Here is a 72,089-nt window from a genome sequence, read left to right as displayed (position 1 = left end):
CTTCAGTTTCTCGCGGCCCGCGTAATACAAGACCAGGGTTTACGCGGCCCGCGTCAACCTGGTCAACAGCGTAGCCTTGAGGTGTCACTACCCTAGCTTCGCCACGTGTCGCCACGTGGTGGCTTCCGGAGGAGGGCGGGTGGCCTGCCTTGTCGCGGCCCGCGTCAACTAATGGTGTGGCCTCACGCGGCCCGCGAGCGGCTTGCAGATTTGTTTTTATTTTATTTTTACAAAAATAAGGGTATTCGGGACCGGTTTTCGTATACGGGGTGTATTTTAAGACATATAGGGGTATTCTAAATATATTAGGGGTGTTAGAAATATTTTTAGAGAGTTGATATATCTTGGTATAATTTCTGGATTATTTAATAAAATATATAGTGTACTTATATTAAGTATAGTAATCTAATTCCACTTTATCCCTATGTCACGAGACAGAACCCCAACGCATTTAGGCAGAGCCTTGACATATGTTACGGGGCCCTACGTCAGTCGGACAGGGTGTCAGTGATCAAGGGTTAAAATACTTAAAACGGGACAGGACATTATTATTATTATTGGTTTAAAATTAAAGAATTAAGAAAATAGAATATAGGAAATAGAGGGGGAGCGATACATAGAGAAGGGAAGTGAGCACCTTTTCCTTTGAAGGACCTATTCTATTTATAGTTGAGGTTTTACTTAGAGCTCACGTCTCCATGTACACATAACTAATTGTTGGTTTTGATTGAGAGACACGTATATCATTTCTAAAGATATTAAATTTTCCAAATGTCATACACACACAAGCACACGTGCACTTGTTAATTCTAATTCAATTAATTGGATTTGACATTATTTTATTCATGGTAAGTATCGATTATTATTATTATTTTATTAATTTATATATTATAATTAATTCAACTGCTTCACTTATTTGGCGCGTATAACTTCTAAAATATGACGTGTTATAAAACAATGAATATGTTTTTAGAACGAGAATATTTTTATCTATATTTTGTACCAAGTTTCATTAAAACGGAGTAGGTTCAAATATAATGTATTTCTATAATTATTTTATTAAACGATTCCCATGTTTGCCAAAATACCCCATATTTTTATTGGTCAACTTTCCAATGACCTTTTTGTGTAATACTTTTATTTAAAAATAATTTGGGAATGTTACACCTTTCTTCGGTCCAAGGTTGCTAGCCTTTGCTTTCCCTTTGTCCTTTTTCCCCTTGCCCTTCGCGCCCTTAGAGGATTGCCCATGCTCAACCAAATTTGCGCTAGCACTTGTCTGCGCAAGGCTGCCTTTTTGGGCAATTCTATTGTCCTCTTCAATCCGAAGACGAACAATAAGGTCCTCTATAGTCATCTCCTTTCGTTTGTGTTTAAGATAATTCTTAAAATCAACCCAACTAGGAGGTAACTTTTCAATCATCGCTGCTACTTGGAATGTCTCGCTAAGTGTCATGCCTTCTGCAGAGATGTCATGTAGTATAATTTGGAATTCTTGGACTCGATTCATAACCGTTTTAGAATCAACCATTTTGAAATCCAAAAAACGGGCTACCACAAATTTCTTTGTGCCAGCATCCTCCGTTTTGTACTTCTTGTCCAATGCATCCCAAAGATCTTTGGAAGTCTTGACATTGTAGTACACATTATACAATGCATCCGAAAGCCCGTTTAACACATAGCCTCGACAAATAAAATCCGAGTGCTTCCAAGCCTCTACCGCGCTCAGAGCCTGAGCGCTGGTCTCCCCTTCCGCTGGTTGGGGAGCGGATTCAGTTAAGAACCTCGCAAGGTTCATGGTGGTCAGGTAGAAGAACATCTTCTGCTGCCACCGCTTAAAGTCTAGACCCGAGAACTTCTCGGGTCGTTCAGCGTGATTAGCCACTGTGGACGCGCATTCAAGGGGGTTTCCGTCACAACATTTGTGTTGTTAACTTTGACGTTTTCGTTCGACATGCTTGAAAAAATTAAAATTTTAAAGTTTAGTTAAAAATCTGATTTACGCAAAACCAGAAGTAAACTACTAAATTTTAATTTTACCACAAATTTACTGTTTAAGCTTCTAAGTCCAACTTTGAAGACCAAAAAACAGAAAAATTTTAATATTTAAAACTTACTGACTGGCTTCTAAGTCCAATTTTAAAGACCAAGGCAGAAAGTTTATTAGCTATTTTAGGACAAAATTAGAATGTAACCAATTGTTTTCAACCAAAGTCGCTCCTTTGAAGAAGAAAACAACAAAAAAATCTGTTTTTAAAACACAAACTGAGTGAAAACAAAACTGGTTTGAATCACAAACAGAATGGTTTTGGTTACACGAACGGTTTTAAAATTTTGTTTTAAGATTGTAGGAACTGTTCGCGTAATTTAAATAAAATAAACAAATTTTACTATACGATTACAATTCAGAAATAAAGAAAACAAATAACAATTACAATTACAACTGAAATAAACCAAAACACAAGAAGGAGTAGAAACAGAATTGACTGAGGCACGTGTTCAACATGCTTCCCTTAAAACAAATTCCGAGTCTCCCAGGAGTACTCGTTTTGTTTCCCAGGGTACAACAGCCGGAGCAGTAATACTACCGGAGTTTGCCTACAACCCGAAGGTTACCTTGAAACTTGCAGGAAGAAGATAATCAGAAGTGTGTAGAGAATTGTTTGCATATAGCTGTTGCTGCTGGTGTTTTCGTAGTATCCTCTACAGCAAGGTATGGAGCTGTATTTATACAGCTCCCGGTTTGAAACAGCCAAAAACGAATTAAATGAGAGGTTTAAATTGCATTAAACGTCTTCAATGCAATTTAATACGTCATTTAATTCTCAGTCAAAGCCTATTAACTCGTCAGTTACGAAGCTGGACTGAAACTGCACTGTCATTCAATGCTGGAAGCTTCTGGGTGCGCGTGCGCGCGCAAGTCACCCTGGTGCGTGCGCGCCCATGCGCGGTGCGTCCTCTAGGCTCACTGCCATGCGCGCATGCGCCACACTGGCTCACTGCCATGCGCGCGTGCGCCACGTCACCTGTGAGCCCATACGAGCGCGCCACACAGTCGCGCCGTATTGGCTCACTCTGGTGGCGCGCGCACGACACAGCAGGACCCAAGCACCATGCGCAACCGCGCGCCTCCGTGCCATGTGTACTCGCGCGCGCATGCGAATGACTGCCACGTAATGTGCCGCATCATCTACCACTTGGTCCTTGCAACCCTTGTGCTCCACCATGCGCACGCGGTCAAAAATACAAAGGCGGCTCTCAAGCGGCTCACGGCGATGCGAGCGTGCGAAGTGCGCCATCAAAGCGCCTTATCGCCCACGCTGCGCGCGCGTGTGCGGGGTATGGTGCGGTGTGCTCCGCACCCTTCGCGAGGACACTAGTGTGTGCTTCCATGAAACAATAAGGATAGAGAGTTCCACCTTAAATACCCATTTAAGTTCCATCTCTCCTCCCATGTGGGACAATGTGCTACTTTCCCTTTTGTTTCAGCATTCAATGTTTCAAACACCCAACTTTGAGCATCGATATCTCATTCATCTTAGCTCGGTTTTGGACGTGGTTTAGTTCGTTGCGACGCTCTTCCGACGTAGAACACAAACCCACAAATAAATATATAAAACCCGCTCATTTTATTATATTTATTTCTAGTCCAAAATAGGAAAAAATCATTTTCCTATATTTGTGAAAAATGCTATTTTCACCTGTTTTTCCAACATCTATAGCATATGTCTGATGTGTGAGAGTAAAGAGCGACAATGCTCTTATTTGTTTTGTTATTCGTGATTCTGATGTGTGAGAGTAAAGAGCAACGTTGCTCTTATTTGTTTTGTTATTCGTGATTCTGATGTGTGAGAGTAAAGAGCGAGATTGCTCGTACTTGTTTTGTTATTCGTGATTATATGTATTATTTCAATTGTTCCTTTGCTTGAATTTGCATGACAAGAATGTATCATTTATACAAATTGCAAAATCTGATTAACAATTAGTGATCTGGACCGCACCTTTTAATCAACCTGCACCATTTTGTTTTACACCCAAAAATGCTGAGATTTTGGTGTATCCGATAACCCATATAACATCCAAAAATCCTAAATCTCATACCGATCAGTAACCGCATTTTACGTATGATTGTTCTGAACCGGATTCAACTCTAATAAATCACTTAACAAGTTGAATGTATTAAGAGGACAATCTTTTGAGCTCACACCTGATGCATTGAGATGAAAACAAAAGAAATTCCAAGCATAAATTTTATAGTCAAAGTTTGACCAAACAAAGATGCAGATGTCTTATAGGGTAAAACGCTTCATACTTAAGCCGAATGATTGTGCATATGCACAAAGATAACTTCACAAGAAACGGGTTAGAGCCAAACTTCCATTTAAACTTGTAAAAAGTACTAAGTAGCTGGAACCTAGACATAAGACTTAAAATGAACAAAATCAAACACAAATTATCGTAAGTTAAACGGGCTTCTTGACTATCTAAACCTTACACCCCTACTTAAACAAATTTTAAGTATCATTATCTTAGAGAATTCACAATCCATTTCTCATCCACATCTCTATTTTAACTAAAAACCATACTTATTCTTAAAATTTGTTTAACTTTTAAAAACTTCTCACATCTTCAAGCTCTATTTAATAAAATAATATTTTTTCCTTGATTATAATTCTTCTTTTTCTTCTTCTCACAATATATAAAGAAAATGGATAAAGAATAAATAGTAAATCCTAGTTATGAACCGCCTTTCACAAACCATGCATGTTTCCTTTTAACCGTTCTACTGATACGTGGATGAATGTTTTAGCCAACATTTCTTCCTCCTGGAAGTCCATTCCACCCGGGTGGTCCGGTTCGTGAATCTTCCCTTTTTGTTGCCTTTAATGTTTTCCACATTACCCTCTACACACTCTTCACTTCCAACTTGCATTTCTTCCAAGTTAGGTTCAAATTGCGTTTCTTAGACATATTCCTCATCACCGTCATCTTCATCAACATCATAATGCCGTGGTTGCTCTCGTTCCACATTTTCTTCTTCAAAATGAGATGAGTTTCTATACGTCCCAAACTGTTCGAAGTTTTGCATCGCTTCCGGCGAGAAATCGAGCCGGACCAATGGAACCATAGGTTGTGAAAAAAAAGGTTTGATTGTTGCTCAAACATATAGGGCGGTGGAAGGGGTTGCTTGGTAATATGTTGTGTAGGAGGTTGTGGCATATACCCTTCACCACCAAATGTACCACCTTGGCTCGAACCGGTGCCTCGTTTGCTCGAACTGACATCTCGGGATTTTTTTGTGAATCCATTTTAGAGAGTTAAATGGGTTTTGGTTTTGAAATAACGAAGGATTTTGAGAGTGTGCGTGTTTTAAATTTGTGGGTGGAAGTTAAATATATAGAGTGTCTAAAATTGATTTTTTATTAAACAAGCAATTGGTCGTTGACAATTGTTGGATTCCTCGAAACATACAACATCTCGAACGGGTAATGGCGCTAGCTAGCCGAACCCGCCAGCCATACTCGCAAAGGTGGCAGTGGTGTTCTGGCGTGGCTTCAAACCCGTAAAGCCCTACCCGCTAAGTGCCCCAACCTGCCTGAGAAGGAACCGAACCGGTTTCAAACTGCCTTTCCAAAAAAATTATATAAAGAAAATGAAAAGGGAATGCATGTAAATTCCAAATATAAAGATTCACTTTATTTTCCCTATAGAAAGCTGAAAAATGATATAGAGTGGTGTTTTTTATGACTTCTTTTCATTTTCCCTTAATTTTAAGTATGTTATGGGCCACTACGTGGCTAGAGTCCAGGGATGCTTTTATAACTGGACCAATCTCACATTTTATTGAAGCCCAACAGCACAATATTTATAATCAGAAGTGTGTAGAGAATTGTTTGCATATAGCTGTTGCTGCTGGTGTTTTCGTAGTATCCTCTACAGCAAGGTATGGAGCTGTATTTATACAGCTCCCGGTTTGAAACAGCCAAAAACGAATTAAATGAGAGGTTTAAATTGCATTAAACGTCTTCAATGCAATTTAATACGTCATTTAATTCTCAGTCAAAGCCTATTAACTCGTCAGTTACGAAGCTGGACTGAAACTGCACTGTCATTCAATGCTGGAAGCTTCTGGGTGCGCGTGCGCGCGCAAGTCACCCTGGTGCGCGCGCGCCCATGCGCGGTGCGTCCTCTAGGCTCACTGCCATGCGCGCGTGCGCCACGTCACCTGTGAGCCCATACGAGCGCGCCACACAGTCGCGCCGTATTGGCTCACTCTGGTGGCGCGCGCACGACACAGCAGGACCCAAGCACCATGCGCAACCGCGCGCCTCCGTGCCATGTGTACTCGCGCGCGCATGCGCATGACTGCCACGTAATGTGCCGCATCATCTACCACTTGGTCCTTGCAACCCTTGTGCTCCACCATGCGCACGCGGTCAAAAATACAAAGGCGGCTCTCAAGCGGCTCACGGCGATGCGAGCGTGCGAAGTGCGCCATCAAAGCGCCTTATCGCCCACGCTGCGCGCGCGTGTGCGGGGTATGGTGCGGTGTGCTCCGCACCCTTCGCGAGGACACTAGTGTGTGCTTCCATGAAACAATAAGGATAGAGAGTTCCACCTTAAATACCCATTTAAGTTCCATCTCTCCTCCCATGTGGGACAATGTGCTACTTTCCCTTTTGTTTCAGCATTCAATGTTTCAAACACCCAACTTTGAGCATCGATATCTCATTCATCTTAGCTCGGTTTTGGACGTGGTTTAGTTCGTTGCGACGCTCTTCCGACGTAGAACACAAACCCACAAATAAATATATAAAACCCGCTCATTTTATTATATTTATTTCTAGTCCAAAATAGGAAAAAATCATTTTCCTATATTTGTGAAAAATGCTATTTTCACCTGTTTTTCCAACATCTATAGCATATGTCTGATGTGTGAGAGTAAAGAGCGACAATGCTCTTATTTGTTTTGTTATTCGTGATTCTGATGTGTGAGAGTAAAGAGCAACGTTGCTCTTATTTGTTTTGTTATTCGTGATTCTGATGTGTGAGAGTAAAGAGCGAGATTGCTCGTACTTGTTTTGTTATTCGTGATTATATGTATTATTTCAATTGTTCCTTTGCTTGAATTTGCATGACAAGAATGTATCATTTATACAAATTGCAAAATCTGATTAACAATTAGTGATCTGGACCGCACCTTTTAATCAACCTGCACCATTTTGTTTTACACCCAAAAATGCTGAGATTTTGGTGTATCCGATAACCCATATAACATCCAAAAATCCTAAATCTCATACCGATCAGTAACCGCATTTTACGTATGATTGTTCTGAACCGGATTCAACTCTAATAAATCACTTAACAAGTTGAATGTATTAAGAGGACAATCTTTTGAGCTCACACCTGATGCATTGAGATGAAAACAAAAGAAATTCCAAGCATAAATTTTATAGTCAAAGTTTGACCAAACAAAGATGCAGATGTCTTATAGGGTAAAACGCTTCATACTTAAGCCGAATGATTGTGCATATGCACAAAGATAACTTCACAAGAAACGGGTTAGAGCCAAACTTCCATTTAAACTTGTAAAAAGTACTAAGTAGCTGGAACCTAGACATAAGACTTAAAATGAACAAAATCAAACACAAATTATCGTAAGTTAAACGGGCTTCTTGACTATCTAAACCTTACACCCCTACTTAAACAAATTTTAAGTATCATTATCTTAGAGAATTCACAATCCATTTCTCATCCACATCTCTATTTTAACTAAAAACCATACTTATTCTTAAAATTTGTTTAACTTTTAAAAACTTCTCACATCTTCAAGCTCTATTTAATAAAATAATATTTTTTCCTTGATTATAATTCTTCTTTTTCTTCTTCTCACAATATATAAAGAAAATGGATAAAGAATAAATAGTAAATCCTAGTTATGAACCGCCTTTCACAAACCATGCATGTTTCCTTTTAACCGTTCTACTGATACGTGGATGAATGTTTTAGCCAACATTTCTTCCTCCTGGAAGTCCATTCCACCCGGGTGGTCCGGTTTGTGAATCTTCCCTTTTTGTTGCCTTTAATGTTTTCCACATTACCCTCTACACACTCTTCACTTCCAACTTGCATTTCTTCCAAGTTAGGTTCAAATTGCGTTTCTTAGACATATTCCTCATCACCGTCATCTTCATCAACATCATAATGCCGTGGTTGCTCTCGTTCCACATTTTCTTCTTCAAAATGAGATGAGTTTCTATACGTCCCAAACTGTTCGAAGTTTTGCATCGCTTCCGGCGAGAAATCGAGCCGGACCAATGGAACCATAGGTTGTGAAAAAAAAGGTTTGATTGTTGCTCAAACATATAGGGCGGTGGAAGGGGTTGCTTGGTAATATGTTGTGTAGGAGGTTGTGGCATATACCCTTCACCACCAAATGTACCACCTTGGCTCGAACCGGTGCCTCGTTTGCTCGAACTGACATCTCGGGATTTTTTTGTGAATCCATTTTAGAGAGTTAAATGGGTTTTGGTTTTGAAATAACGAAGGATTTTGAGAGTGTGCGTGTTTTAAATTTGTGGGTGGAAGTTAAATATATAGAGTGTCTAAATTTGATTTTTTATTAAACAAGCAATTGGTCGTTGACAATTGTTGGATTCCTCGAAACATACAACATCTCGAACGGGTAATGGCGCTAGCTAGCCGAACCCGCCAGCCATACTCGCAAAGGTGGCAGTGGTGTTCTGGCGTGGCTTCAAACCCGTAAAGCCCTACCCGCTAAGTGCCCCAACCTGCCTGAGAAGGAACCGAACCGGTTTCAAACTGCCTTTCCAAAAAAATTATATAAAGAAAATGAAAAGGGAATGCATGTAAATTCCAAATATAAAGATTCACTTTATTTTCCCTATAGAAAGCTGAAAAATGATATAGAGTGGTGTTTTTTATGACTTCTTTTCATTTTCCCTTAATTTTAAGTATGTTATGGGCCACTACGTGGCTAGAGTCCAGGGATGCTTTTATAACTGGACCAATCTCACATTTTATGAAGCCCAACAGCACAATATTTATAACCCTACGCCGTCGTTTTGCTTCTAATCCTCATTTCCAAGCTTTTTTTCTGTAAAACCCTAAGTTATTCCCAAATCAAAATCGAACTCAAAAATGTTGGACAACATCCCTTTCGAAGTGGAAATCATCAAAAGGGTTCCTGGCAGATCTTTGCTTCAATTCAGATCCGTTTCAAAACAATGGAAGTCTCTGATCGATAGCTCTGAATTCATCACTCATCACACCCTCAACCCGACTCAACCGCAACATCTACTGGTAAGATACATTGGACGTTCCGAGATAAAATATGTTTCGATTGTTGATGATGATAGTTTTCCCCGACATAAGTTTTCTCCCACTGTTTCTCCGACTGCTAAGCTACTTACCCATATTCGAATGATCGCTTCCTCTCACGGATTGGTGTGCTTGTGTGGTTTTGCTTATGATCTCAACAAGAATCTTATTATTCTTTGGAACCCATCAATTAGGAAATCTATTGAAATTGTATTTCCTTATATATCGAATGCTCTTGGTTTTGGGGTTTGTCCTAAAACTATGGACCCTAAGATTGTCAACATTACGTGTAAAGCTAACGCGCAAGTTTATACATTAAGCTCTGGGGCTTGGAGACACGCATCAATCAAACTGTGTGTGCCTGGGACCGGGTTTAGCTTTAGATCTTATCATGAAGTTATAGATGGGATTATTTATTGGGTTACTTGTAATACGAGTGGGTCTTGTGATAAGATAATTTCATTTGATTTGATTTGACAAGTGAAGAATTTGGAATGATAGAGGTTCAATATAGTTTAAAAGACCCTAGACATCTATGCATCTCTAAGCTTAAGGAGTCTCTTGTGGTGCTTAATTATAATAAACCGGCTTTGGTTTGCGACGTATGGATGATGAGCACTAATGGTGATCCAAAATCATTGCTTAAAATAATTCACGGTGAGTTTTAAGGCGTTAGATGGTTTAGTATGCCATAGAATTGTTGGATTTAGGACGAATGGTCAACCGATAATTGAATATCGATGTGTTGGTGGTGGTTTTCGAGAAACAACACTTGAAGTTTATGAACCCTGCACGGAACATAGCAATGATACTGGGACGGATTCATGCTTCATGATAAATAATGATTCGCTCTTCATGACAAACTTCCACACAGAGTTGCTACTTCTGCTTAATCATCCTGGTGCCATCATTCATTGATGACGGCCGTGTGATACGTGCCAACATACCTTGTTGCCATCATCTACGTGGTTAGTAGCAGTAGAGTTAATTAGGAGGTTTTATTTTCATTTTAGTAGGCATCTAGTTTCTCCATATTATTAGTGGTAGCTGTTTCCATTTTGTTTGTTATTTAAACTGAAAGTTTGACGGAATGAAACGACAGAAACGTGGCAACAGTTGTTCATGTTCTTCTCTAATGTTCTTGGGAGATTAGCGTTAGCCATCTCGAATTAGCTTATATCACCGTGTTCCATCATTCGAAACATAATTGGGTATTCGTTTTTTTGCTTGTTGACTGAGTTATTTTATTTTATTATTGTACTTTTTTTTTCATTTTTGGTATTGAACTGGGTAAGCTAAATATTGTGTGTGTATGTGAATTGATAAGAGAGTAGAGTAGAGCTAATAGGAGAGCCTAACATATTGGGGAGACGCTCTCTTAGGAGGGTGTTGGTGTTAAGAGGTGCATAAGAAATAATGGGTTGGGTACCAACTCGAGTTTTTTGCAGAAATTGTGTCATTTCGATTCTTGTTTTGTAGAATGGTGTAGCATTGAAAAGTTTTTGAATGGGTAATACACTTGTAGGACAAGCGTAATGTCAGATTTTCTTGCTAATGCGCTTGTATTAAAAGCGCATCCCAATTAAATCAAATTCAAAGTCGCCGGAGTAATGTATTTTCACTGGAGAAGACAAAGTACGGTCGCCGGAGTAAGTATTTTGACACCAGACTTGAAGTTTATGCCGGAGTTCCATGGAGAAGATGATCGGAGTAAGGTTTCTGGGATACGATTGTTGAACAAACCAAGTCCGATGTCAAAAACTTCTCCCGCTACTGTATTTTGGCTTCTCCGGTGACAATACATTACTCCGACGACTTTGAATTTGATTTAATTGGGATGCGCTTGTAGTACAAGCGCATTAGCAAGAAAATCTGACAAGCGTATTACCCATTATTCAAAAACTTTTAAATGCTACACAATTCTACAAAACATGAATCAAAATAACACTATTTCTGCAAAAAAAACTCGTACCAACTCCGGGTTTGAACCCGAACTAACTTGCTTTTGAAACCAATTTTGGATGAACCTGGCTTGGACCCTAACACCCTCAAGGTTTAAACCCTGTCGAATCCATTTCTTTCACATCAAACCCGGTTTCAACTGACTATGTCTAGTCAAAACCTGGTCATGATTTATCTAAAGGGGCAAATGGGTCAGCCGATTTCAAAGTTATCCGAAGTGTGTTAAAATGCCAAAAAGAAACTCCTGAATTGTTATTTTAGAAAGGAAAAGAAAAGAAAAAGACGTTGGAGGATGCCGTTGAGGGTCCGGGCAGTCTACTTTTATTCCTTTTCTTGTATTTATGCTAGAATTAGTTGTCTTTTTGCTTCTTTTGTGAATTTGAGCTCATTTCATCCTGAAAATACAAAAGAAAGACAAAAACACTCTTTTTCCAACATTAGTACTTAAAAAGGGTTAGTTTTATGCCTTAATTGATGTGATTTATATGTTGTATTTTACACACATCACATATGAGTCATTGCTTCAACCCTTCAATTAGGTCACAAAGCAATTACTTGGTTGAAAGTGAATGCTGACAAATTGAGGTTGGCATTTGTGAGGACTAAAACTCCATATATACATACATGTCTTATATACAACTCACTGGAAAACATGCTGATATGACTATGTAAAAGTTACGCTTTCGTAATAGAAGTCATTTATCTCAAGTGAAGTGTACTCTTCTTTGTAACCATCCACCCCATAGTAGATTTTGAATTATGTTAACTGCATATTTTCATTTTAGTATTTCATTATCTGCCCCAAAATAGATTCCGAAGTCTAAAAAATACGCTAATACGATCTATTTAATACCCTATTGTTAGTTCTTCAATCATTAGACTTTCTATCGATTTTGTGCAAAGTTCAGTATCCTAAAAATTCTAAAATGTTTTCATTAATGTTATAAATCTCTTTTCTGTATGTGGAAGTTTTAATTTCATGAAAGTTATGATTTCTTTGTTTTCTTCTTTTTCCTTTCTATTTTTAACATTATTATTTAAATGGTTTTTTAGTGTGTGTGTTTTATTTATTGATTAGCGTATGGTATTAGGTATGAATGAATACCATTAGCAAGTCAGTTCAATGCCTTCAAAGTTAATGGATTTTTTTAGGGTTATTGGATTTTATCACCCTCAACTATCGGCCTTTGGGCGTCACCACCCGCAACTAACACTTTGACACCCGGCACCCCCAACTTGACTTTTTGTTTGCAACGGCACCACCCAGTTAAATCTGCACTAACTGTGTTTGTTTTTTATCCGACGTGGCACAGGTTTGCTGAGTTGGGCATTATTACGTGGCGATGACGTGTCATATCCCTTTCTCCTTGTTTATAACATAGAAAGACCCATAAAAACCCTAATTTCCTCATCCCTCATCTGGGTTGCATTGTGTCTCACCCACCTTTGTTCTTCAAAACCTAAAGGGTAACTAAATCTCTAATCTTTATCTTAATTTGCACTTAGCCCACAATCACTTTGTCAATTTATGACCTACTTTCATATTTCTGATCAAATCTCAAAGCTTACAATGCCGCCACCGGAAACCCCACTTCGCCGGAAGAAAAACAAGTCCCCGACGACCGAAAAGTCTTCTCACAGTAATGATTTCCGGCCCAGATCTGTGTAACCGAGTAATGAAACAAGTCTCCATTTGTTATTTGTGCTTCGTCTTAGTCATCGAGTAACGATTTCCAGCCCAGACCTGTGTAACGATTTCCAATAGTGATTTGAGTTAGACCTGTCTCATAATTTGTCTCATAATTAGAGCGTTTAGACCTGTCTCACAATTTGTTCCAGGGTCTTATTCCCGATCAAATTACAGAATTGGTTAATCTTTCTATTCTTGATTTGAGTTACAATCAACTCAGTGGGTCAATTTCTTCTGGTATTGGTGAACTGTGAAATTTGAAACAGTTTGTTGCAAATAATAACAACTTTACTAGTGTAATTCCTTCTGGTATTGGTCAACTGTCCAAATTGGAATAGTTGATTCTGTCTGTAAACAACCTCACTGGTGAAATCCCGTTGTCTATCGCGCAAATCACTACTTTAAAACATTTTTCTGCAAGTTATAACATGATTACTGGTGCAATGCCATTGGGAGTTACTGGGGAGATACCATTGTGGTCATTCGAGAATGATGATCCATATTCTTATGAATCTGAATATGAGTTGGAATAAACTCAGTGGTTCTATCCCACCATCACTTTCAAGGTTGCAGAAGCTGACTAATCTTGACTTACAAGTCAACAATCTGACTGGTCAAATTCTGACTTGTTTGGTGCTATGAATTCGCAGTTGGAGCTTCAACTCGGGAAGAACAGACTCAGTGGTGTTATAAGGTCTCTGCCCACTAAGTTGCAGATTGCTTTAAATCTCAACTTTGAAGGGCCAATACCTAATTCTCTCAAAAGATTAGATGCACTGGAAGTCTTGGATCTTTCAAACAACCGATTCACGTAATCATGTTGGTTTGTGGGGATGAATCCAAGAGATGGATGACTGTGATTTTTGGGGTTTCTGTGTTATAAATGAGAGAAGGGAAGAGATATAACACATCATCAGCCACGTAATCATGTACACATTAGCGAAATGGTGCCACGTCGGACAAAAAACTAACCAAGTTAGAGCAGATTTAACTTAATGGTGCCAGTGCAAACAAAAAGTCAAGTTGGGGGTGCTGGGTGTCAAAGTGTTAGTTGCGGGTGGCAACGGCCAAAGGCCGATAGTTGAGGGTGATAAAATCCAATAACCCTTTTTTTTAATAAGCAAGTGATTATTTGAAAATTGGAACAATCAACACTATATTAATATCCATGTTACTAATTTGTTATATTTCGATTGGTCATGATTGTTAAAAAAATATATAATGTATATTTAATGAATAAAGTTTTTGTTGTTTATATTTTCTTATTTAAACTTTTAATTAATTTCTAATTTTAATTAAATGAGTTTGTCTTGTAGGTTCGAACAACTCCATGTGTATATTTTATTATAAAAAAAGAAGTTTTTTTTTGTGTCATGGGTCGTTCAATTAGGCAAGTTTCTGCCTCCGGTTATTGCCCGAAGTTTCTGACCCTACTCGCAACCCAATGACTACAACTTTCAATTCAAAACAATTATAAAAAAAATTACGCTGGAAAACATGTATTTTTATTTTATTTAATGACATAGTTCGATTAATATAAAGTATTTTTTTCTACTCGCGAAGTTCGCGGGTGATAACCTAGTAATATATATATATAGTGGTATCTTCTTCTTTCTATTTTCCCCCAATTTTAAGTATGTTATGGGACACTATGGGGATTGATCCATGGATGCTCTTATAACCGGACCAATCTCACATTTAAACCCATCTATATTCCTACGTCATCGTTTTGCTTCGAATCTTCATTACCATGTTTTTTTGTAAAACCCTAAGTTATCCCCAAATCAAAATTGAACCGAAAATGTAAATGTCGGACAACATTCCTTTCGAACTCCAATTCGAAATCATCAAAAGGGTTCCTGTCAGATCTTTGCTTCAATTCAGATCCATTTCAAAGCAATGGAAGTCTCTGATCGATAGCTCTGAATTCATCACTCATCACACCCTCAACCCGACTCAACCGCAACATCTACTGGTAAGATACACTGGACGTTCCGAGATAAAATATGTTTCGATTGTTGATGATGAGAGTTTTCCCCGACACAAGTTTTCTCCCACTGTTGTCCGATAAAAAATATGGTGGGGTTGGAGACGCGTGTTATGGACTAATACCATTGCAAGGTATGGGACTTGTCCCACATCGGTTGTATGGGCAACTAATGTGGGGTTTATAACCCAAATGGCACCCTTTCCCACTAGGCTAGTCTTTTGGGACAAGTTCTACCAATTGGGTTGTAACAATGGTATCAGAGCCAGACTCGTTTGTTGCCCACGGAGGAAGCCGTCACAACCAACGAGAACGTTGACCTTCCCAACGAGGACGTTGGTCCTTAAGAAGGGTCGATTGTTATGGACTAATACCATTGCAAGGTATGGGACTTGTCCCACATCGGTTGTATGGGCAACTAATGTGGGGTTTATAACCCAAATGGCACCCTTTCCCACTAGGCTAGTCTTTTGGGACAAGTTCTACCAATTGGGTTGTAACAACGCGTATCAATGAATCTGCGTGTGTCCCCGGGGTTTATGTTTTGTTCTTATCAGGTAGTAATAGATGGGATTATTTATTGGATTACCTGGAATACGAGTGGGTCTTGTGATAAGCTAATTTCATTTGATTTGACAAATGAAGAATTTGGAGTGATAGAGCTTCAAGATAGTTTAAAAGACCCTAGTCATCTATGCATCTCTAAGCGTAAGGAGTCCCTTCTGGTGCTTAATTACGATAAACCGGCCTTGGTTTGCGATGTATGGATGATGAGCACAAAAGATGATCGAAAATCATTGCTTACAAAATTATTCACGGTGAGTTTTAAGGCATTAGATGGTTTACTAAGCCATAGAATTGTTGAATTTAGGAAGAATGGTCAATCGATAATTGAATATCGATGTGGTGGTGATTTTCTAGTAACAACACTTGAAGTTTATGAACCCTGCACGGAACATAGCAATGATATTGGGACGGATTCGTGCTTCATGATAAAGAATGATTTTCTCTTCATGACAACCTTCCACACAGAGTCACTACTTCTGCTTAATCATCCTGGTGCCATCATTCATTGATGACGGCCGTGTGATACGTGCCAACATACCTTGTTGCCATCATCTACGTGGTTAGTAGCAGTAGAGTTAATTAGGAGGTTTTATTTTCATTTTAGTAGGCATCCAGTTTCTCCATATTATTAGTGGTAGCTATTTCCATTTTGTTTGTTATTTAAACTGAAAGTTTGACGGAATGAAACGACAGAAACGTGGCAACAGTTGTTCATGTTCTTCTCTAATGTTCTTGGGAGATTAGCGTTAGCCATCTCGAATTAGCTTATATCACCGTGTTCCATCATTCGAAACATAATTGGGTATTCGTTTTTTTGCTTGTTGACCGAGTGATTTTATTTTATTGTTGTACTTTTTTATCATTTTTGGTATTGGATTGGATAAGCTAATATTGTGTGTGTATGTGAATTGATAAGGAAGAGAGTAGAGTAGAGCTAATAGGAGAGCCTAACATATTGGGGAGACGCTCTCTTAGGAGGGTGTTGGTGTTAAGAGGTGCATAAGAAATAATGGGTTGGGTACCAACTTGAGTTTTTTGCAGAAATAGTGTCATTTCGATTCTTGTTTTGTAGAATGGTGTAGCATTGAAAAGTTTTTGAATGGGTAATACACTTGTAGGACAAGCGTAATGTCAGATTTTCTTGCTAATGCGCTTGTATTAAAAGCGCATCCCAATTAAATCAAATTCAAAGTCGCCGGAGTAATGTATTTTCACCGGAGAAGACAAAGTACGGTCGCCGGAGTAAGTATTTTCACACCAGACTTGAAGTTTATGTCGGAGTTCCCTGGAGAAGATGATCGGAGTAAGGTTTCTGGGATACGCTTGTTGAACAAACCAAGTCCGATGTCAAAAACTTCTCCCGCTACTGTATTTTGGCTTCTCCGGTGACAATACATTACTTCGGCGACTTTGAATTTGATTTAATTGGGATGCGCTTGTAGTACAAGCGCATTAGCAAGAAAATCTGACAAGCGTATTACCCATTATTCAAAAACTTTTAAATGCTACACAATTCTACAAAACATGAATCAAAATAACACTATTTCTGCAAAAAAACTCGTACCAACTCCGGGTTTGAACCCGAACTGACTTGCTTTTGAAACCAATTTTGTATGAACCTGGCTTGGACCCTAACACCCTCAACAGAGCCGTCCCCGAAAACTCTTGAACAAATTTAGGCCTCGGTCGATGAAAAGAATTGGGCCCAAAATTATGGTTAAGGGTAAATAAATTACAAAAATAAAAACTTAGTGATGGAGCAAAGACTCAAACTTGAGAACTTTACATTATTATGAGATGGTTTTTGCCACTACACTACCAATAGTTATTTGCATAATAAACGGATAAATATACAAAATATATAATTTAATGAATATATACAAACTTATAAAGACTTTTTGGGCCCTTTGAAATTTTGGGCCTCGGGCGTCGGCACGGGTTTGCCGGGCCCAGAGCCGGCCCTGACCCTCAAGGTTTAAACCCTGTCGAATCCATTTCTTTCACATCAAACCCGGTTTCAACTGACTATGTTTAGTCAAAACGTGGTCATGATTTATCTGAAGGGGCAAATGGGTCAGCCGATTTCAAAGTTATCCAAAGTGTATTAAAATGCCAAAAAGAAACTCCTGAATTGTTATTTTAGAAAGGAAAAGAAAAGAAAAAGACGTTGGAGGTTGGCCCAACTTGCTTGTTTTGACTTGCACTAAAAGGCAAAAGTCAACCATCTTGACCCGGCCCGTTTTAACATGTTTTCCAATGGGTGACTTTTTCCGTTTCTTCTTTTATAAAATTAAAAAATTTTTAGCCAAATCAACATAGTTATTTTAGAAACTTACTCCGGTCAATTCAAATCTTGGTTTAAAAAGTGAGAGGCGCACAAAAGAGACGAAGTCTAAAAACGAGGTGCGTAGCACAAAAATGGCGGGCTTCTTGTACCTGAGGCACAAAATGATGTATATTTTTTTACATATCCCATAAGTTTTTAGTATCCCTTTATCTAAAATATAGTTATAAATAAGGTTTATACATATTTTTACCTACGTGTACAAGCCAAAACCTATTATACAACAGTTTGATGCATAAAAACACCCTAGGTACAAGAGGCGTACGCCTCAAGTTAGAAAGTCCCCAATATTGCGCTTTTTTGGGGCTTGTTAAAAGTCCGCCTCGCGCCTCAGGTATGCTTTTTATAACCCAGATAGGAAGTACGAGGTATTCTTTCATCAAATTAATGATGATATGAAAAAATTAGAAGAAAAAGTTTCTTATGAACTAAAATTATTTCATGAAATTAATGTCTAGCCTAAGTATAAAAACTTTGAAAAGAAGTTTCAACTAAAACTAGATAAAAAGAAGTGAACGGGTTTAAAAAGTTATAAAAGAAAAAAAGAAAAGTTGATTAGTTTTCTTATTAAATTAAGTGAAAGGACGGTCATTAATGTAAAATGTACCTGTGATTGTTCTTAACCGGTCATTAATCACAACTTATGGCCTAATGGTAGAGATGCTTGGGTTCTCCAATGAAGAACTAAGCTCAATCCTCATTTGTATCGTTTTAGTGGATTAGGCAATGATGGATAATACAAAGGTTCTATCCTTAGCCCACCTGGGTTTTCGTCCCGCAGTGTGTTACACTAGAGAGTGTTCAGCTCTTGTGGTCGCACAACATATGTCAAGTGGGAGTCGACGATATGGTTTCCCGGAAGAACACCCAAGCAAAACTCTGAAGCCAGCAGAGCCCGGTCAAGACAACATAGTCTGACCCGAGTAGGGCAATTGAAATATCCAATTTGAAGAGTGCGGTAGCATAAAATCGCCGTTTAAAAAAAAACCTCTTGAATTGTTATATTAGAAGTCCAAAAGAAATTTATGGTCATATGTTCTACATTAATGACTTCAGAAGTCCAAAAGAAATGGATAAACAAGTATTTGGAGGTTGGCCCAACTTGCTTGTCCTGACTTGCACTAAAACTCAAAAGTTACCTATCTTGACCCGACCCGTTTTAACATGTTATCTAACCTGGCTTTTACCCAGTTTGGGTGACTTTTTCCGTCTTACCTTTTAGAAAAAAAAAAAATTCAGCCAAATCAACATAGTAATGTTAGAAACTTACTCTGGTCAATTCAAGTCTTGGATTTAAAAAACCGAGAGGGGCACAAAAGTAACGAGGTCTAAAACCGAGGTGTGAAGCACAAAAGTGACGGGCTTTTCGGACACGAGACACAAAGTGATTATATATTTTTTATATATATCCTATAGGTTTTTAGCATCCCTATCCAAAATCGTATCTACATACCATAAAACGCTTTTAGAAATGTCCCACCGTGTGTTACACCTGAGAGTGTTCAGCTCTTGTGGTTGCACAACGTCTGCCAAATGGCAGTCAGCGGTATGGTTTCCCGGGGGAACGCCCAAGCCAAACTCTGAAGCCAGCGTAGTCTCGGTCAAGACAACACAGTTCGGCTGAAGTGGGGCAATGAGGATCTTTAATTTGGTGAGTATGGTATCCTAACACAAGAAAGTCGTCGTGAAAAAAAAAAAGAAAAAAAAAAAGAAAACTTTCTCATAAATAAACAAGTCAAGTTAAATGGACGATGGATATGAAGCCCAGTGGCCCATAATTCATATCATTGTTGACCTCTTTCATGCAAACTTAACATCCCCCGTTACACGATCCTGTCAACCCTAAAATCGAAATCCAAGTCCAAAAATGTCGGACAACATTCCGTTCGAACTCCAAGCGGAAATCATCAAACGGGTTCTTCCTGTCAAATCTTTGCTTCGGTTCAGATCAGTTTCAAAGCAATGGAAGTCTCTGATCGATAGCTCTGAATTCATCACTCATCACACCCTCAACAACAAGACTCAGCCGCAACATCTACTGGTAAGCTACATAACAGGAGGTACTGAGGACAAATATGTTTCCATTGTTGATGATGATAACTTCCCCCACCACAAGTTTTCTCCTGTTGTTCCTCCAACTGTTAAACTTCATCCGCTTCCGTTTATGCTCGATTGCTCTCACGGATTGGTGTGTTTGCACGGATGGACTCGTGATCCAGTGAACAGAAACAAGAAACTGGTTGTTGTTTGGAATCCACTAATTGGGAAATCTGTTGGTATAGAGATACCGGATCGAGACTATATTGTTATTGGTTTTGGGGTGTGTCCTAAAACTAGTGACCCTAAGATCGTCAAGCTTTCACGTCTTTTCGATAGCGAGGCCGAGGCTAAGGCTGAGGTTTTCACATTAAGCTCTGGGGCTTGGAGAAGTGTACCGATGAATATTCCGTTTAAATCGTTGCACTTCTGGAATTCACAGGTGGTTATAGATGGGGTTATTCATTGGCTTACTTATGAGAAAATTACATATAAAGTTAGGTTGTATTCATTTGATTTGGCAAGTGAAAAATTTGGAGAAGCTGTAGACTTTCCTTATAACTTAGCAGGACGCTCTGGAAGGCAGTACGGTATATCTAAGATCAACGATTCTCTTGTTGTGCTTAGTCATCACTGGGTTGTTACTAATTTAACACCGAAACCATTCTGTGACGTATGGATGATGTTGAAAAATGGTGTTTCAAAACCCTCCTTTACAAAACTATTCACTGTTAACGACGTTGAGGTTGATAGCATGATTGGATTTAGGAAGAATGGCCAACCGATAGTGGATCGGACGAAGACAGGTGGATATGATGTTGAACTAGAAGTTTATGAACTCTACTCGGAACGCATCAACGGTCTTGGGATTTATGGGTCGGCCTTTATGATGACCTCCTACAAAGAGTCACTACTTTTGCTTAATCATTCTGATTCTATCATTCACTCATAGATGATTAATCTACTTTTTAAATCCTATTTTTCTTATTTTTGTACTGTTCTATTTTGTTTGTTTTTTTTATAGCTTTTAGTTTAGCTTCCATCAGACTTAATGGTAGCTTTTTTATCATCATCTAATTGAAAACATGCTTCTAGTATATGTTTAAATCCTGCTTGATTTATAATCTCATAAGCAAAATCAGATGGTTGCTCCTTAAGGTTATGGTTTTTCGAATTCAGCTATTGATCCAACCAACATGTACGAATAGCAATAATAAAACATTAAAACTACCGCAATATAAACCTAGCCGAGCCAGGCCAAGCTCAGGCTCGGCTTGATTATAAACCAAACCGGCTCGGTTTGGCTCGGATTTGAAATCGAGCTAAAAATTTTAGCTCAAGCTCGGGTTGGTTTTTAATCGAGCCGGCTCGGCTCGATTAGGCTCGAACTTAAAATTAAATATTAATACATTGCTTCAAAATTCAATAGTTTAAGATACGAGTCAATAGTTCAAAAAGACATATTGAAAATAAGTTCAACCTACCATATTACAAGCCAAATTTAAGATCAACCTTATACAAAATAAGTTTCAAATCTCAATGAAATACAATATAAGTTTATTAGCATCCAAATCAACTTCCTAACATGTCACAGATATCTAAGTGCACTTCTACAGCTTCGAGATAGTTTACAACACTCTACACATCTGTCCATCTTGAACTTTAAAGGTTCGCTTGCTGTGCTTATTTACAATGAGGCTGAGGCTGAGGCTGCCCTGGTTTCTGATGTATGGACCTTGATAAAAACTGGTGATCCAATATCTTGGTTTACAAAAGTATTCACCGTTAGTTTAAAGCGAACAAATGATAGAATAATTGGATTCAGGAAGAATGGTCAAATGATAACGGAGCACTTAAGCATGAGGCATGATAATTTAACAGGAACGACACTTGAAGTTTACGATTCCTACTCGGAACACCACAATTATCTTCCAGTGTTTGTTTCCTTTGATTTGTATATCATGAAGACCTCTTACACAGAATCACTACTTCTGCTTAACCACTCTGATTCTGTCACTATGTGATGATGACCGTATTTCATCATGCTATATGTTTGGGATAATTGGTGCAGTATCCGATCCTTTGTGTTGTAAATCCTTAGGTAGTGTTCACTTCATGGATTGGGTACCAACTCCGGGTTTGAACTCGAACCCGACTTGCTTTTGAAACGAATTTTGGATGAACCTGGCTTGAACCCTAACAGACCCACAAGGTTTGAACCCTATCGAACCTGATCCTTTCACTTCAAACCCAGTTTCAACTAACTCGGTTTAGCCAAAAAAGCGTTTATGATTTATCTCGAGGGTCAATGGGTCAACCGGTTTCCAAAGTGTATTAAAATGCCAAAAAAAAAAACTCCTAAATTAACATTGAAACGGAGTTGGGTAGAAGAAAGTGAGGTGAATGTCACACCAATATTTTTTTTAGTTCTACAATTGGGGTCCAACAGCTAAATGCCACACCAATGAGTCAACGCCACGCCCACCCACTCTTTACCTCCACACCGGTGGAAATCCTCAACGCCGCCTTCCACGACGTTGCCGGGGTGGTGTGTCCGGCGTGGAAAGGCCTAAGCGCCACAAAACAACGCCCACATCGCATGGTCTAAGTAAGTTGAGAGGGCTTATTATTTCAGTGGTTATGGTAAATAAGCATATGCCTTCCCATTCCCAATCACAACTTCAAGACCCGAAAAGCATAACATTTTAACAAATTTAAGACACAAAAGATCATCAGTCTCAAAACCTCATATTACAACAGAGAATAAGATCACCAAGGGCACCAATAATCGGATTTGTACCGTCCAACGATGATTTCTACCACAGGTGATGCGCATGGGGAGCAAAAAAGGATTTCTGAAACCTCTGAGACTGATTCTTCATCTTTATCAAAAAAATAATGTGGGGTAACCGTCATTTTCTTTAGTACAGGTGACTTGGCTAATATAAGCCTCACAAAATCTAACTCATTCTCCGAGTCAGTAAAATCTAGAATCTCAAATTCTTTCAAATGCTCCAACGTAATGTCTGAATAATCATCAAGCGTAAAAGAGCCCAAATCATCTTCATCAACGTAAGGTTCTTCCCCCCACATCTACATGAAGAAGTGTCTTGTGTGAGTGTATGTTGAGATAAGAATCAAAACAAGTAGAATACGACATAGATTCTTGTTATTTACCACTAGCTTAACTGTCTCCAGATTAGGGGAGCTTCTAAACAGAAGAGCAAGAAAAGGTAACCCATATATGTTAGTAAAACAAAGAGTATCCACAGTCACACACAAATATTTCAAGTGGACTAATGATGTCGGGAGCTTTTTCGGAAGTCTCTTTGGAAGAAAATCCTTGCGCCATAGCCAAAACAAAGATTAGTGATAACTAATAAGCAAACCAAAGTCTAATCAAGTATATATCATGTAGATAAAATTACCTCCAATCCGAATACCACAACATAAAGATATTCAATCACTGGTACACACCCGAATAGATCAACAATGGTGGAACCTTCAACATCATAGAGAATTGTCATCCCATGACCCTGCATAAATTACAATATTTAGACAAGTTATGGAAGAGGAAGACCATGGGAATTAAATTTTGATTGTTGTAAACTTACAAGAGCCAATCTCTTAAGTAATGGACAGCTGGATAAAAGTCGGTGAAGCGTTTTCTTATGCGTCCATACACTACTCAAATTTAAGGTTGTAAGGCAACCGAATTCATTGAATGAACGTTGTTGGTAAAGAGCACAACCATTGAGATACAAACTTGTTAATTGGTGTAACGAGAAGAGAGAAATGGGTAACCTATGCCCCTCATCAGCTCCCGCATCAAGGTCAAGTTTTAACATCTTGAGAGTATTTTTCTTGGACAAATGAAGTATGATATGGTCAATCTCAACACACGAGGTATCTACTTCCATAGAAAGAGTGAACTCATGTATTGGACCCTCATGCATAAGCAGAACTTGGTATATCGCGTAGAAAAACTTACACCTCTTGGCCATATCTTTCCTTTTACTTGGTTTGTTAAGACGTAGCTCGATAGCAGACGGCTTAGGCCCACGAGTCCATTCTTGAAACTGATCCTCAATAAACTCAAGTTTAGGGATTTTGATCCAATGGTACCTCCATTCCTTAGAGAGGATGCTTGTCCTTGCTGCCTCTTGAATCGGTAGTAGACATAAGATGCTTTCTATTACGCCTACAGGAAGCTTGCTGATTCTATCCATCTTAGGATACCCTTATTAGCTGCAGAATTTGCTACTGTGAAAATATGGTTAGTCTACACACAAATCAACGAAACAGATATGATAATGAAAGAAGAGAGTCAAAGCTTTCAAACAACAAAATGGAATGGAATGGAACTGAGCCGATTAGGTTAGCGACTGTATCAACGCACACATTTGTTTGAAGTAGTGACGCAAAATTACCCAAATCCAGTAATGAACAACGTCTATGATGTTTATGAGAAGTGATAGATATGAAAAGAAAATACCTGAAATGGCTTATGTTATTTGATAAGCAACGAACCAGCCGCCACCAGCGACATTGACGAGAAGAAGCATACACCAGACCAGAATAGAGTTAGGGTTCAAACACAAGTGGTTCCTGTACTTTGTGTTCGTTTTTGTTGGGACTCTGCTTTGATGTTTTTGTTTATTATTAGGAATTAAAAGTCATTTTAGTCCCTCTAGTTTGGTTCATTTTGCTAGTATAGTACAAAGATTTCATTTTTTGTCTGTGGGTTCAAAAAGGTTTTATCGTTGTTACTTTAGTCTATTGAGTTAACTTCATCCATTTTTTCTGTTAACGAGTTAACTTCATCCATGAAGTTAACCCAGTGGACTAAAATGGCAACGGTGAAACCTCTTTGGACCCGCAGACGAAAAATGAAACATTTAGACTAAACTGCCAAAATGACCCAAACCACAGGAACTAAATGACATTTAACTCTTTTTTTAGTGTTAAAGTAATCTAATTATATTTTCACTCTTCATTCTTCACAATTTAAATTCTACATCTTTTGTATAAATTAGGTTATAGTATTGTTTCATACTTGTCTTGGTGGGGTGAAATCAATGTTTTAAAAACCGGTTCAAATCGCCTCATACACCCAGTTGAACCATCCGCTACATCTAGTTAAACCGTTTCAAAGCCCAATCCGGTATGGTATAAAAACTGGATTTTGAAACATTGGGTGAAATGTGAAAGAATAAGAATATACGTGAAATAAATAAATAAATAAAAGAGTTAGTTACTGTTTTCGTCCATGTGGTTTGTCAAAATCACTATTTCAGTCCATTAGTTTAAAAATTACGATTTCAGTCCTTGTGGTTTCACTTTCGTAACCATTTCAGTCCCTATGGTTTCACCTATAGTACAACCTTATTCCTTATGGTTTGTACACTCCATTCTCGGACAGTCTTTAACATATGTGAATTAACTAAAATATCCTTACTATTAAAAATACAAATTAAAACACTAAAAGATAAATTTAAATAATCATTTTAAACTCAAGTGGCCCACCATTAATTAAAGGTCACTTAAGTAATAAAAACAATTTAATTAACAAAAGCCTTGTGGGCCCCACCCTCACTTCGTTTCTTATAAAGCACCACCTACAACCACCTTATCACCACCCACATGTTCCATAACCACCACTTGCAACCACCTTGTCACCGTTCGTCTTCACTCTACCACCGAACTCCACAACCACAACTACAACCTTCGCCATCCCTAATATATCCCACTCGTGACCAACACACACAACCACAACCACTATTCTTCACTACCTTCACCGGCCAACCACTACGTTTACCACCAATCTCTACCACCATTGCTCACCTTCTTCTACCCCTAATCTGAACCTACCTCAACAATCTCTCCACTGCATACAATAACAAACCAAACCAAATCGAACTCCAAACCTACAAATCTGAAATCAAAAGTACTTCGTCGGTCATTCAATCCAGATTTACGTCTCCGAACTAGTCAGATTACAACTCATCGGATGCACCCTCGAATCGGAAACCTAGCTGGTCTCCATTGTTCAGCGTTACCACCACCGCCACCATTTACGTTGGAGTGGAGTGCTTGCGATGCTGGAGTTCCGGAATTCCGGTTAACAATGATGTGCTTACGGTAGGGGCTGTTCATGAGCCGAGCCGAGCTGAGCTAGGGCAAGCTCGGACTCGGCTCGATTATAAACCGAGCTTGCTCGGACTCGGCTCTATTATAAACCGAGCTTGCTCGGCTTGGCTCGGATTTCAAAACGAAGCTGAAAATCTAAGCGTGCTCGACTTGGTTTTAAACCGAGCTGGCTCGGCTCGGCTTGGTTTGGCTCGATTTTAAAAATAAAAATTAATACATAGCTCTCAAAATTCAGTATTCTAAAATATTATTCAATAAACATATTCAAAATAAGTCCAACATAATACATTACAAGCCAAAATCATGTTCAACAACGTAAAATAAGTTTTATATTGCAAGTAAATACAATATTTATTCATTAGCATGAAAAACAACCTTTAAATATGTTATAGACATCAAACTACAAGCCTAAATACATGTAAACAATAATCACGTTTTTGTAATACATTATATGTATATAAAAATAAAATATATTATAAGTAAAATAATTCGAGCTAAGCCGAGTCGAGCTACCAACCAAGCCAAACTGAGCCAAATTGGCTCGTCACGAGCCGAGCCGAGCTAGGCTCACTTTCTAACCGAGCCGACCCGGCTCGGCTCACTTTCAAACTGAGTCATATCGAGCGAGCTTTTTCCGAGCTAAATCCGAGCAAGCTCCGAGCCGCGAGCTTTTTGGACAGCCACAGCTTACGGTGACAACAATGATATTACGAAGAAACAGATTACAGTGGGGTGGGGGTGGGGTTAGGTTATTTTTATTAAATAATAATGGTGGAACCCACTTGAATTTTTAAATAATAAATTAGATTTTCGTAATGTCTTATTTATTATTTTTAATAATAAGGGCCTTTTAGTCAATTCATATCCATTTAACACCCAAAACTAATCCTCATCCATCTTAGGAACTAACCAGGAAACGAGTGTACAAACCGTAAGAAACACGGCTGTAATTTCAAAAAGGTGGGGTTTGTACTTGAAATTTTACCAAACCAAAGGGGCTAATCGAAAATTTTCTAAAAAAAGAGTATGATGTAAATCAACTCGAGAGATGCGAATGACACCAATGGTCGTTGATTGTGAGCATCAGTGATAGATCAAGAAGACGTGTGGATTTTATGGCGTCGGTTGTTGTGAATATGTTCTCCCATTTACTTACCCAATATGATGATCCTTAGAAAATTGAGAGCATAGAAGCTTGATCGATGATTCATATTAACAGGTGCTCTAGTAAGTGAAAATTAAGCTGGTACGGCTTATTATTTCAGGGGTTATGGTAGATAATCATATGCCTTCTTATTCCCGAGTACAGCTTCAAGACCCGAAAGGCATAACATTTTAACAAATTCAAGATGCATAACATCATCGTCTCAGAACCTCATATCAGAACGAAACAAATTTGTTCATTTCAGTAACGTCAACAAAAAAAACATAACCATCAAATGCATGACTAATTGGATTTCAATTATCCGACCACGATTTCTACCACATGATGTCTACCAGAGGGGCCGCGCATGGAGTAAAGCAAAGGATTTTTATAATCTCTGATTCTTTATCTTTATCAAAATCATAACATCGGGATATCCATACCTTCTTTAGTACAGGTGACTTGGCCATTATAAGCTTCACAAAATCCAACTCATTCTCTGCGTCGCTAAAATGTATAATCTCTAATTAGTTCAGATGCTCCAACGTAATATCTGAATAATCTTCGAGTGTTAAAGAGCCCATTTCATAATCTTGAAGACAATCTTGGTCATACATCTACATGAAGAAGTGTCTTGTGTGAGTGTATGTTGACGTAAGAATCAGAACAAGTAGAATACAACACAGATTCTTGTTATTTACCACTAGCTTAAGTTTCTCAAGGTTTGGGGAGCTTCTAATCAGAAGAGCAAGAAAAGGTAACCCATATATGTGACTAAAGCTCAAATCATGTATACACAAATATTTCAAGTGCACGAATGGTGTCGGGAGCTCTTTCGGATGTCTCCATCGAAGAAAATCCTTGAGCCATAGCCAAAACAAAGATTAGTGATAACTAATAAGCAAACCAAAGTCTAATCAAGAATATAGTTATACCATGTAGATAAAATTACCTCAACGAAGGAAAACACAACATAAAGATATTCAATCACCGGTAAACACTCTAATAGATCAACAATGGTAGTATCTTCATCATCATAGATAAATGTACTCCCATTATCCTGCAAAATTACAATGTTTAGATAAGTTATGGAAGACCATGGAAATTAAATTTTATATATTATAAACTTACGAGAGTCAAACTCTTAAGAAATGGGCAGCTGGATAAAAGACGCAGAAGCATTTTCTCATACATCCATACACTTTCCAAATGTAAGGTTGTAAGATAACCAAATTCATTGAATGAACGTTGTTGGTAAAGAGCACAACCACTGAGATACAAACTTGTTAATTGGTGTAAAGAGAAGAGAGAAATGGGTAACTTATACTCCACATCACCTCCCGTACAAAAATCAAGTTTTAATATCTTGAGAGTATTTTTCTTCGATAAATGACGTTGTATTTGGTCAATCTCAACACACGAGGTATCTACCCCCATAGAAAGAGTGAACTCGTTTATTGGACCCTCGTGCATAAGCAGAACTTGGTATATCGCGTAGAAAAACTTACACCTCTTGTGCATTTCTCTCCTTTTACTTGGTTTGTCAAACGTTTGTTCCAAAACAGACGGCTCAGCCCTATCGGTCGACACTTCAAACGTATACTCGTTAAACACAAGTTTAGGGATTTTGGTCCAATGGTATCTCCATTCCCTAGAGAGGATACTTGTCCTTGCTGCCTCTTGAATGGGTAGGAAACATAAGATAGTTTCTATTATGCCTATTGGAAGCTTGCTAATTCTATCCATCTTACTAGGATACCCTTATTAGCTGCAAAATTAGCTAGCTAGCTACTATGGGAATATGTTTAGTCTACACACTAAACAATAACAACAAAACCATGTAACAGAAACAAAAAACGGATGAAAATGAAAGGGGTTAGGGTTGGAACAGAAGCAATTAGGTTAGTGAGTTTAACAACGAAAATTCATTGCACACATTTGTTTGAAGTATTGATGCCAATTTACCCAAATCCAGTAATGAACAACGGCTTATGAAGTTTATGAGAAGTAATCGAATATGAAAAGAAAATACCTGTTGTACAACTGATATGGCTTAAGTTACCTAATAAGCAAACAGGCAACCAACGAACCAGCAGCCACCAGCGATGTCGACGAGCAGAAGCCATATACCAGAGTAAGGTTATGGTTTACTAAGTGTGTTTGGGTTAGCTTATTTTGAAGCAACACTTATTGAGTTATAAAAGTTAATAAAAGTTAATAAGTTGTATTTTTAAGTGTTTAGTTTATTTTGGTAGCTTTTGTGTGTTAAGAAGTCATTTTTTCTGACTTCTCACTTATGACTTATATAAGTTAATAAGTCAGTTTTGAGAAGGAATGCCAAACACCCACTTCATACACGACACAAGTGGTTCTTGTACCTTATATCGATTTGTATTAAGAGTTGCACTAAAGGTTTTGTGGTCATGGTTGTTGGAATATGATTTGTTGAACATGATGAAAGGAAGGTTACAGTAGTAAATTACGTTTTTGGCTTGTATCACCTTTACCCTTTCAGTCAAAAAAAAAAATTTAACATCTGAGCCTTTTTGGCCTTTTTTTTTACCTTTTTTTTAACATCTGTGCTTATATCACGTTTACCCTTTTTTTTAACCCTTTTGGCCCCTAACGTCTTTTTTTCTAACCATTTTGGCCCCTAACATTTAATGGATGGGGTTAGTGTTAGGGGCCAAAAAGGTTAGAAAAAAGACGTTGGAGGCTCAGATGTTCAAATATTCTTTTTTGGGCTAAAAGGGTAAAAGTGATATAACCATAGGGGCCAAAATCGTAATTTACTCTTAAAATAATAAAAGAGAAAGTGGTTTGGATCATTACAAAATCCTTAGTATAGTGGTTTTGGATGTTGGATTTGAGGTGGGTGACATGACGTCTATGTAGAGGGTAGGGCTGCGAACGAACCGAACGAACACGAACAAGACCTTGTTCGTGTTCATTTGTTAAGAAATATATGTGTTCACAAACCGTTCAAGAACACTTATCGAACGAGATTTTGTGTTCGTGTTAACGAGGTTTTGTGTTCATGTTCGTTTGTTAAGAAAATGAACTTGTTCGTGTTCGTTTGTGTTTGTTTGTTAATTTTAGGCAATGAATAAAAACGAACGTTGACGAACACAAATATGCGCAAAATAATGTTCATGAGCCCAAATAAAAACAAACGAACACAAACAATCGTTCATGAACAAAATATATAATACACTCATACAGGTAGAGGATCCTGTAAAAAGTGCTCAAAGTGTGAGAAGTGTAAGAAGTGTATTATAACACTATATATAATACTATATAACACCATATAAACACCGTATAACAATATGTAACACTATATAATACCATATAACACTATGTAACACTATATATCATTATATAACAAATATAACACTATAGGTTGTCTGATAGCATGTCTATGATAGATGTATAGTGTTATATTTGTTATATAATGATATATAGTGTTACATAGTGTTATATGGTATTATATGGTGTTACATATTGTTATACCGTATTTATATGGTGTTATATAGTATTATATATAGTGTTATAATACACTTCTTACACTTCTCACACTTTGAGCACTTTTTACAGTATCCTTACCCCACTCATACATATTAGATATTTAATTTTTCAGAACTTTGAAGTATTTAATAAATATAAAAACCAAAACCACTGCTGAACTATCGAATGCAAACGAACACGTTACCGAACGTTCATGAACATAAACGAACGAACACGACCTTTGTTCATGTTTAAATTTCTTGTTCGTGTTCGTTTGTTTAATAAACGAACGAACACAAACGAACTTCCCACTGAGCGGTTCACGAACTGTTCACCAAACGTTTGGTTCGTTTGTAGTCCTAGTAGAGGGTCATGACCACATTATTTGGCCTTACTTGGAGTAATAGGCATTGCACGGATAAATCTAAATTAAACTAAGGTTTTGAACTTAAGATCTAACAAGTGAGCTAATATCATATTGGTGCTCTCGATTTTTTTTTTCTAGTTTTGTTTAGGGGACTCTATTTTCTTCTTCATATTATTTTGTTCGGTAAAATAAAAAGTTAATTTTGCCTAATTAATATAAGAAAGGATCTTAACCTTTCATTTTCAAATCAATGTCTAATATGAAAATGTAGGGGAAAAAAAAAGAGTGCAAGAGCATTCTTGGAAAAAAAACCTATTTATTGACTATGTCTCTTCACATGCAAGACACATTCATATTCCTCTCGTTTTATAAACGTCCATAACTTTTTTATACGACATTTAAAAAAATTGCACCATAAAATCGAACATTTTTTATCTTTAGTTTAAGTATTATATTGCTATAAAAAATATAAAAAAATGTAAAAACTCGAAAAATTGTGTTTATTTCTATGTTGTATAACATTTTTGTGCTACATTTTTTGTACTACTTTTGCGCTGAATTTTTTATGCTATATTTTTTTATACTAGATCCGTTCGCTAGAATATGACTCAATACAAAGCAAACATTAGCGTGTGTGTTTGCCTACTTGTTGCAACGGTGTTTGAACTAACAGCTCATCAGATCGTAGGTTTATATAGAACTAACCTTCAAGCAATTAGCACAAAACCAAGACACGATGCAAAATCAATTCATTACAACAACCAGATGAGATGAGGTGATTTGAAATCGAATCGTTTCAGACAAATAATCCTATCAAATTATTACCCAAAAGTTTGTCTTTGGGTTATATTTGCCACTTCTAGTAATGAGTGTAGCTGATACCTGCGGGTATACACGATATACACAACAGGTATTAAGCTAGGTATGAGACACAGTTTTAAGATCAAGCATGGGTATTTTGTCATTAATAGTTATTCTTATGGTGGTCAAATGTGCCAAAATATGGTAAATATATATTAAATGGGTCAAAATATATCAATCTAAATTAAAACGGGTAAAACATGTCAGATTATAGTAAATAAATGTTAAACGGGTCAAAAAATAGACAACTAAACTGAAGCGCTTATCGACAAGTATGTATTATATTGAGTTCGAAGTTGACTTCAGAATTGATGATACGAGTCAAGAGAAGTTGAGAACAGTTACAAGAATACTAGTTAACAGAACCACACAAAACAATGATCAGCACTGCAATTGTTGTATGGTGACTGCAGTTTGAGAACAAAGATAACCTGAAGGAGCCACCATCTATTTTTGCTTATGAGATTATAAATCAAGCAGGATTTAAACATATACTAGAAGCATGTTTCAATTAGATGATAATAAAAAAAGTTACCATTAAGTCTGATGAAAGCTAAACTAAAAACTATAAAAACCAAAATAGAACAGTAACAAAAAAAAAAAAAAAAAAAAAAAAAAAAAACACTAGGAATTAAAAGTAGATTCATCATCTATGAGTGAATGATAGAATCAGAATGATTAAGCAAAAGTAGCGACTCTTTGTAGGAGGTCATCCTGAAGAGCGACCCATAAATCCCAAGACCGTTGATGCGTTCCGAGCAGAGGTTATAAACTTCTAGTTCACCATCATATCCATGCGTCTTCGTCTGATCTATTATCGGTTGGCCATTCTTCCTAAATCCAATCATACTATTAAGCCCAACGTCGTTAACAGTGAATAGTTCTGTAAAGGAAGGTTTTGGAACACCATTTTTCAACATCATCAATACGTCACAAAATGGTTTCGGTGTTGAATTAGTAACAATACAGTGATGACTAAGCACCACAAGAGAATCATTGATCTTAGACATATTGTACAGCCTTCCAGAGCGTCCTGCTAAGTTATAAGGAAAGTCTATTGCTTCTCCAAATTCTTCACTTGCCAAATCAAATGAATAAAACGTAAGTTTATCTGTAATATTATTATCATAAGTGAGCCAATAAATAACCCCATCTACAACCACCTGTGTATTCCGGAAATGCAACGATTTAGACTTAAGCGGCTTGTTCATCGGCACACTTCTCCAAGCCCCAGAGCTTAATGTGAACACCTCAGCCGTGGCCTCGACAAAACGTGAAATCTTGACGATCTTAGCGTCGCTAGTTTTAGGACACACCCCAAAACCAATAACAATATCGGCTCGATCCGGTATCTCTATACCAACAGCTTTCCCAATTAGTGGATTCCAACGAAATATCTGAATAATCTTCGAGAGTAGAGGAGCCCGTATATGATTCATCAAGCACCTCATCTTCAGTAACCTACATGAAGTGTATTGTGTGAGTTGTTTTTGACATAAAAATAAAAACAAGTAGAATGAATACAACATAGATTTTTGCTATTTACCACTAGCTTAAGTTTTTCGAGGTTTGGGGAGCTTCTAATAAAAAAACAAAAATAGGTAACGCATATATGTGACAAAAGCATACGCATTCCATACACAAGTATTTCAAGTGGACCAATGTTGTTGGAAGCTTTCTCGGAAATGGAAGAAAAGACTTAAAGCATAGACAAAATAAAGATTAGTAATAGTTAAAAAAATTAAAGAGTAAATTACGATTTTGGCCCCTGTGGTTATATCACTTTTACCCTTTTAGTCCAAAAAAGAAGTTTTTAACATCTGAGCCCCCAACGTCTTTTTTTCTAACCCTTTTGGCCCCTAACACTAAACCTATCCATACTTCAAATTCCTTAGAGAGGATGCTTGTCCTTGCTGCCTCTTGAATCGGTAGCAGACATAAGGTGCTCTCTATTATGCCCGAAGGAAGCTTGCTGAGTTTATCCATCTTCAGATATTCTTGTTGCCTGCAAAAATAGCTACTCTCTTTAATACACACACAAAAGAAGCCCTAAAATCTCCCAGTGTATAACCAAAATCTCCCAATGTATAATCAAAATTTCCCAATGATTTAAAAGTTATAATAGCCCTAAAATCTCCCAATGTATAACCAAAATCAGAACCAAGAAGACTACATTTTAAACTTTGAGTTGTATGACCAGGGGCGAAGTATACAAGGGGCCGGGGGCGTCCGACCCCCGAACTTTTCGCTCAGTAGTGTGTTATACATGTAGTTTTCGTATAGAAATTTTTGGGTATATACGTTTTCGACCCCCGGTTCTATAGAAATTTTTGGGTATATATATTTTCGGGTAAAGCTTCGCCACTGAGGACAATGCAAACGTATTAAATTTCTAGTGCTTATGGTAAATTATCATAAGCACTCTATTTGTTTCTAATCACATTGCCCCTTGAACCAACCAAATGTAACAAATAATATGTAAAACAGGATTGATATATATCGTAATAATGTGAATCCTCATGATTCATTCAAAGGTTAAACAGATTAGATTAAAAACAAAAGAAGAAAGCTAATTAATCTTTCAGAAAAATTGCAAATGTTATTTAATAAGTATACCGACCCAGAAGCAGCACCCAACGAACCAGCCACCAGCGTCGACGAGCAGAAGCATAAACCGGAACGGAGTTAGGGTTCAAAATTCAAATATACAATTATTCACATTTGGTCCTTGTATTTTATGATAAGTTGTCAGAATGTTTTTCTAGTTTTTTAAGGATCATTCTATTGTTTAATTAAAATTGACATGACCTCGGAGACCAATTCGGTCTTGTACAGAGAAAGTCTCCTTCCAAAAAAAAATATATACTCGTTACGAATGAAACCATTACAAGATATGTGGCTTATCATCAACCTTGTATGGTCAATAGATATGGGGTTTACAGACCAAAAAAGTTCCTTTAACCACCAGACTAGTCTTTTAAAATGAGTTCACTTGTTTGAATTCTTACATTTTGTTATTTTTTTTCTTGGAGCGGCATTTCATGTATGTTACTAAAGGGCAGCATCAACTAACATTGATCATAATTTTATAAATATATACCTACAAACTAAGGGTGTAAACGAGTCGAGCTATTTGAGGTCAGCTAAAAAACCTCGAAACAAGTCAAATTTTAACAAGCTGGAGCCCAAGCTAGAGTTTATTAATAAGTTAGTTTTGCAAGCGAGCTCGAGACAGCTCGCGAGCCTGAACATGTATTATGTATTTATTTATATAATAACAATGATTATTTATAAAATTATGATCAAACTAAATATGTGTATGATGTTATATATAAATTTAGAAAAAAATATAAATTATAACTAATAAAAATTAATTAATAGATAATAAACGAGTTAAGCGGCCCAAGCCCGAGCTTGAAAAACTACCCACGAGCTAAGCTCGAGCTTTGAAACCAAATTTCAAACCGAGACAAGTTTGAGTTCTCATAAGTTAAACAAGCTTGAGCCAATTTGAGCTCGGGCTTTACTCCCTTGCACCCAAACGACAAAGTGAATTTGGAAGAAGAAAAAAGGAAAGTTAGCGGTTTCCAAGTGGCCATGTGGGAAACCGCCACATGGCGACTTTTTTTTTGTAAGGTAACTTTCATTCAAAACACCCAAAAGGCGGACCTCAAAGCAAGGACCCCCGGGCACAAACAAGGGATTACATCAAATCCAAAGGGTAATTACACCATTTTATCCAATCGACATCTTTAATTCTAGTTCTATGACGAAACCAAAAGAACAACTTACTCTTGATGCCCTCGAGCACTTCCACCGGTCTTCTATGTTTACGTAAAAAGATTCGCGCATTTCTTTCATTCCAAATAGACCACAATGTTGTGTATATGATGCCCCGAAAAATAACCTTCTGCTGATTTGAAACCGGCTGAGAATCGGTAATCGCTAGAACATCGGACACATCAAAGGCATAAAAAGAGCAAAGGCGACACCAAGCCATAATTCTATTCCAGATTTCAAAGGAAAAGACGCACCCGGTAAAGAGATGCATAGTCGTTTCGTGACCCGATTGACAAAGGTAACAATTATTATCTTGCAGCTGAACTCCTCGCTTTTCTAACGCTGCGCAGGTAGGAAGACGGTCCCGAAGAGCTCTCCAAACCATGATCTTACACTTTAAAGGAACCCAAACTTTCCAATTTATAGTCGGAGTCTTGTGAGTGTTAAAAGCATTATAGATAAACATCTTCGCTTAACTAACTGAAAACTTGCCGTTCGAATCACCTTTCCAGCTCTACGAGTCAGTGCCACCGCTCCATTGGAAGTTATACAAGTCTTCCAACAATTGGAATAACTCAGATAACTCCTCCTGAGTAGACGGGGCATACCTCCATCTCCAATCTAATGATTTGACACCATTTTGAACCTTCAATCTTTTACTGACAGTCACCCATTTGTCCGTTTCTAATCTGAACAGATTCGGATAAATCAACCTGAGCGGCGCATCACAAAGCCAGACATCACACCAGAATGAAACCGCAGTACCGTTACCAACTTTACCAACGAAAAGGGAGTTTAACGAGCAGCCATTAGGCAATAACTTGTCACTAACTTTGACGATATCCTTCCAATTCCCACTAGCCGAATTAGAACAAGGCATGGAAGTCCATCTACGTGCAGACCCATTGCAAGCCATGACAATGCGCTTCCAAAGACTATTGCCCTCCTTTTTAAACCTCCACGACCATTTAAGCAATAAAGCCTCGTTTGTTTGCTGTAAATTGGAAACGCCAAGGCCACCGTCTTTCTTTGAAGTAGATATAATCTCCCATGAGATCCAAGGAATTTTTCGTTCAATGCTAGAACCCGACCAAAAGAATTTCCTCATGATAGCTTCAATTTTTTCAATAACCATTTTTGGAGCTTTGTAGAGCGATAGGTAATAGATCGGTAAGCTTTCAAGAACCGACTTGATGAGAATTAAGCGGCCACCAATAGACATCTAGCTTTCCAAGACGCTAGCCTATTTTTAATAACTTCTATAACCGAGTCCCAATTACAAATCCTGGACATATTCGCTCCAACCTTAATACCAAGATAAATAAAAGGAAGACTACCCCTTCGGCAACCCAACACCTCCATCATATCGTCCACCTCATTGTTGGTGGTGCCAATCCCATAAAGATTAGATTTAGAAATATTAATACGAAGGCCCGAGCATAGATGAAAAATACGAAGGATCTGCGCCGTACTTTGTATGTTCTCCCTAGACCATTCTCCCATGATTAACGCATCGTCTGCGTAAAAAAGGTGAGTAATATCCGCTTCATTATCCGCGACCCCCATACCTTTTAAGACCCCGATCTCCTTAGCTTTCTTTAATAAACACGACAAAGCTTCCATAACAAAAAGAAAAAGAAAAGGGGATAGAGGATCACCTTGGCGCAACCCCTTCTCACACTTAAATTCGAAAGTAGGAGAACCGTTAACAAGGACCGAAGCCCGAGCGGAAATTAGAACCCCTTCAATCCATTTGCACCAAATAGACGGAAAACCCATTTGATCCAAAATAGCCAGCAAAAACTTCCAATTCACGTTATCGTAGGCTTTTTCAAAATCGATCTTCAATAAAAAAGCCTTTCTACCTTTTTTCTTTAACCATGCAAGAAGCTCATTGATCATTAACGGGCCGTCTAAGATAAAACGCTCGGCAATAAAAGCAGATTGGGATTCAGAAATAACCTTACCCATAACCTTTTTAAGGCGATTAGAAACGATTTTAGAAAGAACCTTACTAATCATCCCAATCAAAGTAATGGGTCTGTAATCTTTAAGACCCAAAGGTGTTTTAACCTTTGGAATCAAAGTGATAAACGAAGATGCACACCCCGGATTAATGACTCCAGACTCGTGAAAGTCCGAAACGATACGCTAAAAATCGTCTTCAAGCAAATCCCATGGCGAAGATGCACACCCCGGACACATGGCGACTAATAGGGATGAGATTTTTTTTCCTAAATATTTGTACTTGTACTCGTACCTATGCTGATTTTAACTATACGGTACATGTATGGTACCCTGTTTTATTGATTTCGGTATTCGCTGCTTTCAGTATGGTACGGGTACGGGTAAAAATGGTACTAGTGCCGAATTTGGTTATGAATGAATATTAAGATTTATTTTTCGTGTTATCGTACTCATTTTGATTTTACCTATTAGGTACTCGTATTGTATCACTTCTCGCACTGATTTTACCGTATTTGATACCCTTATTGTATTGGTACCTGTACTAATTTTACCTATTTAGTACTCGTACGAGTGCTCAAAAGATAAAAAACAAAGTGGTACCAAAATGGTTACCGTAACAAAAGACCGGTATCGATACCCGTACTCGTACCGTACCATAATAATCGGTACAATATTCAATACCCAATTTTATTCAAAATTTGGTACCCGCATTTTCGGTACTGATACGTGTACGGGTAGTGTACCATCTCATCTCATCCCTAGCGACTTCAGTAGACACAAACTTGTAAATGTATGTATTAGTAAACTAAAATATGAAAAAACAAAAAAAAACGAAAAAGAGTTAAAAAAGACAATGCAACGAGGAAAAAAAGGAAGACGGGAGCGGGAGGGGTAAAATCCTCAAAAATCGGATGTGAGTACATTCCCTGCTTGGTTAATCTCTTGAATCAAATACAGTATATCTACAAACATAAATTGGAAAAAACAAGTTAATGGTTTCCACGTGGCTAAATGGGAGGCCGCCACGTGACGACTACTGTAGACACAAACTTGTAAATGTATGTATCAGTAATTTTATGTATGTTGTCTAGAAAAAAAAAATTGCTATCCTTGGGAAAATGGACAGTAGGTCAGGCAAGGTAACAGTTCATGAAAGGTACGGTTTAGAATGGGTGGCTTTAAAACCTATTCATTTTGGTACGAGTCAGACCTTTGAACCAATATGTTCAAGTAATAACGGATTATAAACAAAAGAGGTTTGAGTCAAAACAAACTCTTGTAGAAAAAGTATCAGACGAGGACTTTTGTAACCTTGAGAACGATTACCAGATCATATGACTTAACACCATCAAAATATAATCAGAAATTTTTACAAAATCTATTCAACGCTCTTTATTCAACAGCACACAATGTACATATCTATGTGTTATATGCTTAGCCCCACACATGAACACTTCTAATTCATTTCACCATTTTGGTTGGTTGAACCAAAAACACCCGGCAAGGCGCGGTTGATGGCTCAAATGCTCAATGGTGTATGTTGAGAACACTTGTGGCGAAACCAACTATATTTCATGAGCGCAAGGCCGCACAACAAACATAGTAAGCAGCTATGTGATTGGGCAACAGATGGTGATTTTGATTGAAGAAAAGATGCTCCAGGGTGGCAGAGCAAGCTCCTCGCTAATATACCACAAACATATCGAAAGGATAAATGGTAAAAAGACTATGTATCTAGTCTGTGTGTACTTATATTTTTGGAACAGCTTAAATGATTAACAAAGAATCCAGTATTTTTGCCAACAATGTGAGCATATCAACTACTAAAACCACAAAAAAGTCATTACAAATTGCATTTCAAGACTAATTTTGCATTGTCAATAAGCGAAGCTGGGGCTTGGGCCCGTTTACTAAACGAGCTTGTTTTAAGTTCGGGCTCGAGCTCGTTTAAGCTCGGCTCGTTTCGAGTTGAGCTCGAGTACCTCAGCTGGTTTGCACCCCTATAATAAACCAGCCAACATAAGCAACCTATACCATCAACTTGGTGTTGATGTATAAAAAACCCACTTAATAAGGAGCATTTAAATGGTCTGCAAATGTGTGAGGTGTGAACCTCCCTTCAAGACCTACTGAGCTTTGATACACACCCATTTTTTTTTTACTTTTATTTTTATTCAAGACTCATCTTGCGACCCATTCTTTAAGCCCAGCAAATGAGAATCCATTTATAGAGATGATGCTATTCTTCTGCACCGAGAAAATAGAGCCAACTAACCAACCAAACATATAAACACAGCAGCCCAACCCCCACCCTAAACCATCCAAAAATAGAAGCAGATATGAATGAATCCCACAAAACAAAACAAAACACACACCACGCGAAGGAAAACACCCGAAAAAGAAACAGACTTATACTGCTAGAAAATGACAAACACGTCCACAAAGGCCCCCCATACTAAAGCTCACGCCAAAACTCACACACAGCAGCTGAATAGCGGTATAGAATCCAGCCGAAACACACCCACACCAAAATACGGTAAATATATATTAAATGGGTCAAAATCTATCAATCTAAATTAAAACGGGTAAAACATGTCAGATTATAGTAAATAAATAAATGTTAAACGGGTCAAAAATTAGACAACTAAAATGAAACGCTTATCGACAAGTATGTGTTGTATTGAGTTCGAAGTTGACTTCAGAATTGATGACACGAGCCATGAGAACAATTATGTAGGTCCCTCTCGGAGGATCGAGAACAAACCTATACCTTGTTATACCAACCCACTAGCGAGTGCGGAATCCAAGCTAGTAGGCAAACCGGGATGAGACAAGTAGAAACACAATCACACAAAGATTCACCGATTAACACTAGTCGTATTAATGCAAATGAAGATTTCGGTTACAAGCACAATGTTTACAAATCTAACATGTAAACTCTCAAGTGTGTGTGTGTGTGAGTTCCGACAGAAAGCTCTCAACACTCTCTATCTCTCGGTGCAAAAATGACAGAACTTTCAGAACTAACTCACACTCAACACATGCATGGGTATATATACCCAGCTCAGCAGGTCTGCTCGAAGGATTCGACAGATGGTCCGAAGGATCATCTGTCGACCACATGTTACACGAAAGATCAGCATACACCTCGAAGGATCATCCTTCGAGGTCTAATGGTCGAACCATGGTCGAACCATATCTTTCGATTACCTCGAAGGATCAGGTGTATCCTTCGAGGCTATCCTTCGATCAGAACATCTTTCAACTATTGTCCAAGTCAAACCGGAGGATGGTTGACTTGGTCAACTTACAACACAAATCAGGACATCGTTTATATCAGACCGAATACAGACAAAGTACAGACACAAGTGCACCAACAAACTCCCCCTTGGCTGTAGCTTTGTCTTTGATCTCTAAGCTTTGTCTTGTTCTTCCAAAAGTGTAGACTCATCTTGAACTTCGACGGTCTTTGGTCTTCAGGTCTTCAAGACTCTGATGTCCTATCATGTCTTCAATGTCGGAGGATCTTCAAAGTCTTCACGTCTTCAAAGTAGAAAGTGTATCAACAAACTACCCGTATCATGTAGGAAGTGTGTTGACAAACTCCCCCTAAACATAAGCTCCCCCTTGAGTTATGCTCGTGAAATACTTTAACTTTATGAAGTAAGATCCTTGTGGTGTTGATGATGGGCAGCGGCAACTCGATCATTTTCATCACTTGAGCGCCTTCTCGTCGTGTCTTCATTCCAGAGCTTGTCATCGACTATGTTCTCCCAGCCTTTAGAATCTGCACATGCAAGAAATCTAAACGCGTAATGAGAACAACCGCTTGGAATATAGTATAAACAAATGACACACGAATGACCATGTCATAATCAAACACCGTCCGACATTTTGAAAGTTTAATAAATTTGTCAATTTAAGTCTTTAACTTTCAAAACATGCAAATTTCGACCGTTTATGAAGATTTAGTCAGTTCGGTTTTCAGTCAGGTTTCAGGTAACGAAGACTTGAGCTCCAACATCGTACGATCGAAAATAAAGCAGAAATAAAATCTTTTTGGCTTTTATAAAGTTTATATTAAAACACACCTAAAATCTTTTTGGTATTTTTGAAATTAAAAGACAACAATTTAAAATCCTTTGAGTGTTATCAAACGACATCACCGCTAATGTCGTGCTGATATGCACCAAACGACGAAACTGTTTAAAAGAAATAATAAAAGTTAAGCAGTAAATAAATATATACAGACAATCTTTTTGCGAGTTTCGAGGGTAAGAGAATCATATCAGTGTACGGTCATGCCAAAACACTCTTGTTGTTCAATTAGTTAACATTAAGATAAGCATCCTATAACAATTATCGGTATTGTTGTCCACTTAAGCTCAACTTATCAGATGTAATCATGGTTAGAGGATACGTTAATGTATGATTTATACTTACCGACCGGTGTTCATCCACATCACGACACATTCCCGTATCAAGGTATGCACGAGAGTTCATCTTACCGGTGAGTATACCGATTATCATCTGTTTGACCGTATAAATTGTGAGATACTCACTTATTTTGATTTGAAAACAAGTCCTATGTGATATAATCACTTATTGAGGAGGAACTTGATTTTCGTATGCATGAGGGCACAGGTGCAAGTCCGTGAACAGGTCAGTACTTCCGTACAGCAGAGAGACGAACTTGACACCCGGATAAATGTGATATTTTATCACTTATTTGATTTGGACATGTGATTGTTTATCACTTATTGAGGTCGAATGCAGTATGCAATATGTACACGTATGTATAGTATCATGGAAGATCTAGACTTGCGTCCCCGTTATTTTTCGGTAAAAGATACAACCATGATACCCAGATGATAAGCAGCATAAAGACCGAATATCTCAGAACCTCGGCAATCTATCAAACGAAATTTCGGTACTAAGACCATATGCCAATGAATGGTTCCCACCTGATCTTCAGTCGATTAAGATTTATATCACCCTGCACACTTTAAAATGATTGTGAGCCTACCGATACATCTTATATAGAGCTGCTTATCGTTTTTCATTTAAGATTTAAAGAGGTTAGGCTAGACCACTGATGTACTATCATTTTCTCTTTTGCTCTCCAGGAAACTCATTTTTGATTTTCTATTGTTTTTGTGTTTTTGAAATTTTTCGATGTTTTTGGATTTTCAGATTTTGGATTTACTCCCCCTAAAATCAACAAGCTAAGATAAATTTAAAAACACACAAAGATATTTACAAAAATGATTTTCCGATGTTGGTTTTACTCTTGCTTGACCTTAATGCCGTTTACCAATAATAAAAAGTCAAATCTTGATTTGTCAAATGCTTTGGTAAATAAGTCGGCACGTTGGTCATCGGTGTGGACCTTAACAACATCGATTAGCCTTTTCTCAAAGCAATCACGTATGAAGTGATATTTGATTTCGATGTGTTTGGTCTTTGAATGCTGCACAGGATTTCTAGTGATATCTAAAGCAGCAGAATTATCAACGTAAATAGGAGTAGTTAGGAATTCAAAACCGTAGTCCCGCATTTGTTGTTGGATCCAAAGAACTTGGGAGCAACAACTTGAGGCAGCAATGTATTCAGCTTCGCATGTTGATGTAGCTACACACGTCTGCTTCTTGCACTGCCATGTAACTAGGCGATTTCCTAAAAACTGACATCCAGCCGTTGTGGATTTACCGTCGATTTTGCATCCGCCAAAATCAGAATCACTGAAAGCTACCAATTCAAAGTTATTATCCCTAGGGTACCACAGACCGGTGTCAGGGTACGCCTTCAAATAACGAAAAATCCTTTTAACAGCAGCAAGATGTGAGGCCTTCGGGTTAACTTGATATCTAGCAAGCAGGCACGTTGGGTACATTATATCTGGCCTTGATGCTGTGAGGTACATGAGAGATCCGATCATAGCGCGATAGTTTGAGGGACTAACAGCTTCTCCCTTCAAATCTGGAGTAATTCCGTGATTAGTTGGCAATGGGGTACCAATGGGCGTTGCATCAGACATCTGGAATCGGCTCAAGATGTCACCAACATATTTAGTCTGATGGATGAATATCCCAGACTCCGTTTGTTGTACTTGTAGGCCCAAGAAGAAGGTCATTTCCCCCATAGCACTCATCTCGAATTTATCCTGCATAATGCGCTCGAATTCCCTACACAAAACATCATTAGTAGAACCAAAAATAATATCATCAACATATACCTGTACCAGAAGAAGATCTCCATCTTGTTCCTTGATGAAAAGAGTACAGTCGATAAGACCTCTACGAAAACCGTTCTCCAGCAGATAGTGTGATAAGGTTGCATACCAAGCTCGTGGTGCTTGATGAAGACCATAAAGAGCTTTGTTGAGCAACCAAACCCGATCGGGATGGATAGGATCTTCAAAACCTGGAGGCTGTTCGACGTACACCTCTTCTTCAACCACACCGTGTAAAAATGCACTTTTCACGTCCATCTGATAGACCTTGAATCCTTTGAAGGACGCATAGGCTAGAAAGATTCGAATTGCTTCGAGACGTGCAACAGGTGCATAGACTTCGTTGTAGTCGATCCCTTCAATCTGACGAAAACCTTGAACGACTAAACGAGCTTTGTTTCGGATAACAACTCCGCGGTCATCCTTTTTGCATTTGAAAACCCAACGGGTACCAATCTTCTTGTATCCAGCAGGTTTCTCTACTAGTTTCCAGACACCCAGCTTCTGGAATTGTTGCAGTTCTTCCTGCATTGCTTCAACCCAAGCGTTATCTTTCAAGGCTTCTTTCCACGTTCTTGGTTCTTCTTGTGAGACATAACACGCGAAGGACCAGTCGTTTTGTTGCCCGGATTCTCGAATAGCTGCATACAAGCCTGCATTGTTGTTGTTTCGCAACATGTTTCTTGTTTGTACGCCACTTTGCACATTTCCAATGATGTTTTGTTGAGGATGGGTATTATGAATCCTTGTTTCTGGATTATCTGGAACTGGAACATTTATACCCAGGTTGTTAAGATTAAGATCAACAACCAATTCAAGACCCGGAATTGACGAAGAGGATGATGCAGTAGCCTCAGCTGTTCTATGAGCATCTACTGGAGGAGTACCCTCTGAAGTACCATGAACTGCTGTTGTAGGAGCTTCTTGATCTGCATCTAGAAATTCATCATCCTCTGAAGATTCGTTCAATTCGTTTGCATCATGAAAATCCTCATTGTTGAGAGTATTATTGTTCACCGAAGAAGATGGTTCTTGATTAACAAGAATTGGACGAACCACCGGTGAAACTGTTGCATTGTCACTCTCGAAAAACATCCTAGCCGCAGCATTTTCTTCAACGGCTTCAACATTGATCGAATTGAAGAAGTCATCGTACTCAAACATCCAAGGTTGACCCGGATTTTTGACTGGCAAGGTGTGCCTTTGTACTCTGACCTCAGACCATTCCTCGACCCTTTTAGTCTCTAGATTCCAGACTCGTAAGTTAGGGGTGGCATACCCAAGAAAGTATCCATCAATTGCTCTTGCCCCAAACTTTCCATTAGGATCGATGATTGTGCATGGAGCTCCAAACGGTTCTAGATAAGACAAATCTGGTTTCCGTTTTTGAAGAAGCTCGAAGCAGGTCTTGTTGTGTCTTTTGACTGTAAGGACTCTGTTCAATGTGTAACATGCAGAGGCCACAGCTTCAGTCCAGAATGGAATGGGTAACTGTGACTCTACTAACATTGTCCTAGCAGTCTCGATCAATGTGCGGTTCTTACGTTCAGCGACACCATTCTGTTGAGGAGTATAAGCTGCACTAAACTCATGAAGAATACCCTTTGAAGTGCAGAACTCCGTCATGGAATGATTTTTAAATTCAGTACCATTGTCGCTACGTATCCGCCTAACCTTCAACTTATACAAATTCTCAATCTGAATGATTAAGTTTTTGATAATACCAAAGGTTTCACTCTTGTGTGCCATGAATGCAACCCAAGAAAATCTTGAATAATCATCAGTAACCACGAGGCAGTATTGATCACCCCGAATACTCTTGTGCTTGACAGGACCGAACAAATCCATGTGCAAACGTTCAAGAGGAACTGCCACTGTGTTGATCTTCTTTGTAGGGTGCTTCTTCTTTGTTTGCTTTCCTTTCTGGCACGAAACACAGATGTCTTGAAGATGGAAATTTTTGAGGGGAACACCATTCACCAATTCATTTGAAACCAAATGATTCATTTTGCGTAAGTGAATGTGACCCATTCGTCTGTGCCAAGAGATAGTGTCTTTTTCTGTGGCTTTGGAAACGAAACAAGTTGCTTGTGCAGACGTAGTAATAGCCTGGCTCATGTCAAGGACGTACAAGTCGTTTATCCTTGGAGCCGACAAGAGAATCCATTCTTTTGGAATTTTGAAGCCGGGTTTCAGCACATAACATCCATTAGCATCAAAGTGTACTGAAAATTTCTTGTCACAAATTTGAGAAACACTAAGAAGATTGTGATCAAGTTGTTGCACAAAATTGATCTTGTCAAAGCTGACAATCCCGTTAGATATCATTCCTTCTCCCGTAATGTATCCACCTTTATCTCCAGCAAAAGCAACATAACCTCCTCTAATAGATTTAACGTCGTAGAGAAGCTTCATGTCGCCCGTCATGTGCCTGGATGCCCCACTATCAACAATCCAATGACTACTGATAGTTCCTCCTGAAGCACCCTGCACATGAACTCAATCAATTAGTTGGAGATGGGGACCCAAGCCATTGTGGTCTTGGGTCTTCCATTTTCATCAATGACAATAACTTCTTGTCTTTGATGGTTGGTGAATTGTGATGGTCCCCCTGATTCAGTAACCGTTTTTGGTTTCCAAGTCTGTTTGGTTTCACCAGTGTTTTTCTTTAAAAGTTTAACTTCTTGATGATTTGAAGTTTTAGAATTGTCTGGTTTTACAACAACAGATTGTTTTTGAACCGCATCGGTTTTAATCGCTTTTTCTATCTTTTTAACCTGTTGGCGTTTCTGTTTCTTTTCCCTTTCTTTTACAAGGCGGGGATCTTGTTTTGTGGAAACAGTTGGCTTACGGTCAGTTTTGCCACGGGGATCATCAACCTTTCCTTTCTGCTTATGAAGATATGGGCAATTTCTAATAATGTGCCCAATGGTTCCACACTCAAAACATGATCTTCGTTCTACAAACCCCGAAGAATCATGTGATCGTCTAGCCGATGATGTTGAACTTTGTGAACCCGAGGTACTAGGCTTTGAACTGCTTGGTTCATTTCTTTTCTCGACAATAGCTTTCTTGACAAAATCTAAGTTAGATTGATTTTCAAACTTTTCAATTTTGTCTGTTCCCGTCGATTTCACAAAGTTAACATCTTTCTTCTTCTTCTGATTCGGCTTCTTTTCAGCTTGAGCCGGTGATTTACCTTTGGGCTTGGTGTGATTTTGCTGTTTTGGCATCGCTGGTAATTTCTTGTTGCCAAATTGTTTTCGGATTTCGGCTTTTGGGATAGGAGGACACTGTGTAACTGTAACTTTAGGTCCTGCCTTTCCCAAGAACTTACTCGTCGAATTTTCAAAAACTTTACTGATTAAAGATTGATTAACATTTTTAATGGGAAAATCTTTGTCTGAGTAAATTTTATCATCACCAACTAGAGTGTACAGCAAATTCACACTCTCCGACTCCTTCTCAGACGAGGACTCAGTTGCAACAGTCTTAGCGGGTTTGACAGGGGGATCACATAGAATGTGATTCTCAAGAGGTATGTCCTCATTTTTGACTACCGCATCAGACTTTGCTGGGACAGTATCGTCAGATTCATCATCAGACGAATCAGCATCCTCAATCACAACTGGAGGATCTTGATTCTGTTCAGCACTTACAAATGTATCTGCTGACACATCTGAATCTGAGGATACTTCCTTTTGGTATCCGAGTCCTGCAGCAAACTCCTTAACATCCAGAGGCACAGAAGGTTCAAAGAAAACCCTGTCCTCTTCATCAGGCATGGCATCATAATTATGTCTCACTGGTGGTGGACACTTCTTGTAGCCTATGCATGTGACATCTCTCTTTTCCTTCTGAACGTCAATGATGTGATCTAACACATAGCTAGAACTCAAATAACTGTCTAACTTTAGTTGGATCGCATCACTTTCGGTTTTCACACAAGCCATCTCTTTTTGCATACTCTCAAGGCGAGATATATACAAATTAATATCAGTTTGTTTTCTTGAAACCATTTTAGTCAGTTCAGTTTTATCCTTCTTTAACGTTTCAATTACTGACTTAAATTCTTTTTCATGGTTTTCATAAAACATGTTGGCTTCTGTGCATTTAGAGAGATCCACAGTCAATTTCTGATTGTGGATGAATGTCACATCATATTTCTCTTGCAAAGCCTCATGCTTGCTTTGCAAGTCACACCAATCAGCACTCAAGGAACTATGTTTGTCTTGCAAGTCAAACAAACTAGCTTGTAAAGCATCATGTTTGGCTTGCAACTCAGACATGTTTCCTTCCAAATCAGCACACCTAGCATGCAATCTATCACATTCATCACAGTTATTAGCAGTGGGTTCATCGACACATACCTGACTTGATGAACCGTCGACATTAGCCATAAAGGCTGAATGGAGAGAAGACGAAGAGTAAGCAGCCTGATCCACCAGAATAGATCTTCTTTGAGTTTCTGCTACAGCTTCCCCCAAGAGTTCATCAATGTCAATATCATCCGAAACATTAGATGTCTCACCCACATGATCATCACCAGAGTTGGATGATTCTTCATCAACACTCCTGCTGTATCCAGAGGAGTCTTCATCTTCAGACGATTCATCACCACTGGTAGAAGATTCTCCACCACTGGTATGAACTAGCTCCTTCACAATCTGAGCAAAACATGCTGTTCCATCAGGAGCATCACCACCCAACTGGATTGACCAGTCACAACCTTCATCCACCTGAACTGCAAGTGCTCGGTTGGTTTGGTTGTTGACAGGCACCAACGTACGATCATTGTTTCTGTTCTGCTGGTTGCCTTGGTTCCTGAAGGGGTTTTGATTCCCGTGCTGGGCTGGCTTTGTGCATTCCCGTTTAAAGTGGCCCCGTTCACCACAGTTGAAGCACTTAACAGCTTGCTTATCGAACCCATACTTGGTGTCTCGCTTACTTTCCAAGCTGGTTCTGCCAGTACTTTCCATCCAATCCTTTGCTCTTCTCACAGCACTCGCAAAGGCCCACTTGATATCCATCAAGTCCATCTCTTCCTTATCAATCTGCCTGTAATCTTCTTGTGTCAGATTAATGTTTCCAATCTGACCTTCTATCAACCCACAGTACGCGCTCACTACAGTGTTAAGCAGCTCCATGTGTTCCTTAGCTACTTCTACACTGATTTTAGAAAAACTTGAAGTGTCAAGCTGTACTGTATTTGGCTTTGATTGTTGACCTGCAGCAGATGATGTTCCTCCATAACACGCATATTGAGGTTGTTGAGCAGGAGGAGGAGGAGGTGGTTGTACTGGATTTCCATACAGATCTGTGGTTGGAGGCGGTTTTACAGGAACTTGCACTGGATTGCCATACATATCCGTGCTTGTGACAAATGCCGTCTGAAGTGGAGCATGTGAACCGGCTTTTGCAGATGACGTAGTGGAGGTGCCATAATACATCTCTGGATTCTGTGGCACTGCAACTCTCTTTGCCTTCAACGTTTCTTCCTGATCCTTGTTCTCCAGAAGCTGCACGAAATCGTTGATATTTGTGGTTCTCAACGTTCCGTTGTACTTCAAGATTTCCAGGAAGTTGTTCCATTGAGGAGGCAATGCATCGGCAAACTTCTTTACCACCTCTGTTGGAGTCGTTGTGACTTCAAAGTTGGTCAGCTCAGTAAGCAGGTGATAAAAACGGCTTGTCATATCTCCCAAGGACTCCTTATCCATACATGTGAAGCCATCGAATTCTTTCTTCAGTAGATCTCGTCGTAGTTGACGTGTGGCTTCATTACCTACTCCTCTTGTCTTCAATGCATCCCACAGCTTCTTCGTAGTCTTGAAACTGACGAACTGATGATAAATATCCTTGCTCAGTGCTTGAGTGAGAATAGCGTATGCTTTCTTTTCTAAGTCATACGTCTTCTTTTGATCATCAGGAAGATCGGCAAATGTAGCTGTCGAAGAAGCAGCAACCTCGATAGTTTGATCGAATTCCGTAATGAACCGCAACCACAACTCTGTATTTTGACCAAGAATGTATGTATGAAAACGATCAACCCATCCTGGATATTCATGAAGATGCATCAACTTTGGAGGCCTGTTCAAACTTCCGGTTTCACTTTCGCTTAGTAGAAGACTTTGAATACTCGGAGTTTGATTTGAAACAAACGCCCATTGACCAGCTGGAGTGGCATTTGTTTGTGAGGATGTAGATACCGGAGATTCGGCCCATGATGGAGATTGACTGGTATTCATGTATTTTCCACTGTCTGGAGCCGGACTTCCCCACCAACTCGGATTCATGATAGATAAGCAAAATAAATGCTAAGTAAGAATGATCCGAAAGATACACAACCGAAAGATCCTGGTCGAAAGATCTGAAATCACAGAAAGTTGTTAACAATAAACAGATCACAAACGAAAGATATAATCTTGTTCGAAGGATCAACAGTACTCGAAGGATTACTGTTGACTCTCGAACAATGATCTCGAAAGACTCAAGAACACGAAGGATTCCCTTTTGAAAGATCTTTATCTTTCGTGTTAAATCCTTATCTTTCGATCAACAGATCTCGAAAGATTCACCAGTACGAAGGATCCTAATCTTTCGGACACGAATCTTTCGAAAAGATTCCTTTCTCGAAGGATATGTTTCAGACTTCGAAGGATGGGTCGAAAGATAGTAATCTTTCGAGCCTTCCTTGATCGACAGATATCGAAGGATAATCTTTCGATGCCGAAAGATATCTTTCGAGAGCTCTGACACAATCTGATCTGATGTGAAAGTTTGGTGAAAAAGGTGATGGGGTTGGTGAAGTTGCTTTCGGCAGAAGGGATGTTTCTGCACAACTTTCCACCAACCTTTTGACTTTCAAAAATTATACCCAAAAAGGCAAAACCTTATCCTCAAGTTCAGTCACCGGAAACACACCGGAATACCACCGGAAAACACAAAGTTTTCTAAAAACCAATTTTTATGTTACCCAACCCAAACTTGAACACTCCCGGTTAGTTTAGACACGTTTTTACTCAAAGAAAATGCAGGAAACTTAGTAAAAACAGGTGCAAAACCAAGTGTTTCAACACACCAAAACTTGTAAAAACCCGGTTTTAAACAAGGTTAAGAGCCTTAGCTCTGATACCACTTGTAGGTCCCTCTCGGAGGATCGAGAACAAACCTATACCTTGTTATACCAACCCACTAGCGAGTGCGGAATCCAAGCTAGTAGGCAAACCGGGATGAGACAAGTAGAAACACAATCACACAAAGATTCACCGATTAACACTAGTCGTATTAATGCAAATGAAGATTTCGGTTACAAGCACAATGTTTACAAATCTAACATGTAAACTCTCAAGTGTGTGTGTGTGTGAGTTCCGACAGAAAGCTCTCAACACTCTCTATCTCTCGGTGCAAAAATGACAGAACTTTCAGAACTAACTCACACTCAACACATGCATGGGTATATATACCCAGCTCAGCAGGTCTGCTCGAAGGATTCGACAGATGGTCCGAAGGATCATCTGTCGACCACATGTTACACGAAAGATCAGCATACACCTCGAAGGATCATCCTTCGAGGTCTAATGGTCGAACCATGGTCGAACCATATCTTTCGATTACCTCGAAGGATCAGGTGTATCCTTCGAGGCTATCCTTCGATCAGAACATCTTTCAACTGTTGTCCAAGTCAAACCGGAGGATGGTTGACTTGGTCAACTTACAACACAAATCAGGACATCGTTTATATCAGACCGAATACAGACAAAGTACAGACACAAGTGCACCAACAAATTACAAGAATATTAGCTAATAGAACCACACAAAACAATGATCAGCCCTGCAATTGTTGCATTGTGACTGCAGTTTGAGAACACAGATAACCTGAAGGAGCCACCATCTGTTTTTGCTTATGAGATTATAAATCAAGCAGGATTTAAACATTTACTAGAAGCATGTTTTCAGTTAGATGATAATAAGAAAAGTTACCATTAAGTCTAAGTCTGATGGGAGCTAAACTAAAAGCTATAAAAACCAGAATAGAACAGTACCAAAAAAAAAAAAGAAAACTAGGATTTAAAAGTAGATTCATCATCTATTAGTGAATGATAGAATCAGAATGATTAAGCAGCAGTAGTGATTCTGTAAAGGAGCTCACCCTGAAGAGCGACCCATAAATCCCAAGAACGTTGATGCGTTCCGAGCAGAGGTCATAAACTTCTAGTTCACCATCATATCCATGCGTCTTCGTCCGATCCAGTATCGGTTGGCCATTCTTCCTAAATCCAATCATACTATTAACCTGAACGTCGTTAACAGTGAATAGTTTTGTAAAGGAAGGTTTTGAAACACCATTTTTCAACATCATCAATACGTCACAGAATGGTTTCGGTGTTAAAATAGTAACAAGACAGTGATGACTAAGCACCACAAGGGAATCGTTGATCTTAGATATATTGTACAGCCTTCCAAAGCTATAAGGAAAGTCTACCGCTTCTCCAAATTCTTCACTTGCCAAATCAAATGAATAAATGGTAAATTTATCTGTAATATTATCATAACTGAGCCAATAAATAACCCCATCTATAACCACCTGTGTATTGAAGAACTGCAACAATTTAGACTTAAACGGCATATTCATCGATACATTTCTCCAAGCCCCAGAGCTTAATGTGAAAACCTCAGCCGTAGCCTCGGCCTCGCTGTCGACAAAACGTGAAATCTTGAGGATCTTACGGTCGCTAGTTTTAAGACACACCCCAAAACCAATAACAATATCGGCTCGATCCGGTATCTCTATACCAACAGATTTCCCAATTAGTGGATTCCAAACAACAATCAGGTTCTTTCGGTTCACTCGATCTCGGGTATATCCAAGCAAACACACCAATCCGTGAGAGCAATCGAGCATAAGCTGACGCCCAAGAAGTTTAACAGTTGGAGGAACAACAGGGGAAAACTTGTGGTGGGGGAAGTTATCATCATCTACAATTGAAACATATTTGTCCTCGGACAAACATGTATCCGTAGAAACAAATGTGTACCCAGTACCTCCTGTTATGTAGCTTACCAGTAGATGTTGCGGCTGAGTCTTGTTGTTGAGGGTGTGATGAATTCAGAGCTATCGATCAGAGATTTCCATTGCTTTGAAACGGATCTGAACCGAATCAAAGATTTGACAGGAACAACCCTTTTGATGATTTCTGCTTGGAGTTCGAACGGAATTTTGTCCGACATTTTTGGTGGACGGATTTTGATTTTAGGGTTTGGAAGGAAGGATTGAAGAAGGGTATAGGGGGTATGAGTTTTGGGCCGTTGGGCTTCGAACACTATGGGCCGTGGATGATGGGTGAGTCCAAATATGAGATTTGTTATATAGTAATGTTGTTTGAAATTTGTTTAAGGTGTGGTGTAAACCCTAAACCTTAAACCACTTGCCCCTCCTACCCTAACCCCTACTAATTCCGCAATGTCATGTCATCCACTCCATCCATCAACGACCCTAAACTATCAAACTTGGTGACACTACTATTCTAAACTATCCTCTTCTTTTTTTTCTTTACGAAATAAAGTAAGTTTCTACATAACATGAAACTCAACCATAGTAATATTCAAGATACATGAGTTGAACTGTTACTGAAGAATAATTAGCATGACGTGAGAATGTAACTCTTTCTAGCAAGTGATAAGTGAGCTGTGTGGGCTTAATTTTCCAATGCTTATAGAAAACAATCATATGCAATCTCATTCCCAATCGTGATCTTTCCCCTTGCACTAAGACACGACAAGCATAACATTTTAACAAATTTAAGTTGCAAAAGATCACAGTTCTCAAAATCTTGTAACGGTTTGAAACAATGTTGTTCATTTCACTGATAAGTTGACAGAACCACCAAGTGTTACTACTAATTGGATATTAACTAATATATGAAAAACAAAAAAGAGTTAAAAAAGACAATGCAGAAGGGGAAAAAAGGACGAGGGGAGCAGGAGGGGTAAATCCTCAAAAGTCGGATGTGGGTGGGTTAACCTCTTGAATCAAATTCTGTATATCTACAAACATAAATTGGAAAAAAAGAAGTTGATGGTTTCCACGTTTAGCCCACGGGAGGCCGCCACGTGACGAGTACTGTAGACACTTATAAATGTATGTATCAGTAATTTTATGTATGTTATCTAGAACCAAATCTGCTATCCTTAGGAAAATGGACAGTAGGGTCAGGTTAGGTTACAGTTCATGACAGGCTCGGTTCAGAACGGATCGCTTTAAAACCTGGTCATTTTGGTACGAGTCAACTTTTGAACCAATAGGTTCAGGTAATAACGGATTTTAATTAAAAGAGATTCGAGTCAAAACAAACTGTTGTAGAAAAAGTATCAGACGACTTTTGTAACCTTGAGAACGATTACTGGATCAGATGACTAAAACTATGTGTACATATTTATGTGTTATGTGCTTAGCCCCACACATGAAAACTTCTAATTCATTTCACCATTTTGATTGTTTGAACCAAAAAACCTGGCAACTGTAAGCGGTGCGGTTGATGGCTCAATGGTGTATGTTGAGAACACTTGTGGCGAAACCAACCATGTGATTGGGCAACAGACGGTGATTTTGATTGAAGAAAAGATGCTCGGGGGGTGGCAGGGCAAGCTCCTCGCTAATATACCAAAGATTTTGGATTTCATATGCCACTAATCCCTTATAAAATCGAAAGATTTTTTTACCCGAAGGAAATTTCCATCATAATACTATACTAGCATGTATTATCATATAACATGACCGACAAGAGAAGATACGTGAGTTTAAGTACCAAAACTTAGCGAGACAATGCAACTCATAAGTATCATTGACTAAACAATAATATATGCATTTTATCCCCAGTGATCTTGCCCTTTGCACTAATGCGCGCGAAAAATAACATTTTAACAAATTCAAGTTGCAAAAGATCATAATTCTCAAAATCCCATATAAGGTAGCAACAAAATTTTTTAATTTCACTAAACAGTAAAAAAACCACCAAGTAACTCAAATTAGTCGGTCTCAACTAACACTGAGTTTTACCACACGTGATGCGCATGGGGAGCTTCTAAGGATTTTTGAAATCTGCAATTTTTCATTCTCATCAATCTCATCCCATAGGAGTATTCTCACCTTCTTTAATGTAGGTGACTTAGCCAATATAAACTTCACAAAATCCATCTCATTATCTGCGTCACTAAACTGTAGAATCTCCAATTCGGTAAGATGCTTCAACATAATATCTGGATAATCTTTTCGTGGAAAGGAGCCTGTCTCAGATTCCTCAAACAAGTCATCATCGGGGAAAATCTACATCAAATGCTTTGTGTGAGTGCAATTTGACATAAGAATCAAAACAAATAGAAATGTAGAATACATAGATTCTTGTTGTTTACCTCTAGCTTAAGTTTCTCCAGGTTTGGGGAGCTTCTAATTAAAAGAACAAGAAAAGGCACCACATATTTGTGCCTAAACCATACCCATTCCATACGCAAGTATTTCAAGTGGACCATTGTCGTTGGAAGCTCTTTCGGAAGTGGAGGGAAACACTTGAACCATAGACAGAACAAAGATTGGTAATAACTAATAAGCAACTAAAAGTATGATTAAGCATATACCATGTGCATAGAATTACCAAAAAGATTAAACACAAAAGAGACAGATACTCAATGCCCGGTAAACACTTGATGAAATCAGCAATGGTGATGTCTCCGATGCCATTGACAGTTCCAGCGTCACTCAACTAAAAAAATTATGATATTTAGCTAGTTTATGAAAGACCATGACGATTAAGATTTCATTTTATTACAAACTTACAATTGCCAGTCTCTTTAGTAATGGACAACTCGATAAAAGACGCATAAGCTCTTTTACGCAAATGTGTATCTCTTGCAGATGTAATGTTGTAAGGCCACCAAATCCGTTAAATGATGGTTGATGGTCAATAGCACAATCATTGAGATACAGATCCATTAATTGATGTAACGAGAAGAAAGATACGGGTAACTTATATTTCCCAATGAAGTCAAGTTTTAAGATCTTGACCGTATTTTTCCTCGATAAATGAATTAATATATGGTCAATCTCAATACAGGAGTCATCTGCTCTCATAGACAGGGTGAACTCATGTATTGGACCCTGGTGCATTATCACAACTTGGTATATAGCATAGAAAAGTTTACACCTCCTAGTCATTGCTTTCCTGTGACTTGGAAAGTCAAACGTTTGCTCCAAAGCAGACGGCTCAGCCCCATAAGTCGATACTTCAAACGCCTCCTCATTAAACTCAAGTTTAGAGATTTCGGTCCAATGGTATCTCCATTCCTTAGAGAGAATGCTTGTCCTTGCCGCCTCTTGAGTCGGTAGTAAACATAGTATGTTCTCTATTATGCCTAAAGGAAGCTTGCTGATTCTATCCATCTTATGCTCTTCTTGTTGGCTGCAAAATTAGCTACTCTTAAAATCTATTTAAACTAAACTCTGTCCAATATATTTTGTAATCATGTAAATCCACATAACTCATTCTAAGGGTTTTTGAGTGGATAACGTGAAAGTCAAAGTATTCAGGGTATCAATCAACAAAACCATTTAAGATTACAAGAAATGTCAGAAAATTACCCGAATCCAGTAATCAACATTCAACAACGTCGTATATTGTTTATGACAACTAAGAAAATACCTGTTGTATATGGTTTATGACAACTAAGAAAATACCTGTTGTATTTGATGAACAAACCGGCAGCAACCGGCGAGCCAGTCACCATCGTCGACGACCAGAAGCGAGGTTAGGTTTCACATTAAAGTTGTCGATTCTTCTCCTTTTTGGTTTTTTGAAGGAACATTTTTCTTTCATTCTTAATTTTTTTAGAGTTAAATGTTATTTTAACTAGGGGGAACACCCGTGCGATGCACGTCATGCATAATAGTTATTGTTTTTTCCTGGAATGACGACTGATATAGATAGTGCGTGACACGGTACGAAAGTGCGAATATAGTATAGATTTTTAAAACAAAAACCGGTTTTTTTTAAAGTTAGCCGTTTGACCATGGTTATTTTGACCAAAGTCCACTCCTCGTTCGGCGCTTTGTGGTAGCACTACCAGTCAAAAAAAGGCCCAAAACGCCCGAGGGTACAGTGTTCCCCCGCGTTTTTAAGACGCTTTGAGAGAGGTTTGCGCCCCACCACATGTGGTCTCACAAAACTTCAATTCTATGGACGTGTGGTTTCTCAACCCTCTTCAAAAGACGTCACAGTTTTCAAATTTTTTTATTTTTATTTTTTCTTTTTCATTGTTTTAGATGGTGTAAAATAGATGTTAAATATATATATTATACTACATACACATATACATATAAATTCAGTTTTGACATCTAAAAGTCAAATTGCAGGTTTTGTTCCCTTTTATAGATAAGAAAGCAGTTTATTATTTATTACTAAAATGTTGTATTAACTTTATTCTGCAACATATTCTTTATAAACTATGCTTACCTTGACATAACCTAATAGCTATATTTCCTTATTAGAAGTCTCTTATAATTGAAAATTAGTACATATTATTACCTTGCTGGTGAACACATTTACTCTATGTTTAGGGAACAATTTGATTAGGTTGCTGATATTGAATTGAATATCACACCAAATTACAATAGCAGTTTATATTGCTACTATTCACCCAAATCAAGCACCTTAAATAAGTCAGTGTTTCTCTATATTCAAAAAACGAACTATAACTGACGATTATTAAATTGCAACAGTCAATTCAATCCAAATACTGCAATAGAAACATAAAATCTACCACAATTCGTTGGTTAATCACGTATAGTTCTTAATCGATTAGAATCAGAAAAAAGGAAATTGACTCACCGTAACTTAAAATCAGGAAGAAGGCGAACAAAGGGGCGGAGTTTTTCGAAATCAATGACCCCTGTCTTTCATTGTTATTCCTTGAATGAGGTAAGCAAGACCCCATACTACACACTACATACACATACATAAAAATTGGGTTCTATATTATTTGTATAAACACCGATTGGAAACCCTCACATTGCATTTGATGAAACCCTAATCAATATAAACACACACACTAACACTCACGAATCGAATCGAATTTATAAAAGGAAAAATTCGGGCTGTTTTTACCTCTTGCTGCTCCAAATCTTCATTACCATACATTATCTTCATCTTAGAGATATAGATATTGCACTTAAAGGTCTCAACCATCAAAATACGATCCAAGGGCTAAAAAGTGGTTCCTAATTATGCAATGGTTATCATTTGAACCTTATTCCATGAGACTTGAGTTAAGATGCAAAGAGCATTCTTTTGAGTTTTAAACCATCTGTAATTAAGTTCATTATTTAATCATTATTGTTGCAATTATTAGGTATTATAGATAATAATACCCCATGAAATTACCTTTTAGTAATTTTCGTTTCTAATTGGTTAGCATCTTTTAAGTTTTAAAACCATTTATAGTTATAATTAAATTCATAATAACGTTGATTAAGTTTTTTTATATTTAATTATTATTATTATTATTATTATTATTATTATTATTATTATTATTATTTTTATTTCATATGATGTTCATCAACTATCTGATAAAATTGCAAAAAAGGTTGTAACCTTATTTGTATGATGTTTGGCAATTACTAAACCAAATAATAATGACTTAATTATAAAATTCAATCAAGTAATCGGTTACGGAGAACTTGAAATGGAAAAGCAATGTAAATATGAGGAAGGTGATGATGTTCAACTAAGTCAAATGATTTAATTCTTTATCAAGTATTTAACAATACTTAATTTATAAAGTTATCAATTTAATTGTATTTATCAATTTATACTCATGTAGAAAGACTAATTCCCTTTACTAACTTCATTGAGTTGTTGTACTATAAGCATAATATGTTGCAATTATTTAAATTTGGTTGGAACCCTTGTGAAATGCTTTATACGATAGTATAGATAAACGCAATCAATTTAAATCTTTTGCGCGGGTTGAAAACATCCGAGCCCTTAAAGTTTGCTGCCCAATCCTGTCAAACAATACCTCCTCAAATATTTCCTCTGCATCTATATTGCCTATATATAGTATCAATTAAATCACACAAAAGCATCATATGTTTAAAAAAAATAGTAAAGTAGAAATTAAAAAAGGAAATACCAATAGGCCAAATAAATGTCTATCTCCAAATGAATAACTTTTCTCGTACCCACCCTTTTACACCTCCATATACATGAAGCTGCAAAAAGGAAAAAGACTATAAATTTATGAACAATTAAACAATACATTGGTAAATGGTTCCAGATACTATAGTCATGCAAGGGTACCTTGATGAAGTATGAAGTGTCTGTCTTTTTGTATCCAATAACCTGTGTGTATACTTTATATGTAATATAAAATCATAATTTGAAAAAAAAACCACTAAATCACCAAAAACATAATAAAACATCAATATAAACTCATAGATTATGTAAAAGAAAACTGTTATCCCATTTGAATATTTTAAGAAACAAACCAAAGTTTTTTCGAATAAATGTTGAAATGGGTATAAAAGAACACACCTTTCCACCAAGATAAATAAATTTCATATCAACTTCTCTCTTTCTTATCTCTTTCTTTTCGACTCTAACTCGCACAATAGTAGACAAAGGAGTTGATGTTGAGTGAAATGGTGAATTTATAGCAATGATAGGAGATTCCTTAATCGGTCAAATTTATTACATATTGATTGAAATTGGACCTTTGGAGTGCTTTTGCGGTTTATCCCAATAGGTTTCGTTTATTAATTGCATTTAAGAACCGAACTTATTATTGTATTATTATAATTAATTGTGATTATATTCTCATTTAATTATTTTTTTATTTTTTAATATTAATGTAGAAAGACCATTTCACCCCTTACTAACATCATTAAGTTGTTGTACCATAAGTATAAAAGATTGTAATTACTTAAATTTGGTTGGTATCCTTATGAAATGCTTTATAATATAGTATAGATTAGGTTCTAGCATTAATGTACTGTACTATATGTTAATATGGTGTTTCATGCATTGCTTTGTTGCAAATTGTGTTGTTTTATTTGTAAATTATTATTATTATTTATAATAATCTAATTAATTTAGCCAAAATCTTGTTAATAATATATTAGAATATATATATATATATATATAGTTATTTTAATACTTTTATTATTTTAATATTATAATAATAATTCCTTTTTTACTGTTTAACTTTAATTTAATGATTTTTTAGTATCACGGGGTGGGATAAGCTTGGTGTCAACCGGTACTGGTATCGGAAATACCGGTACGGTCTTGTTTGGTATCGGTACAAATAGTAATTTTAATATTTTAATAATATATATAGTTTTTATATATTTTTATTATTTTAATATTATAATAATAATTCTTTTCTTTACTTTTTAACTTTAATTTAATGATATTTTTATGATACTTATGATCTTTCGGTTTAAATTTTATCTTAATCTGTTAAATTCTGATACTAATATCATGGATAAGTTCTTAATATTTGATATCATTTGGATCCCTTTACCTATTTTTTTTATTATATGTTTTCTTTGAAAATATATTGTTGTGTTTTTATTACGAATTATATTTGAGCTACTTTTAATATATTAGTTACTTCGAAATTTAAATTTATGGTTACCTTGTCAAAGATCATTTTATAGAATAATCATAAGTTTGGAATAATTATCTTTAAACCAATTATTAAAACAAATTAAGATCAAAGTTAACTTTAAACTAATCTACCTTTATCTATAATATATTATTTAGTATAATGTGTTATTGATGATATTAATTTTAATGATTATTGATAAATAATTATTTTATTTTATTTTTTATCTTATCTCTTATTTATTTAATATAAATTAAATGCAATTAATAGGATTTTTATAGGATGATGCATTTAAAACAACCATAAATTTTGGTTTTAAAATAGAACATATAACTAAACTTTAGAATATATATAGATTCATATGGTTTGAGCCCTTTTGGCACTTTAGTCAAAAGTTTTATTTTTTCGTATATTGATACAAAAAGGTTTTATATTTGTCATTTTGGTCCACTAGTTTTCATTTTTTCTGTTAACGAAAAGAACAATTCGGTCATTTTATTTAATAGAATTACATATAAAGTGACTGAATTACTCTTCTCGTTAATAGAAAAATGGATGAAGTTAAACCAGTAGACTAAAATGTCAACGGTGAAACCTTTTTTGGACCCACAGACGAAAAATAAAACTTTTGCACTAAACTGTCAAAATAGCCTAAACCACAGAGACTAAAATGACATTTAACTCTTTTTTTTTTTAAAGGTGATTCATTTTTTTATACATCTTATTTATTGATTAGAGATTTTTTATACATATTACATGAAGATTAGATATTTATTGATTAGAGATTTTTTATACATCATACATGGAGTTGGTATAAAAAAGACGTAACAAACAATATTTATAATTAATAATTACATCATACATTACATGTACTAATAAAAAATTACAAATTAGTGTTATAATTGCAATTTACAAATTTATCAAGACAAATCTCTAAAAACTTCTTTGTAGAGAGCATTGGATGTCCTACTCAGAAATTACTATCTTTATCAACAATTAACATTTTAAGTTCGTCTATACTTTTGACTCTGAAAATGCGTACAGACCATGTGAAAACACTACATAGGTTATTTTAAAAATCAAACCCTAGATAGCGATTGTACTTGAATTTTATTGATTGGCATCGCGGAACATACATCAAGAGAAAATTTTCTTCTTTGGTCTCATGTGTTATACTTGGACTAAATAAATTATACAAATGTGAAATGAAAACGTATACATGTTTATTAAAATTTAAATTGAATTAACAAAGTATAAATTAGCAACATTTGTGTGCATAGAGGTATGTACCTCATGCTTTGGGAGGTTTTCAAAAAAAAAAAAGAAGTGATATTTCACTTTTAACCTAAAACTATTTGTTTTTCTACTTATAGCACCAAAAGTTTTCATCTCTTGCAATTTAAACTCACAACTTTTGTACTTTCAACTTTGATCCCCACACTTTTCATATTTCGCAAATTTTTCGTTTTAAATTTTGCGAGTTAACACGGCATAACGTGTGTGTGGTTCAACGTTTTAACATGTCATTTTACGCTTCGTAGTAGATTTAACGAATTAACACAGCTCAACGTGCGTGTGTGGTTCAACATTTTTACATCGCCTATCTTTTCCTGGTTTGACAAGTTCGTTACAACGCGCGGGGTCCTAAATCGACTTAATTATTATTTTCTAGGTTTGACGTTGCAGACTAATTTACTCGCGTTAACACACCGTAACTTCAGTATTGGTTGTCGCTGTTAGTGGTGTGCCATTGGTGCTATTCGGCACGGTTTTACGCCCCCGCCACAATGCGGCGGGTGGTAAATCTAGTTTTTATAAATTAGTTTTTCATAAGTTATATGTTTTTTATATAGTCTAAACATGGTATTAAATTAAATAGTAAACTTTTTATTAAAAAAGGATCATATAGGAAGTTTTTAAATCATAAAATTAAAATTATAAGACCGCCCGTAGTGGGGCGTTTTTTTTTTTTTTAAATTGCTAAATAACGCCCGATAACGCCCAACCCCCCATTACACGGGGCGTTTTGGGGCGTGATTTTCGAAAAAAAAATCCCCCCGGCGTTTTGATTATAACGCTTAAAAAAAGGAGGGGGCCCCACTTGACCGTTGTCAAACGGTAACTTTCTTTATTTATTTTTTTAATTTAAAATATTCCCACTATAAATATATACCCCACATTCACACCTTTTTTTATAAAAAAAAACATTTTCTCTCCCACTTTCTTCTAATTTTTATAAAAAAAAAAACCCACTTTCTTCTAATTTTTATACAATCATGCATCCATACCGCCCTCCTTTTGGTGTCCCCGCAAGACCCACAAACCCGAACACAACCCAACAGCAAACCCCGTACAACCTTCAAGACATGGACCCGAGCTTTTTAACTTACGCGGCTTACTTGAGTGGCGCCCCTCCGTTGACCCATCAACTCCGACATCGGATGCCCGTGTAACGCCCAGCGTTTTCATAATTTCCCTATTTAGAAACCATTGCTTGAAATTCTATTTTTGGAAACCTTGTATTCTTGTAATCGCTCCTTTCGTTGTAATCATTATCAAACCGAGACTTGGGTCATTAATGAAACTTGTATTTTGTTACATTTATGTTGTACGCACTCTAATTATGCTCGTATGTTCAATTGGTGAATCAAACTGTGCTTGAACGTTATTCTTGGAAACTATGTGCTAAACTTGTAATTGAACTAAACTTATGCATTGAACGTGTTTTGAACAAGAACGATACTTGGTTATGATATTTATACGCCTAATTATACTTTGATTATGATCTTCGTACTTGATTACACCTTATACTATGCCTTTATGACCAAACAAGTCCCTAAACTATCAAAAAGGCATAAAAAAGAATCAAACTCAAACTTCAGGGGCCTAAATGTCAAAATATCAAACTTAATTTCATAATCCATGTGCTAGCGTAGCGCGACGGGTATAGCCTGGTTGCTAGCGCTACGCGAGCGCCTTGTTTCGGCAGACTTGTGTTTTCTTTCAAATTTTGCACGAAATCCAACTCTCCAACCTCACCCAATCACCTTTAATCCACCTCTAATCACCTCCAATCACCTTCTAACTCTTCCATTATAAATACTCATCTTCTCCAACCCATTTTACACTTTCACAACTCCTAAATCTTCACTAAATTGCTCTCTAATCAGCTGAGAATCTGAGTTTTGGACAGATTCGTGAAGCTTCACAAAAGTGAGTGTAACTTGTTCATTTCTCAACCAAATCACTTGGTTCTTCTTCCTAATGCTTTGTTATGTCTTTGGGTTCGAATCCTTGGTTTTTCCTTGGAAGAATCATGCTTGGATTTGCCCTAAAATGGACTAAAACTTTCTGTTTGTTTTATATTATTCAAATGACATGTTATTTCTTATCCAACTCGTGTCTAACACATCTCAAACCAATGTCCTAATGCTTACAACCCCTCTTATGGTTGGTTAAGCTTAAAAACATGGTTGAGACATCTAAATCAGAGGTTAAAACCTCATAAACCTTCTGTTTTAATTAGGGTTTTACCCACAAGTAATGTTCAAGTGTGAAACTTGTTGAATGTGTGATGGTTGGATTAGCTTGGGCTATCCTTCATAAGAATCCACTCATTACTTGATGTTTTACTATAGATTAGTTGTTGTTAATACTTTGATACTTGTATGTTCATGACCCTCCTTGTTGTTTATAACAACAAGTGTAGTGGTGAACAATAGAGGTGCCTAAATGGAAGCTTGTTCTTCCTACCTCATGTATGTATTCTATGACACAAAGAGGTACCTAAATGGAGACATTAATCTCCTACCTCATGCTTGAATCGTAAGACTTGTAAAACTATATAATATCTAAGTTATTCTATACGTATACATCTAAGTAACTAAGACTTGATGATGACTTAATAGTTATTTGTTAAGTGGACGTTACATCATCTATGACCATGCCCTTGTTACGACTCTAATGGATCTTAGAATCCATGAAATCATACCAACTCTTTTGAGTTTCAATAGTGTCAAGAACAAGAGTTATGTGTACAAGATGATTATTTTCACCTATGTTACTTTCTTTATATTTTAAAAACTCCGAATCTATAATCTTCCGTATACGCCAAACTCACACACCTACGTTTCCTTGTGTAGAAGGACAAGGTGCTCCAAACTAACTCATCTACAAACTTGCTCTCGGAACTTCAAGTCACCTCTTGTAAACCGTGAGTATACTCGAACCCATTTTTACTTTTAACACTTTGGGTGCAACATGTATTCTATATTAAACGCACATGACACTTGAAACTTATTTGAAACTTACTCTATCCATTTAAACATGAAACATGAAACTTGTGAATCTTGAGACTATTTTGTGCTATGTGAACGTTTAATTCTTGTGTGTAGTTCCGCCTTAACAATAGTAGCGCTATAGGAGTAATGCACCTCCCCGTTAGTCTTTGGGGTATTGTTAGGAGGAGACATAACAACCTCCCGTTAAACTTTGGGTTAGGTACTTTAAACGCATTGGGAAACTTGGGCTATCACTTGGACTACGTAAACTAGCACGTTGAAACTATTTTGTTATGTTCATGTTGGATATGAGTTTTATTCTATTATGCTATGTAAACAAACTTGTATACTCGCTCTTTGCTTTTGCATTGAAACTCTATTTTAATACATGTTGCAGGTTGATTATTGAAGTATGGATGATTCATGAAACAAGTTTAGGGTGGACTAGATACACACCTAGATTAATCTATCATTTTGTTTGTTATGTTATGTTATGAAACAAAGTTGTTATTTCCTTTTGAATTATGTATGACATTTAGTTTTGAAATGAAATTTGAATTTAAATTAATTATTGTCACATAGTGTTATGACGTTTTGAGCAATCTACACACTTCGTCTCATCCCGATGTTTCCGCCATCGGTTGGGGTGTGACAGATTGGTATCAGAGCCATAACTATAGGGAATTAGGAAAATTGCCATGCTTTTGCCCTAGTCTATAGTTTTAGGAACTTTGTCTCTTATTTGTTGTTTAAAACATTTGTACTCTACCTTGCATGCTTCCTAGCTACACTTCTTGTTATTAAACTTATGCGCCTTTCCTAAGGCTAACACGAATACACTTATGTTATTTCATACTCTTGTAACATCAACGAGACAACTTTACCAAAATAGGCGTGAAACCCACAATTTGGTAAACGACTCTCACTCTACCTTTAATCTATTTTTGCACGAAATTTCACCATTAAGCTAGGAGTGACATCCACAACTTAATGGAAATTTCCATTTCAACTCTAGTGGACCCTTGTCAAAGTGTCAAAATTTAATTTTGGCCGACAAGTACCAACCACATTTAGGGTACGAAATCGTCAAGTTAGGGGTGAAACCCGCATCTTGTCGATTAAGTCCCATTCCTTGATTTTTATTCTCGCCAAAGTCCCGAATGTTCCAATCATTTAGAGATGTGTAGTAACCGGAAGGGTAAGATACCGTTAATCTCTTCTCGACGAGAGTATCTTACTTATAGGCCAAAGCACAATATCTCTAAATCGAAAGGACTTTCGACCCACTTTGGAATTGTCGACGTTTCTCTACCCGAAACAATCCAATGTTTTAGTGAGCCTCTCTTTTATGTATCTCGATTTATATGTGACCTTTATACTTGAACGTTCATTCATTCCAAATGTCGTTTTAATCATTTCGCACGTGATCGCAATCACAAACGATAATAATCCCTCGTGAACAAACTAAAATTACAATGCTTTCGTTTATTCATGTTATGCTATGTGGAATTCATGACTATGCTATATGAAACGTTTAAACTTTTATGCTATGCAAATCAACTTGAATCTTTATGCTATGTGACCCTTTATGTTATGCAAATCAACTTGAATCTTTATGCTATGTGACCCTTTATGCTATGCAAATCAACTTGAATCTTTATGCTATGTGACCCTTTATGCTATGTGGTCAATCTCATCTTCTTAAACAAACATTATGACCAAGTCTCACCTATTCCCTCTTTACGAATTCGAATTATTTTTGGAATTTCACTTTTACACATATATCGTACAAATACTTTATCATACATTTATACATTATTCGCATACATGATTTCACATAACTTTATTTTTACCCCTTGTAACAATAAATGGAGTCACATCATCAAGATGAGGGTGATTTCCTTACCTTGACGACTAACTTCGTTTCTTTACTCGTCTTACAACGACCTCGCCAACGAATTAGGGGTGATTTCCCTTACCTAGGTGATCGTTACCAATACTTTCCTTAATAGACTATATTACGTAAACATGATCACGTTTATATCTAAATCGTTTATCATTAGCCAAATCCCTATTTATTTCAACATGCACTGTTTATATAAACGAATTTCTTATTCTACAATCTATTTTATATAGCTCATACACACAAAATTCTTAACCTTTACCATAAACGCTTATACCACGATTTTCAAAATTTACGAAATGCTACTATCAACCTGGTTGGTTTAATAAATCCATTGCCTATGAAATTTTGTAATCAATGTAACTATTGAAAAAGGCTCACCTCATATTCTTAAACTAGAGATTTTCTATTTTCAACTAGGAATCAAATCAACTTTTCGCAAGCACCTATGAAATACTACCAATGGTATTCAATCGTTTACTAAAATTTCTTTCAAAATCAGTAAAATGTTTTATTAAAGACGTTTTTTTTCAACAATCATTAAGATCGTATACCAAAATCCTTTTCTTAAGAATCGACGTTGTCATAAAAATCTCTAAACTTCGAATTTCTTTTCTAGTGCAAGACAATTTAAAACGATGCGAACTTATTTACTTCTAGAACCTTTTCAACCATTATTCAATACGTCAATTTAAAATGTGTGGGCAAGGAAACTTCATAAGAACCAACCATCTTCAACGAATGTAAATCCTTTTTAAAGCAAGAGTAGCATTCCCTTTTCTTTCACAAAGTATAACACGCATAACCAATAAATATTTTATGCTCTCTTTACATTTATGAACTAGATTCTATATGTCAACTCAATCTATTTTAATTAAACTTCACACTTTGCTCAAACATCTATACATGCATACTACCTTACGTGTTTTAGTTTAGATCTCACGACAACTTCGCATATACCCCTCATTTTGTTTTTATACTCAAAACTTCTCAGCCTTTTACATGCTTAAATTCGTATATTACGATTAATACCACATACAAAATTATTACTTATTACCCTCATATCCATATTCGTATTTTTACATTTTATGTCTACACTTATATTTATATTTACACATCCATGTTAATTCTCATAATCATATCCATATTCATACGTTTTATATTACACTCATGTTCCCAAATTATACATTTACACTATACTTATATCCAAGTTTATGTCCATATTAATACAATTATACTTACACTCACAATTAAGTTTACGCTAATATTCACATTTATGTTTATACTCATATATCCTACTGGTACTTGTACCTATACAACTATGCTTAAACTTATATTCACATCCATATATTTTCCTCATACCAATACCATTATGGTTATACTTAAATTCATAGTTATGCTCGCATTTATACGATTATGTTAGACTCGTACTTATATATATACTCTCATTCATACGATTTACGTTTACGATCACATTCATTCGTTTATGCTCAAATTTGTACTCACATTTATACTCATTTTATTCATACACACTATGCTTATACTTTTACTCATACCCCTGGCATGCGTTTTGTGTTTATGCTCTCGTGCGTGTTCGTATTTAAATTTATACTATGCTCATGCTTTTACACAAAATTTATACTTTCGCACCTATACGCGAGCGAAACCCTAGGGATTCGCTTACTTTGTTATACTATTTGGGACACAAACGTACTTATATGCTACATTTCTATACACTCGCAATCTTATTTTCAGAATTTATTTACACCTTAATTCGTACGCAACTAGTACAAGTTATGCGGATCATGTGACGATCAATGTAATCGCGGGTGCACACGGGATTATAGTGATAGTCGTATGAGAACCCTAGAGTGTACTATTGTGTATGGTAAGACACGGAATGTAACACGACACCGAATACGAAACGGACGTCACATGGTCAAAACATGGTGGATACGCCGCTGGTACTTCCTATATATAAGTGTTTTCATCATGTTACCAAACTTTCGTAAAACATGTCATGAGAAATTTAGTGTTTTGAAGACCTTTTTGGACCTTATACAAACTTTAAACAACTTACAAACACATTATATCCTATTACCCATGACGAGACTTCACCTTTAACATGCTACCTTCGGCTATCTACTACTTATATCATCCTTATACATGCATTCGTTTATTAAGAATCAATCGTCCACTTCTATACTTCTACTATTCTCCATTATTTTTATCTTTCATACAAACCTCATTGACAATCAAGTCGATTTAACCGTCTTCCTATTCTTATTTCCTATGTAGACATACTTAACAGACAATTATCACTTTATTCAAGGTACTAGGCCTTGTCGCCTCCAAAACTTCATACTTTTCAAAACGATTCAAATTTTCAAGGTCTCACTTCTTAATAATCACCTTATTGCCAAAACTTTTTTCAAACCTTCCGTCTTCCTAAATTTCGGGACGAAATTTCCTAAAGGAGGGGAGACTGTAACGCCCAGCGTTTTCATAATTTCCCTATTTAGAAACCATTGCTTGAAATTCTATTTTTGGAAACCTTGTATTCTTGTAATCGCTCCTTTCGTTGTAATCATTATCAAACCGAAACTTGGGTCATTAATGAAACTTGTATTTTGTTACATTTATGTTGTACGCACTCTAATTATGCTCGTATGTTCGATTGGTGAATCAAACTGTGCTTGAACGTTATTCTTGGAAACTATGTGCTAAACTTGTAATTGAACTAAACTTATGCATTGAACGTGTTTTGAACAAGAACGATACTTGGTTATGACATTTATACGCCTAATTATACTTTGATTATGATCTTCGTACTTGATTACACCTTATACTATGCCTTTATGACCAAACAAGTCCCTAAACTATCAAAAAGGCATCAAAAAGAATCAAACTCAAACTTCAGGGGCCTAAATGTCAAAATATCAAACTTAATTTCATAATCCATGTGCTAGCGTAGCGCGACGGGTATAGCCTGGTTGCTAGCGCTACGCGAGCGCCTTGTTTCGGCAGACTTGTGTTTTCTTTCAAATTTTGCACGAAATCCAACTCTCCAACCTCACCCAATCACCTTTAATCCACCTCTAATCACCTCCAATCACCTTCTAACTCTTCCATTATAAATACTCACCTTCTCCAACCCATTTTACACTTTCACAACTCCTAAATCTTCACTAAATTGCTCTCTAATCAGCTGAGAATCTGAGTTTTGGACAGATTCGTGAAGCTTCACAAAAGTGAGTGTAACTTGTTCATTTCTCAACCAAATCACTTGGTTCTTCTTCCTAATGCTTTGTTATGTCTTTGGGTTCGAATCCTTGGTTTTTCCTTGGAAGAATCATGCTTGGATTTGCCCTAAAATGGACTAAAACTTTCTGTTTGTTTTATATTATTCAAATGACATGTTATTTCTTATCCAACTTGTGTCTAACACATCTCAAACCAATGTCCTAATGCTTACAACCCCTCTTATGGTTGGTTAAGCTTAAAAACATGGTTGAGACATCTAAATCAGAGGTTAAAACCTCATAAACCTTCTGTTTTAATTAGGGTTTTACCCACAAGTAATGTTCAAGTGTGAAACTTGTTGAATGTGTGATGGTTGGATTAGCTTGGGCTATCCTTCATAAGAATCCACTCATTACTTGATGTTTTACTATAGATTAGTTGTTGTTAATACTTTGATACTTGTATGTTCATGACCCTCCTTGTTGTTTATAACAACAAGTGTAGTGGTGAACAATAGAGGTGCCTAAATGGAAGCTTGTTCTTCCTACCTCATGTATGTATTCTATGACACAAAGAGGTACCTAAATGGAGACATTAATCTCCTACCTCATGCTTGAATCGTAAGACTTGTAAAACTATATAATATCTAAGTTATTCTATACGTATACATCTAAGTAACTAAGACTTGATGATGACTTAATAGTTATTTGTTAAGTGGACGTTACATCATCTATGACCATGCCCTTGTTACGACTCTAATGGATCTTAGAATCCATGAAATCATACCAACTCTTTTGAGTTTCAATAGTGTCAAGAACAAGAGTTATGTGTACAAGATGATTATTTTCACATATGTTACTTTCTTTATATTTTAAAAACTCCGAATCTATAATCTTCCGTATACGCCAAACTCACACACCTACGTTTCCTTGTGTAGAAGGACAAGGTGCTCCAAACTAACTCATCTACAAACTTGCTCTCGGAACTTCAAGTCACCTCTTGTAAACCGTGAGTATACTCGAACCCATTTTTACTTTTAACACTTTGGGTGCAACATGTATTCTATATTAAACGCACATGACATTTGAAACTTATTTGAAACTTACTCTATCCATTTAAACATGAAACATGAAACTTGTGAATCTTGAGACTATTTTGTGCTATGTGAACGTTTAATTCTTGTGTGTAGTTCCGCCTTAACAATAGTAGCGCTATAGGAGTAATGCACCTCCCCGTTAGTCTTTGGGGTATTGTTAGGAGGAGACATAACAACCTCCCGTTAAACTTTGGGTTAGGTACTTTAAACGCATTGGGAAACTTGGGCTATCACTTGGACTACGTAAACTAGCACGTTGAAACTATTTTGTTATGTTCATGTTGGATATGAGTTTTATTCTATTATGCTATGTAAACAAACTTGTATACTCGCTCTTTGCTTTTGCATTGAAACTCTATTTTAATACATGTTGCAGGTTGATTATTGAAGTATGGATGATTCATGAAACAAGTTTAGGGTGGACTAGATACACACCTAGATTAATCTATCATTTTGTTTGTTATGTTATGTTATGAAACAAAGTTGTTATTTCCTTTTGAATTATGTATGACATTTAGTTTTGAAATGAAATTTGAATTTAAATTAATTATTGTCACATAGTGTTATGACGTTTTGAGCAATCTACACACTTCGTCTCATCCCGATGTTTCCGCCATCGGTTGGGGTGTGACAGCCGGCAACGTTGATTTAAATGAGGCGGTGGACGTTGATGAGGGAATTCAAGAAGAGTTGGTCCGACCCACCGGTAGAAGAAAGGGAACCGGGAAAAAAACGGTCGAGTCGTCTTCCGATCTCGAGTTAAAGGAAGATTTCGAGGAGATGAACCGTCGTCTCCAAGACATTCGCGACCTCGGCCACCAATGTTATGAGATTATGAAGGAACGAGTGGCCGAAACGAAAAAATTTAACGAGATGCAAGAGGCGAGGCAAATGGAAAAGGACATCGAGTTTTTGTCCAAACCAATCGACCACCTACAAGGCGATGCGTTGATCCTTGCGCAAATGCGTCGCC

At 37.2% G+C, this 72,089-nt stretch overlaps 5 protein-coding genes and 1 long non-coding RNA gene across 7 annotated transcripts; 1 reads left to right on the top strand and 5 right to left on the bottom strand.

Annotated features, from left to right (window-relative positions):
- Positions 1 to 19,728: 19,728 nt before the first annotated feature.
- LOC110866175 (putative F-box protein At1g47790) lies at positions 19,729 to 20,924 on the top strand. The gene has a single exon (XM_022115462.2). The coding sequence runs from the start codon at positions 19,760 to 19,762 to the stop codon at positions 20,879 to 20,881; it is 1,122 nt and encodes a 373-aa protein (XP_021971154.1). The 5' UTR covers positions 19,729 to 19,759; the 3' UTR covers positions 20,882 to 20,924.
- Positions 20,925 to 22,570: 1,646 nt separating this feature from the next.
- On the bottom strand, positions 22,571 to 24,561 carry LOC110867734 (F-box/FBD/LRR-repeat protein At1g13570). 2 transcript variants are annotated; one of them, XM_022116741.2, is made up of 5 exons: positions 24,425 to 24,561; positions 23,544 to 24,192; positions 23,358 to 23,465; positions 23,107 to 23,271; positions 22,571 to 23,022 (listed from the first exon to the last, which is right to left on the bottom strand). In XM_022116741.2, exons 2-5 carry the CDS (start codon positions 24,156 to 24,158, stop codon positions 22,699 to 22,701), a joined length of 1,212 nt encoding a protein of 403 aa, XP_021972433.1. In that variant the 5' UTR covers positions 24,159 to 24,192; positions 24,425 to 24,561; the 3' UTR covers positions 22,571 to 22,698. The 2 variants fall into 2 exon arrangements, with proteins under 2 accessions (XP_021972433.1, XP_021972434.1); XM_022116742.2 differs by having other exon boundaries at positions 23,544 to 24,189; positions 24,425 to 24,559.
- A 2,868-nt stretch (positions 24,562 to 27,429) lies between these two features.
- Positions 27,430 to 29,377, bottom strand: LOC110867735 (F-box/FBD/LRR-repeat protein At1g13570). The gene is made up of 4 exons (XM_022116743.2): positions 28,355 to 29,377; positions 28,176 to 28,283; positions 27,925 to 28,083; positions 27,430 to 27,840 (listed from the first exon to the last, which is right to left on the bottom strand). Exons 1-4 carry the CDS (start codon positions 28,967 to 28,969, stop codon positions 27,751 to 27,753), a joined length of 972 nt encoding a protein of 323 aa, XP_021972435.1. The 5' UTR covers positions 28,970 to 29,377; the 3' UTR covers positions 27,430 to 27,750.
- Positions 29,378 to 32,579: 3,202 nt separating this feature from the next.
- Positions 32,580 to 53,038, bottom strand: LOC110867736. The gene is made up of 2 exons (XM_022116744.2): positions 52,732 to 53,038; positions 32,580 to 33,315 (listed from the first exon to the last, which is right to left on the bottom strand). The coding sequence occupies exons 1-2, from the start codon at positions 52,838 to 52,840 to the stop codon at positions 32,606 to 32,608; spliced, it is 819 nt and encodes a 272-aa protein (XP_021972436.1). The 5' UTR covers positions 52,841 to 53,038; the 3' UTR covers positions 32,580 to 32,605.
- Positions 53,039 to 54,973: 1,935 nt separating this feature from the next.
- Positions 54,974 to 56,715, bottom strand: LOC110866415 (F-box/FBD/LRR-repeat protein At1g13570-like). Its single transcript, XM_022115564.2, has 5 exons — positions 56,666 to 56,715; positions 55,769 to 56,390; positions 55,587 to 55,694; positions 55,348 to 55,500; positions 54,974 to 55,261 (listed from the first exon to the last, which is right to left on the bottom strand). Exons 1-5 carry the CDS (start codon positions 56,713 to 56,715, stop codon positions 54,974 to 54,976), a joined length of 1,221 nt encoding a protein of 406 aa, XP_021971256.1.
- Positions 56,716 to 58,801: 2,086 nt separating this feature from the next.
- LOC110866176 lies at positions 58,802 to 59,197 on the bottom strand. The gene is made up of 2 exons (XR_002551205.2): positions 59,119 to 59,197; positions 58,802 to 59,036 (listed from the first exon to the last, which is right to left on the bottom strand). It is a non-coding gene; the product is annotated as an uncharacterized LOC110866176 (long non-coding RNA).
- Between the last annotated feature and the right edge of the window lie 12,892 nt (positions 59,198 to 72,089).

This window comes from Helianthus annuus, chromosome 7 (genome assembly GCF_002127325.2).
Source record: "Helianthus annuus cultivar XRQ/B chromosome 7, HanXRQr2.0-SUNRISE, whole genome shotgun sequence".
Lineage (NCBI taxonomy): Eukaryota > Viridiplantae > Streptophyta > Magnoliopsida > Asterales > Asteraceae > Helianthus > Helianthus annuus.
Note: the sequence above shows the minus strand (reverse complement) of the source record. Positions and strands in the feature narration are given on the sequence as shown.

Coding starts and splice junctions, on each gene's coding strand:
- LOC110867736 (XM_022116744.2), bottom strand. CDS start 52,840: ATGCTCGATTGCTCTCACGGATTGGTGTGTTTGCTTGGATATACCCGA. Junction 33,316..52,731: donor ACTAATTGGGAAATCTGTTG/GTATAGAGATAC, acceptor GGAAAGCTGTTG/GTATAGAGATACCGGATCGA.
- LOC110867734 (XM_022116741.2), bottom strand. CDS start 24,158: ATGGATAGAATCAGCAAGCTTCCTGTAGGCGTAATAGAAAGCATCTTA. Junction 23,466..23,543: donor TACTTAAGAGATTGGCTCTT/GTAAGTTTACAA, acceptor TAATTTATGCAG/GGTCATGGGATGACAATTCT. Junction 23,023..23,106: donor TGGAGACAGTTAAGCTAGTG/GTAAATAACAAG, acceptor TTCTTCATGTAG/ATGTGGGGGGAAGAACCTTA.
- LOC110866175 (XM_022115462.2), top strand. CDS start 19,760: ATGTCGGACAACATTCCGTTCGAACTCCAAGCGGAAATCATCAAACGG.
- LOC110866415 (XM_022115564.2), bottom strand. CDS start 56,715: ATGGTGACTGGCTCGCCGGTTGCTGCCGGTTTGTTCATCAAATACAAC. Junction 56,391..56,665: donor TTGTTCATCAAATACAACAG/GTATTTTCTTAG, acceptor CTAATTTTGCAG/CCAACAAGAAGAGCATAAGA. Junction 55,501..55,586: donor TTTTGTGTTTAATCTTTTTG/GTAATTCTATGC, acceptor CTATGGTTCAAG/TGTTTCCCTCCACTTCCGAA.
- LOC110867735 (XM_022116743.2), bottom strand. CDS start 28,969: ATGGATAGAATTAGCAAGCTTCCAATAGGCATAATAGAAACTATCTTA. Junction 28,284..28,354: donor TTCTTAAGAGTTTGACTCTC/GTAAGTTTATAA, acceptor GTAATTTTGCAG/GATAATGGGAGTACATTTAT. Junction 27,841..27,924: donor TTGAGAAACTTAAGCTAGTG/GTAAATAACAAG, acceptor TTCTTCATGTAG/ATGTATGACCAAGATTGTCT.